The sequence below is a fragment of the Petromyzon marinus genome, chromosome 53, assembly GCF_048934315.1.
Source record: "Petromyzon marinus isolate PM22_M1 ecotype Great Lakes invasive population chromosome 53, UKy_Petmar_22M1.pri1.0, whole genome shotgun sequence".
Taxonomy (NCBI): domain Eukaryota; kingdom Metazoa; phylum Chordata; class Hyperoartia; order Petromyzontiformes; family Petromyzontidae; genus Petromyzon; species Petromyzon marinus.
Genome location: NC_133719.1, coordinates 2357431 through 2429519, shown reverse-complemented (window position 1 = coordinate 2429519; position 72089 = coordinate 2357431). Strand labels below are relative to the sequence as shown.

At 53.4% G+C, this 72089-nt stretch overlaps 1 protein-coding gene across 1 annotated transcript; it reads right to left on the bottom strand.

Annotated features, from left to right (window-relative positions):
- Positions 1-14341: 14341 nt before the first annotated feature.
- LOC116937786 (leucine-rich repeat transmembrane protein FLRT1-like) lies at positions 14342-38013 on the bottom strand. The gene is made up of 3 exons (XM_076051895.1): positions 37378-38013; positions 33286-33537; positions 14342-19942 (listed from the first exon to the last, which is right to left on the bottom strand). The coding sequence occupies exons 1-3, from the start codon at positions 38011-38013 to the stop codon at positions 17786-17788; spliced, it is 3045 nt and encodes a 1014-aa protein (XP_075908010.1). The 3' UTR covers positions 14342-17785.
- Between the last annotated feature and the right edge of the window lie 34076 nt (positions 38014-72089).

The window sequence follows — 72089 nt, the reverse complement described above, 5'->3', positions numbered from 1 at the left end:
CCCACCCACCCATTCACCCACCCACCCACCCATTCACCCACCCACCCATTCACCCACCCACCCACCCATTCACCCACCCATTCACCCACCCACCCACCCATTCACCCACCCATTCACCCACCCACCCACCCATTCCCCCACCCATTCACCCACCCACCCACCCATTCACCCACCCATTCACCCACCCACCCACCCATTCACCCACCCATTCACCCACCCACCCACCCATTCACCCACCCACCCATTCACCCACCCATTCACCCACCCATTCACCCACCCACTCACACACCCACTCACACACCCACCCACTCACACACCCACTCACACACCCACTCATTCACCCACCCACTCACTCATTCATCCACCCACTCATTTATTACATTGATTACCTACCCATGCATTCATTAAATTACCGATCACTCCCTCGTTTATTAATTCGCCAGTTCAGTCACTCACTCATTCATTCATTGAATCACGGATTCACTAATTCATTCAAACACTCACCCACTTATAAACCAATTTAATAATTCACTCAAACAATCGCTCACCCACTGATTAATTAAATCGCTGATTCGCTCACTCATTCAACAACTCACTAATTCATTCAAAAATATCACGCAATCGGTTCACTCATTCCCTGTCTTCACAATGCATCAATTAAATTACAAACTCACCCCCACTCGCACGAACACACACGCCCACTTATTCACGTTGTCACCAACGCAACCACTCTTCATTCATCCACACACTCAGCTACACAGTCAGTTAATAACACACTCGTTCACTCAGCTACTCCGTCAGTTACTCACACGCTCACCGACCCACTCAGTGACTCAGTCACGTTTTCGACAATTCAATTAGGACTTTTGCCAAAAGCGCACTCACTCATACATTCTATCACAAACACATCCATGCACGCAAGCGATCGCTAGCTCACCAATTTGCTTACTCACTCACCTACCCACTCATTCATCTAGCTGCTCACCCAGCCACTCACTCATTCGGCCACTCACTCACCCACTCACTCTGCCAATTCACTCGGCCACTCACCCATTCACTCAACTACTCACTCGGCCACTCCCTCACTCATTCACCCATTCACTCAACTACTCACTCGACCATCCACTCACTCAACTACTCACTTGGCTACTCACTTACCCACTCACTCAGCTACTCATTCGGCCACTTACTCACTTACCCATTCACTCAACTACTCACTCGACCATCCACACAACTACTCACTTGGCCACTCACTCACTCATCCACTCACTCACTCACTCTGCCACTTACTCGACCACTCAATTACCCACCCACTAACTCAGCTACTCACTCAGCCACTCACGCACTCACTCATCCACTAACTCTGCCACTCACTCTGCCACTCACACACCCACTCATCCACTCACTCTGCCACTCACTCTATCACTCACTCGGCCACTCATCCACTCACTCAACTACTCACTCGCACACTCACTCATCCACTCACTCAACTACTCACTCGCACACTCACTCACCCACTCACTCGGCCACTATGATGAACGTGCTATGAAGACACAGCACCTGGTTTGTGTGTGCTATGAACAAGGCACATCGTAGCCTTGTGTATATTTCGTCTTTAAATACCACACAGTGACGTTGATGTTGTTGTTTGTGTTTGTGCATCACTGCCAACGCAAGCAGCAACAGCAGCAGAGACATCACCACCACCATCTTAACTTTAGCGATGCAGTTGCCACGTTAAAATATGGCTTTGTGTTACATTTACCGATAACCGCCTGGCAACAAAAACCGGCTAAACCGGTTTACCGATGAGCCAACTCTCTAAACTAAACTAAAACTCTACTTTTTATATTACCAGGTAAGCCCCAATGAGCTGTGTAGCTATTTTATCAGAAGCGCAAGGAAGTGGTTATCACGTGGTGATAAATATCAGCCGAATACTCTAAACGCGCGGTGATGTTGTTACTAAATGTGGAGGGGAAACCCGAAGGACCTGGAGCAAAATCCACGCGGCCACAGGGAGAGACACGCAAACTGCAAATATACAGCAGCAGCAGCAGGCGTCAGGGTCGGGATCGAACCCACGACCTCCTGCGTACCAGGCGAGGTAGTTAACATCTCATAGCCACCGTGATGATGATTACAGAGAGAGACACAGACCTCCTGCGTACCAGGCGAGGTAGTTAACATCTTATAGCCACCGTGATGATGATTACAGAGTGAGACACATACCTCCTGTGTACCAGGCGAGGTAGTTATCATCTCATAGCCACCGTGATGATGATTACAGAGTGAGACACAGACCTCCTGCATACCAGGTGAGGTAGTTAACATCTCATAGCTACCGTGAGGATGATTACAGAGAGAGACACAGACCTCCTGTGTACCAGGCGAGGTAGTTAACATCTCATAGCCACCGTGATGATGATTACAGAGTGAGACACAGACCTCCTGTATACCAGGCGAGGTAGTTAACATCTCCTAGCCACCGTGATGATGATTACAGAGAGAGACGCAGACCTCCTGTATACCAGGCGAGGTAGTTAACATCTCATAGCCACTGTGATGATGATTACAGAGTGAGACACAGACCTCCTGTGCACCAGGCGAGGTAGTTATCATCTCATAGCCACTGTGATGATGATTACAGAGTGAGACACATACCTCCTGTATACCAGGCGAGGTAGTTAACATCTCATAGCCACCGTGATGATGATTACAGAGAGAGACAGAGACCTCCTGTATACCAGGCGAGGTAGTTAACATCTCATAGCCACCGTGATGATGATTACAGAGTGAGACACAGACCTCCTGTGTACCAGGCGAGGTAGTTATCATCTCATAGCCACTGTGATGATTACAGTGGGAGACACAGACCTCCTGTATACCAGGCGAGGTAGTTAACATCTCATAGCCACCGATTACAATGCAGCCAGAGAGCGCCCGGCTCGCCAGAGACAGCCCGCGTGGTGGAACTCTGCGACGCTGCTCCTGTTGCTATCTTCCTGGTGTCGTGTTCCCATTGTTGTGTTCCCATTGTTGTGTTCCCATTGTTGTGTTCCCATTGTTGTGTTCCCATTGTTGTGTTCCCATTGTTGTGTTCCCATTGTCATGTTCCCACTGTTGTGTTCCCAATGTTGTGTTCCCATTGTTGTGTTCCCATTGTTGTGTTCCCATTGTTGTGTTCCCACTGTTGTGTTCCCATTGCTGTGTTCCCATTGTTGTGTTCCCATTGTTGTGTTCCCACTGTTGTGTTCCAATTGTCATGTTCCCATTGTTGTGTTCCCATTGCTGTGTTCCCATTGTTGTGTTCCCATTGTTGTGTTCCCATTGTTGTGTTCCCATTGTCATGTTCCCATTGTTGTGTTCCCATTGTTGTGTTCCCATTGTTGTGTTCCCATTGTTGTGTTCGCATTGTTGTGTTTCCATTGTCGTGTTCCCAATGTCATATTCCCATTGTTGTGTTCCCATTGTCGTGTTCCCATTGTCGTGTTCCCATTGTTGTGTTCCCATTGTTGTGTTCCCATTGTCATGTTCCCATTGTTGTGTTCCCATTGTCGTGTTCCCATTGTCATATTCCCTTTGTTGTGTTTCCATTGTCGTGTTCCCATTATCATATTCCCATTGTTGTGTTCCCATTGTCGTGTTCCCATTGTCGTGTTCCCATTGTTGTGTTCCCATTGTTGTGTTCCCATTGTCATATTCCCATTGTTGTGTTTCCATTGTCGTGTTCCCATTGTCATATTCCCATTGTTGTGTTCCCATTGTCGTGTTCCCATTGTTGTGTTCCCATTGTTGTGTTCCCATTGTTGTGTTCCCATTGTCATATTCCCATTGTTGTGTTTCCATTGTCGTGTTCCCATTGTCATATTCCCATTGTCGTGTTCCCATTGTTGTGTTCCCATTGTCGTGTTGCCATTGTTGTGTTGCCATTGTTGCGTTCCCAATTGCTGTGCTGCTATTGTTTTAGTAATCACGCGGCTCGCTCGCGCCGAGTTAAGCGCGCGATGAAGACATCTGGACAAGCGGAGTCCGCCCCCCCCCCCCCCCCCCCTAGGCCCACCACCCTCCCTTGGGTGGTGGGCGGTAGCGTGAGGCTGGACGCAGTGGCGAGAGTTCACGGGGCCTCACAGCCACACGGCGCACCTGGGTTCGACTCCCCACTCGGGGGGCCGAGTCTCTGTACGTGGGGTGTGCGCGTCCTGCCCCCCATTCGGCAGGACGCGAATGGGGAAGCACCGTGGTGGTCAGGTCGCATTCTAAAAAAAAAAATAGCCACGTAGCTCAGTGGGCCTTGCCTGGAAACATAACAAACAAAAAAAACAGTTTATACTCTTTGGTTCTATTGGGTAAAGTCACGTAGGTAAAAATAAAATAACAAAAATCACGACGTTTCGGCCACAACACAAGCGGCCTTCATCAGGTGAAGGGACGAGACTGTCTGGAGGACAGCGCTGGAGTGAAGAAAGTTTAGTTTGTTTTACGATTAGCAAGCTTGGCTACGTACGGTGCGAATGAAGTTCAACATACACCACATGAATACACACTTCGATCTCCAGGCGCGGCAGCTGAGAATGTTCGAGTGCCATGAATACAACACCCTACTTCGGCCAAACCAATCTACCCAGCAGTACGGCGCCCCAGTAGATGTTGACTACCTCGCCTGGTATACAGGAGGTCTGTGTCTCACTCTGGAAGCATCATCACGGTGGCTATGAGATGTTAAATAACTCGCCTGGTACACAGGGGGTCTGTGTCTCTCTCTGTAAGCATCATCACGGTGGCTATGAGATGTTAACTACCTCGGCTGGTACACAGGAGGTCTGTGTCTCTCTCTGTAATCATCATCACGGTGGCTATAAGATGTTAACTACCTCGCCTGGTATGCAGGAGGTCGTGGGTTCGAACCCGACCCTGGCAACGTCTGCTGCTGCTGCATATTTAGAGTTGGTGTCTCTTTCTCATCATCACGTCTGCTGCTGCTGTATATTTGGAGTTGGTGTGTCTCTCTCAGCATCATCATCACATCTGCTGCTGCTGTATATTTGGAGTTGGTGTCTCTCTCTCTCATCATCATCACGTCTGTTGCTGCTGCTGTATATTTGGAGTTGGTGTCTCTCTCTCTCATCATCATCAGGTCTGTTGCTGCTGCTGTATATTTGGAGTTGGTGTCTCTCTCTCTCATCATCATCACGTCTGCTGCTGCTGTGTATTTGGAGTTGGTGTCTCTCTCTCATCATCATCATCACGTCTGCTGCTGCTGTGTATTTGGAGTTGGTGTCTCTCTCTCTCTCATCATCATCACGTCTGCTGCTGCTGTGTATTTGGAGTTGGTGTCTCTCTCTCATCATCATCACGTCTGCTGCTGCTGTATATTTGGAGTTGGTGTCTCTCTCATCATCATCACGTCTGCTGCTGCTGTATATTTGGAGTTGGTGTCTCTCTCTCTCTCTCTCCCCGTGGTCGCGTGGATTTTTCTCCGGGTCCTACGGTTTTTTGTTTTGCCTCCACGTTTAGAATGAACGTCGCCACGCGTTCAGAGTATTCGGCTGCTGATATAAATGTCCACACGATGACGATGATGATGAGCCCACTTCGTTGAGCCATCATTTGTGATCGTCAGAGTGGCCTCCGAGAAAAGAGCCACTTAGCTCAGTGGGCCTTAGCTGGTAAATATTAACAAAAATAGAGTAAATAGTTTAGTTTGCATTATGAGACCTCCTTTGCCAGAAACAAGATATAGGAATAGGTTTTACCCTTTTAACTGGCACAAAAACTGACACCTTTATTCAAGGCATCATGTTTGTCCCAAGGACAGTGCATATTATTATCAGAGTTGTCTTTTTTGTTTGCATTTTGACTGCTTGTGTTGTGGTTATTGCAAACATGATGCCTTGAATAAAGGTGTCAGTTTTTGTGCCAGTTAAAAGGGTAAAACCTATTCCTATAGTTTAGTTTGGTTTAAAATAGAGTGAGTGAGCGTGTGAGTGTGCGTGGTGCATCTGAAGGCTAAACGGGTGCGGCACGAGATGGGGAAGAGATGGAGCTGATGTGGTACAGGAGGACGTGGAGCTGAGTGATACGAGCGGTGTCAAGATCGGCCTCTGTGGAGGAGGAGGCTCGTGAAGGACGCTGCTACTGGGCAGTTGGAGGCAGTCGCCCTCCAACAACAACGGATGGCAAAGGAGCGACGCTCACAACAACGAGCGGAGCACCGGGAGGGTAAAGCGCAGCAAGTTGGCACAGTAGGGGGCACAGGTGGTGCATCAGCCACTCATCTCAGTCATCTCAGTCGACCCGTGGCACCTGCTGGGTCTGTCCCGTGACCTCCTGTCAGCGAGCCTTCGATGCTTCACGTGACCGTGAAGTGCACTTAGCCTGGCACAGGAGCCGTGATGATTATCACTGTCACTCAGTGGCGAATGGTGGTGGTGGTGGTTGTTGTTGTTGTTGTATTGGGGAGCGGTAGTGTAGCGGTTAGCGCGCCGCGCAACGAACTTGGCCACCCGAGTTCGATTCCTGTACACGGCCAACACGAGTGACGATTATCTGAACCGGTCCTGGGCCTCCCCTAGGTCGACTCAACCTCAAATGAGTAGCTGGTGTAGCGGTGTGTAGTAAACATCGCCACTGGGGAGACAAAGGCGGTCGGGCGTGGTGCTGGCCACCCACTCCCTAATGTACCGTTCCGGCCTTCATAGGTGCTCGCTAACAGCACTTGCCCCTACAGTCTGTTAAGGCTATACGGGGGATCTTTATCTTTGTCTGTCTGTGTCTGTGTGTGTCTGTCTGTGTGTGTGTCTGTGTGTTTGTCTGTGTGTGTGTCTGTGTGTCTGTGTGTTTGTCTGTGTGTGTGTGAGAGAGAGACTCGCGACACGCAGGCGATTTTTCTCGTCATAACTCATTTTATGCCACCTCGGCTGATATCCAGGAACAGCTAAGACAGCAGAGAAAAGATAATTTCGCCCGTGGCGGGATGCGAACCCGAGTCCGGGGTAGTGGGGGGGGGGGCACAGTGGAGCGACGCGCAGGGAAGCTCAGAATGAACGAATTCGCGACGGAGACGCAGCCGATGCGGCGATCTGCGTGACATCTCTCGAGGTGGACTAACGGGCAACAGCGAGTGACGATTGCCGAGACCGAGTTCGTGGTCTGAGACCACCACCAGCACCAGCGGCCAGCATTGCCCCGGACAATCGGTCTGAAAACACAAACGCACGTGCGTGTACAACCACTTCTGTTGCCAAGTTGGTAAGAGGGAGTCGGGGGGGGGGAGGGTCTGAAACCGGACTGGTTCCTCCCCCTAGGTCGGCTCAGCCTTAAATGTGTACCTGCCGCGAAGTGTAAAGATCTTGGGGGAAACAAAGGCGGCCGGGCGTGGTTTGCTGCTCTTCATAGCTGCTGCTGCTGCTGCTCGCTGACAGCACTTTGCCCCGGCATTGTGCTGAGGCTACACGGAGGGTAGGTGGGGTCTTTGTCATTGTCTCTATCACCGTTATAACGCGAGACATTCACCACCGTTATAACGCGAGACATTCACCACCGTTATAACGCGAGACACTCACCACCGTTATAACGCGCGACATTCACCACCGTTATAACGTGGGACATTCACCACCGTTATAACGCGGAACATTCAGCACCGTTATAACGCGAGACACTCACCACCGTTATAACGCGGGACATTCAGCACCGTTATAACGCGGAACATTCACCACCGTTATAACGCGAGACACTCACCACCGTTATAACGCGAGACACTCACCACCGTTATAACGCGAGACATTCACCACCGTTATAACGCGCGACATTCAGCACCGTTATAACGCGGGACATTCACCACCGTTATAACGCGAGACACTCACCACCGTTATAACGCGAGACATTCACCACCGTTATAACGCGAGACATTCACCACCGTTATAACGCGCGACATTCAGCACCGTTATAACGCGGGACATTCACCACCGTTATAACGCGCGACATTCAGCACCGTTATAACGCGCGACATTCACCACCGTTATAACGCGAGACGTTCACTACCGTTATAACGCGCGACATTCAGCACCGTTATAACGCGAGACATTCACCACCGTTGTAGAAATTAGTCAGTAGAACTGAGGAAGCGCATTCGCAGCGAGCAGCAGTTGTAGTTGTAATTGTTGCTGTAGTTGTTGTAGTTATTGCTGTAGTTGTTGTAGTTGTTGCTGTAGTTGTTGATGTAGTTGTTGTAGTTGTTGATGTAGTTGTTGTTTTAGTTGTTGATGTAGATGTAGTTGTTTTATTGTTGCTGTAGTTGTTGTAGTTGTTGCTGTAGTTGTTGTTGTTTTAGTTGTTGCTGTAGTTGTAGTTGTTGATGTAGTTGTTGTAGTTGTTTTAGTTGTTGCTGTAGTTGTTGTAGTTGTTGATGTGGTTGTAGTTGTTGTTTTAGTTGTTACTGTAGTTGTTGTTGATGGAGTTGTTGTAGTTGTTTTAGTTGTTGCTGTAGTTGTTGTAGTTGTTGTAGTTGTTGATGTAGTTGTTGCTGGAGTTGTTGTAGTTGTTGCTGTAGTTGTTGTTTAAGTTGTTGATGTAGTTGTTGTAGTTGTTTTAGTTGTTGATGTAGTTGTTGTTTTAGTTGTTGCTGTAGTTGTTGTAGTTGTTGTAGTTGTTGATGTAGTTGTTGCTGTAGTTGTTGTAGTTGTTGTTTTAGTTGTTGATGTAGTTGTTGTAGTTGTTGCTGTAGATGTTGTAGGTGTTGTAGTTGTTGCTGTAGTTGTTGTAGTTGTTGATATAGTTGTTGTAGTTGTTGTTTAAGTTGTTGATGTAGTTGTTGTAGTTGTTGCTGTAGTTGTGGTAGTTGTTGCTCTAGTTGTTGTAGTTGTTGATGTAGTTGTTGTAGTTGTTGCTGTAGTTGTTGTAGTTGTTGTAGTTGTGGTAGTTGTTGCTGTAGTTGTTGTAGTTGTTGTTGTAGTTGTTTTAGTTGTTGCTGTAGTTGTTGTAGTTGTGGTAGTTGTTGCTGTAGTTGTTTTAGTTGTTGCTGTAGTTGTTGTAGTTGTTGTTTAGTTCTTGTGGTAGTTGTTGTAGTTGTTGTTTTAGTTGTTGTAGTTGTTGCTGTAGTTGTTGTAGTTGTTGTTTAGTTCTTCCTGTAGTTGTTGTAGTTGTTGATGTAGTTGTTGTTGTTGTAGTAGTTGTTGTAGTTGTTGATGTAGTTGTTGATGTAGTTGTTGCTGTAGTTGTTGTAGTTGTTGTTTTAGTTGTTGATGTAGTTTTTGCTGTAGTTGTTGTTTTAGTTGTTGCTGTAGTTGTAGTTGTTGTTTTAGTTGTTTATGTAGTTGTTGTAGTTGCAGTTGTTGATGTAGTTGTAGTTGTTGTTTTAGTTGTTGCTGTAGTTGTTGTTGTAGTTGTTGTAGTTGTTGATGTAGTTGTTTTAGTTGTTGCTGTAGTTGTAATTGTTGATGTAGTTGTAGTTGTTGTTTTAGTTGTTACTGTAGTTGTTGTTGATGTAGTTGTTGTAGTTGTTTTAGTTGTTGCTGTAGTTGTTGTAGTTGTTGATGTAGTTGTTGCTGTAGTTGTTGTAGTTGTTGATGTAGTTGTTGTTGTGGTTGTTGTAGTTGTTGCTGTAGTTCTTGTAGTTTTTGCTGTAGTTGTTGTAATTGTTGTTTTAGTTGTTGCTGTAGTTGTTGTAGTTGTTGATGTAGTTGTTGTAGTTGTTGATGTAGTTGTTGTAGTTGTTGTTTTAGTTGTTGCTGTAGTTGTTGCTGTAGTTGTTGTAGTTGTTGCTGTAGTTGTTGTTTTAGTTGTTGATGTAGTTGTTGCTGTGGTTGTTGTAGTTGTTGCTGTAGTTCTTGTAGTTTTTGCTGTAGTTGTTGTAATTGTTGTTTTAGTTGTTGCTGTAGTTGTTGTAGTTGTTGATGTAGTTGTTGTAGTTGTTGATGTAGTTGTTGTAGTTGTTGTTTTAGTTGTTGCTGTAGTTGTTGCTGTAGTTGTTGTAGTTGTTGCTGTAGTTGTTGTTTCAGTTGTTGATGTAGTTGTTGTTTTAGTTGTTGCTGTAATTGTTGTAGTTGATGTATTTGTTGTAGTTGTTGATGTAGTTGTTGTAGTTGTTGTTTTAGTTGTTGCTGTAGTTGTTGTTTTTTTGTTGTAGTAGTTGTTGCGATTTCGGTACAAAAACACAACTTGACATTCCGAGAGCCGCTATTGAACGGAACCGTGAAATGTTTCTCGATCACCGAGCAGCAGACAGAAACCGTGAGACAAAGACAAAGGTCCCCCGTGTAGCCTGTCACAGACTGTAGGGGCAAGTGCTGCTGTTAGCGAGCGGCACCTATGAAGACCAGGGTGGGTGGCCAGCACCACGCCCGGCCGCCTTTGTCTCCCCAGTAGCGATGTTTACGCACCGCAGCAGTTGTTGTTGTTGGTGTTGAGGATGCTGTTGGTGTTGTTGGGATTGGTGTTGTTGTTGTTCGTGGTGTTGTTGGTATTGGTGTTGTTGGGATTGGTGTTGTTGTTGTTCGTGGTGTTGAGGATGCTGTTGGTGTTGAGGATGCTGTTGGTGTTGTTGGGATTGGTGTTGTTGTTGTTGTTCGTGGTGTTGTTGGTATTGGTGTTGTTGGGATTGGTGTTGTTGTTCGTGGTGTTGTTGGTGTTGAGGATGCTGTTGGTGTTGAGGATGCTGTTGGTGTTGTTGGAATTGGTGTTGTTGGTGTTGTTGTTCGTGGTGTTGTTGGTATTGGTGTTGTTGGGATTGGTGTTGTTGTTAATGATGCTGTTGGTGTTGAGGATGCTGTTGGTGTTGTTGTTCCTAGTGTTGTTGGTGGTGAGGATGCTGTTGGTGTTGTTGGTATTGGTGTTGTTGGGATTGGTGTTGTTGGGATTGGCGTTATTGTTGTTGAGGATGCTGTTGGTGTTGTTGGTATTGGTGTTGTTGGTGTTGTTGGTATTGATGTTGTTGGGATTGGTGTTGTTGATTATGCTGTTGGTGTTGAGGATGCTCTTGGTGTTGTTAGGATTGGTGTTGTTGTTCGTGGTGTTGTTGGTGTTGAGGATGCTGTTGGTGTTATTGGGATTGGTGTTGTTGGTATTGGTGTTGTTGGGATTGGTGTTGTTGGGATTGGCGTTGTTGTTGTTGAGGATGCTGTTGGTGTTGTTGGTATTGGTGTTGTTGGTGTTGTTGGTATTGATGTTGTTGGGATTGGTGTTGTTGATTATGCTGTTGGTGTTGAGGATGCTCTTGGTGTTGTTGGTGTTGTTAGGATTGGTGTTGTTGTTCGTGGTGTTGTTGGTGTTGAGGATGCTGTTGGTGTTATTGGTGTTGTTGGGATTGGTGTTGTTGGTATTGGTGTTGAGGATGCTGTTGAGGATGCTGTTGGTGTTGAGGATGCTGTTGGTGTTGTTGGTACTGGTGTTGTTGGGATTGGTGTTGTTGGGATTAGTCTTGTTGTTCGTGGTGTTGTTGGTGATACTGTTGGTGTTGTTTTTGGTGTTGTTGGTATTGGTGTTGTTGTTGGTGTTGTTGTTGGTATTGGTGTTGGTGTTGTTTTTGTTCGTGGTGTTAGTGTTGTTGTTGTTCGTGGTGTTGTTTGTGTTGAGGATGCTGTTGGTGTTGTTTTTGGTGTTGTTGGTATTGGTGTTGGTGTTGTTGGTGTTGTGTTGTTGGTGTTGTTGACTGTTGTGGGTGTTGTTGTTGTAAGCCGGCGTTTGAGACAACGCGGAGGTGATTATTGTCACGGGTGTCGTTGTGCTGACGCCGACATCCACGAGGCCGGGCTGGTCCACATCGTACCTGTTCGCAATGCTGATGATGATCCTGCTGATGATCCTGCTGCTGATGCTGATGATGCTGATGATCCTGCTGCTGATGCTGATGATGCTGATGATCCTGCTGCTGATATTGATGATGCTGATTATCCTGCTGCTGATGATGATGCTGATGATCCTACTGATGATTCTGCTGCTGATTATCCTGGTGCTGCTGATGAGCCTGCTGCTGCTGATGATGGTGTTACACCGATGACGATTATAATAATTATAATTAAGGACCTCGCGATGCCCCTCACGAAACTCGTGACGGACGGACCGGTTGGGTGGACGGCGAGAAGTAAAATGTAAAAACGTGAATATTCCCGCACGACTCCTAATGGCGAGAAGCGACTGACTCGGAGAGAAAGCAAAGGAGGGAGAGAAGTAAGTAAGGAGGTAAGTAAGGAATTAAGTCAGGGAGGAAGTGAGGGAGGAAGTGAGAGAGGAAGGGAGGAAGTGAGGGAGGAAGTGAGGGAGAAAGTGAGGAAGTAAGTGAGGAAGTAAGTGAGGCAGTGAGGAAGTGAGTGAGGAAGTAAGTGAGGAAGTAAGTGAGGAAGTAAGGGAGGAAGTAAGGAAGTAAGGGAGGAAGTAAGTGAGGAAGTAAGGGAGGAAGTAAGTGAGGAAGTGAGTGAGGAAGTGAGTGAGGAAGTGAGTGAGGAAGTGAGTGAGGAAGTGAGTGAGGATGTAAGTGAGGAAGTAAGTGAGGGAGGCAGTGAGTGAGGAAGTGAGTGAGGAAGTGAGTGAGGGAGGCAGTGAGGTAACTTCAACTGGGGACGTGACACGAGATAAGTGATTAACGCTGGAGGGAGAGGGTGGGCGCGAGTCCCGACCGGGTCGTGATGGTGCCTCGCTCGGCTCCCATGACGGAGGAGGATCTGAGACATCGGGGGGGGAGGGGGGGTGGTGGGGAGGGGGAGGTGGGAGGGGTGGTGGGGAGGGAGGGGGTGCAAAGTGCTGGGGGGATTGTGGGGGTATCAGAGTCGTGGTAGGTTTTGGTTAGCAGAGGAAGACTGATTTTGAGATGGAAGCTTTAACATGGATAGGGGTGAGGGGGGGGGGGGTATGACAGTGGTAGGGGGCTGTGGGAGGGAGGGGGGGGGGTCTGGGGGGACAGGAAGGGAGGGGGGGCCCCGTCCACAGACAGAAGTGGCGGAAAAGGACTGACCCCGCCCCCCACCCCGTACCCCAAAAGCCACGTGGGAATCACTGCGACCACGTGATGCCTATGGGGAGGTCGGGACACGACTAGGAAGATTACGGGGGGAGGGGGGTAGATTTTGGGGGTGCCGGGGAAGGTCGCACAGCTGGAAGAGTGACGTCACCACACGCCCCTGTTATCAATATGATAACACCCCCAACACACACACACACAGCGAGAGCAGGCCCACCCACCCACCCCCCCATCAATGATCATCACCGCCACCACCACCACCACCACAGCAGTTGACACTTCTGAGACCACCCCTCACCGCGCTGGTCAACACGGGCGTCTGGGTGAAGGCGGGCGGCGCCGGTGACATAGGAGCGCAGCGGTGCAGTACAACGGCGACGAGCGTGGCTCGTCTGCACGTGGGGGGGGCGCCCATCCCTGCCGCACATTGACCAGGCTGTCAGCGCGCTGAGCCGAGCCACCAAGGTCTGGCGAGATCGGGGCGCGTCGCGGCTTGGCGAGGGATTGGTGGATCGCACACGGATGGCGTTGGTGAATCTCCCTTCTTGACCCGTGGGTGGGGATCGAGGAGGAGCCGTCCCCCCCCCCCCCCCCGGCTCTGCCAGGAGAAGGCTAATCTCCGCCTGTTCAATCCGTCTGTACGCGGGGGAGGGATAGAGCGTTGCCCCCTCGCACGTGGCGTGCGGTTTCCCTCCCCCACCGCGCGTGAACAACAAACGCGACCTCGTCATTCGTTGAGGTGCGAACGCATCTTTGCAACAAATAAAATAATTTTTTTTAAAAACCCCAATGTAGTGGCGGCAGGACCCTCTTGAATGAGAGTCTGTACGGCTCGCCATTGCCTCTACCTGGATACGTAACTAAGTAAGTATATAATATTGTTATTATAATCTAACCCTTCTCCCTCCCCGCCGCCCAGCACGCCTCCATCACCACCGGCCTCGCAATCGATTCGGCGAGCCGCGCTCCGATTCGCCGCCCCGTTCGGCGTCGCCAGACCCGCCGTGCCCAATCCCGTGTCGCCTCTCGTTTGCATTACGGATCGATTCACTCGGAAAGGTTTTGCAGGGGAATCGAACCGTGACCACCACCACCACCACCACCCTCACCACCACCACCACCACCAACCCCGCGGATCGCAAGAAGAGGAAGAGCCGTTGTGGGTGGGGGAGGGGGGGGAGGGAACGGGGGGGGGGGGAACGGAGGGAGGGGGGGTAGGGAGAGGATTGGGGATTGGTCAGGAGGGAACGAGGAGGCAACAATGGACGAATTCCAGAAATCCACTGCCCCCAGCGGAAGTGACGTCAATTGCAGGTGACGTCACGGCTCCAGCAATGTGGTCTAGGGGAGCGGGGGGCGTGGCGTGGGTCTGCGTTAACCACGTGTGTGTGTGCGTGCGTGCACGCGCGCGTGCTCGCCCGTGTTTATTTACAAGGACACCCGTCTGCAGGACAGGACAAAGCAACCACGGCGTGCTCCCCTCTCCCAGAGAGGACTTCCCGAATTGGCCGACCTGCAATGGCGGAGCCAGGATTTTCTGTTCGGTGGGGGGGGGGGGGGGGGATGGGCAACCCCTCCAGCAATGACAAATGATAGAGGAGTTGTCAGTAAGTAAGGAGTTGTTAGTAAGGAGTTGTCAGTGAGTGAGGACTTGGCCCTTGCTCTCTATTCGACGCGTGTGCGGCGATGATGCAGCCATCGATCGAGGGGTCGAATTGCGAACCGCGTTGTTAGTGATCGGCATCGCGCTCGCTGAAGGTGTCGATGCCTTCAGGGAAGTCGTGGACTCTGTAGACACAACTGCGCACAATTCTGTGAGTCGCTTATAACAACCGCTTTGCCTTTACTTATTGCCGGTTATGGACTCGGACTATTGTCCTATCATCTCATAGAGTCCCTGGCGCGTAATAATCTGCTACACAGTGGCAGTGGGGGTCGCAAAATGCCGATATGTTACTAATAAAAACCCAATGATCCGATCGAAATGAGGGATTTCGATCGGATCATTGGGGGGGGGGGGGGGCACGTCCCACCCCCCCTCCCCCCCTCAATGGCTCCGCCAGTGCCGACCTGGCCCATCGGGCACTCGTTCCTTTGTTTTAAACCTGCACGTGGCGTTGGCGGTGGCCATGTTGGTGATCCGATAGGTCACGTGGTGAGCCCTCGCCCCCCCCCCCCTCCCACCACCTCCTCTTACCCCCCCCCCACCCCTCATTTGTCCCAGGGAGGAAGTGAACGAGCGACTCCAGGAAGCCCCTCCTCACGGAAGCCTCTCCCCGACTACCAGAGTCACGTGGTGTACAGCGTCACACGCTCTGTCGTCACGATCCGCCAGGTGTGCTGTGTCCGTTACCCCCCGCCGCTCCCCTTCCCACCCCCCTCCAGGTGACCTGCCCGAGCCAATGTCCCAGTGGCCCAGCGAATCGCGTTTGTGCATCGTTTTTGTTGTTGCTCACTTCGTGATTCCGTGCGTTCGGTGCGGTGGTCGTCATCGCAGCAATCTCTGTATCTCTGTGTTTGTTGTTTTCGTTCTCTCCCGTCGTTTCGGTGGGCTGGGTCACTCGCCCGGCTCTTGCTTGATGATGGACGAGGCTCGCCCCGGCCCCCTTAAGAGTCCTCACTTTGTGTGTGGGTGCCTGTGGCTGCCTGTGGGTTTGTGTGGGGGTTGCCTGTGTGTGGATGACTGTGGGTGCTTGTGGGTTTGTGTGTGGGTTGCCTGTGTGTGGATGACTGTGGGTGCTTGTGGGTTTGTGTGTGGGTGCCTGTGTATGGGTGCCTGTTTGTAGGCGCCTATGGATTTGAATGTGGGTGCCTGTACGTTTGTGTGTGGGTGCCTGTGAGTTTGTGAAAGGCATCCGGTCACCCGGGTGAAGCCCACACACAACACAAAGTGTAATCAATAGTCAACACAAATATGCTGCAATAACCTATTTGTTGCACTGTCTTCTACAGGCATCATCTCGTAACCCTGCAGAGTAATTCAAGTTATACATTATTATTGTAAAGGTTGTATTCTTGTAAAGATGATCATCCACTCCTCTCTAATACCATGAGACCGAGAATGGATCTGTCCGGTGACCTCCTGCCAGCAGAGAGCCTTCGGGCACTTCACGTGGCCTCAAGGTGCACCCAGACTGGCACACGCGCTGTGGTCACGTCACCACCACTTAGTGGCAAACGGCGGTGGAGTTACACGCGTGTGTGTGTGTGTGGGATGATGCGTCCGTGGGGAGCGGTAGTGTAGCGGTTAGCGCGCTGTGCTACGAACCTGGCGGCCGGGTTCGATTCCCGCTCATGGCCAACACCAGTGACGATTATCTTAACCGGTCCTGGGCCTCCCCTAGATTGACTCACCCTCAAATGAGCACCTGGTGCGGTGTGTAAACATCGCCACTAGGGAGACAAAGGCGGCCAGGGGTGGTGTTGACCACCCACCCCCTCGTGGTCCGTGTCAGCCTTCATAGGTGCTCGCGAACAGCACTTGCCCCAACAGTCTGTTCAGGGTATACGGAGGATCTTTGTCTTTGATGACGCGTAACTCCGTTTACGAGAAGGGGGACCGCACCTACCGGGGCATCTCCCTCCTCAGTGTGAGGCCGGGAAATGTTCTGGCAAGGATTATTCAACATCGCCGCCCTTGCCAGGCAGTGCGCTGAGGAGAGGCTTGCGGAGCCCCACTGCGGTTTCAAGACGATGATGCCGCATTCTCTGTTCCGCTGCTACAACAGAGTTGTCAACAAGACCGACGTCTGTTCTGTATTGATCCGATCAAGGCCTTATGATACCATCATTGGGCCAGGGCTCTGGGTTATTCTTTGTGCTTTCGGCATCCCTCACTTTCACAGTCATTAAGGACCTTCATGATGGTGGTGGGCAGGCCCAGGTGAAGCTGCGTGGCCGGGAGTCAGAGCCATTTCCTGTTCACCTTGGGGTTGCGACTAGGGATGTCCTCTGGCCCCCACATTATTGAACGTCTTCTTTGACCACGTAGTGGGAGAAGCTTTCCATGGCTGTAGCAGAGAAATTTCTATCTGGAGCAGCAGATACAAGGGGAGGCTGATCGATGCCCGGGTGCGGTGAAGGAATATGACTGCCCTGCTGGTCACTCATTATGTATGCTGATGACTTGACAAATGCTGCTCATTCTGAGGATTTAGAGCATCTTCTGAACCTGGAGCGTGTTACTCAGAGATTGTGCGCGTGTGCATGTTTGCGTGAGATCATTTGTATGGGCATCGGAGAACGTGTGAACATCTATTTGCGTGTGTGTGTATACATGTGTAAGTCTGTACGTGCACATATGCCAGTGTGTGAACGTATCCTATGGACTTCGTGTGTATGCACGCCTGTATGTCCATAGGTTTAACACGTGTATTTCTCCAGCCTCTGTGCACACCATGTGTATGTATGCATGCATACACTGTGTGTGTGTGTGATTGCATGTCTGTACACTGTGCCTTGCCGACACAGTGGGGAGCACAGCTGATTGCATCTGTTAGTCATCCCAGTCAGTCAAGCCATATCACCTGGGTCTGTCCCGTGACCTCATCCCACCAGCATCAGCGACAACCTTCCACACTTCTCGTGACGGCCTCTGGGACGCACCTAGCCTGGCACAAGCGCCGTGGCGACGTCACCGCCACTTAGTGGCGAACGGCGGTTGTTGCGAGTGATAAAGATGCACTTGTGCATGACGAGCGCGTGAGTGCGCACTGCCTCTAACTATTCCAGAGCTGCCCAGGCACGAATTTAAATCCACCAGAGATTCAGCCTCAACAACCTCCTCCACCTCCCCAACCTCGGCCCCACCAACCAATCCCCGTCCGCCTCTCGTCACGTCAACCTCGCCATACCCATGTCGCCCACCGCCCCTTCGTCCATGAACATCGCTCTGCTGACCGCGCCGCCGACCCCTCCGCCTCCTCCGCTGCCACCTCCTCCTCCGTTGCGCCCGTCATTCTTATACAGGATGGTCCCGTTGGTGGGGAAGATCGTCCGAATGGCCACTGCCTCCTTGTGCAGGCCGCACCGCTCTCCGTGCCGGCAGCAGCAGACGCCGACCCCGGACACAATGTGGGGCCTCCCGCCACCGATGACGCCGGCGGCGCCGGTCGCTGCCGATGTGAGCGGGACGATTTGGAAGTTGGCGCGAGGGCCGATCTCCAGGATGGAGTTGTCCTTCTTGGTGCCGCTCTCGACGTAGTCGTCGGCTTGCTTGCGCGGGCGCCCATAGCCTCGCGCGGAGCCAATGCCACCGCTGCCGCCGCTACCGACACCACTGCAGCCACCAGCGAATGAACCGGCTCCAAGCCCGAGTCCGTCCTCGCCTCCCATCCTACCGACCGCCGTTCCCCCGACCGTTGCCCCAATTCTGCTCCCTTCTCCTCCTCCGGCACCGCCTCCTCCTCCCTTCCTCCGCTTCCCGTGCGGCCTCCCGGTCCGGTGCACGAAGCAGCAGGCGCTGGCGAGCAGCGCCACGAGGAGCACGGAGGCGGCTGCGCCACCGACGATGGCGGCGAGGGGCAGCGTCAAGCCCTGCGAAGGCTCACCGCCACCTTCCAGGCCCGGCCGCGGGCCTGCGGGCCCTTCCCCCTTCTTCTTCTCCTCCTCCTCCTCCTCCTCCTCCCCCTCCGCCTCCTCCCCCTTGCCTTCTCCTCCTCCTCCCCCGCCACCATCACCACCATTGGGGAACTCGGAGATCCTGGCGGTGACGGGAGCCATGCCCGCCGTGGCATTCACATCCGCGCACGTCCTGCGGGACGGCGGGGGCGGCGGCGCCCGCGCCCGGTGGGGCCGCCGCAGCGGCGCTAGGCACAGCGTGTAGAGGGCAGCCCTCTCCAGGCCCGTGACCACGTAGCGCGAGCGGTCGGCCGCCACCAGGGCCTCGCGCACCGGCGCCACCGCCGGCCTCCCGGGGCTGCCGACGCCCTCCCGGTGGCCGCGCGGCGATGATGGCGGCGGCGGCGGCGGCGGCGGCCGGCGCTGCGGCGGCGATTTGGACCACGTGAGCTGGTAGGCCGTCACGTCTGGAGGGCCGTGCCAGCCCACCACCACGCTGCCCTCACCCGCCGGGTGGACGGTCATGGTGAAGTTCCCGCCGCCGACACCGCCACCGTCGTCGTTGTTGTTGAACGCGGCGCCTCTTCTCCCGCCGCTTCCGCCGACTTTACCGCTCGCTCCACCTTTCCCGCCACCGGCACCGGCACCGGGACCACCAGCGCCACCGGTACCGGTGGCGGACTCGGTGAGGGACTGTGACGGAGGCGGTTTGTCGGTGGCCAGGGCCGACTCGCCGCCGTCGGACGGCGAGGGGCGAGATGCCTCCCCGGGCAGCCGTGGCCCTGACTGCTGCTGCTGCTGCTGCTGCTTCGTGAGCCGCGACTGATGCCTCCCGGCTCCCCCTCTGGCGCCGTCGCCGCCCCCCGACCTCGCGGAGCACGAAAGCGACTCGGGCGCCAGGTCCTTGATGGACATCCCGCGCACCTCGTCGGGCCCCTGGCACATGAGGCCGCGGGCGTTGACGGGCCGCGAGTTGAGCCAGCGGCGGACCCACTCGATGGCGCAGTCGCAGCGCCATGGGTTGTTGCGGGCCAGCAGCTGCGCCAGCGAGTCGAGGCCCTCGAAGGCGCCGGGCTGCAGGCGGCTCAGGTTGTTGCTGGAGAGGTCGAGTCGCCGCAGCTGCCCGAGGCCCGCGAAAGCGCCCGCGGGGATGCGGCTCAGCTGGTTCTCCTGCAGGTGGAGGCGCTGGAGGCTGGCGCCGGGCAGGCCGGAGGGCGGCGCCGCCAGGGAGTTGCGCGTGAGCGACAGCTCGGCCAGCGAGCCCAGGCGGCGGAAGGTGTCCGCCGACAAGGCGCCGTCGCTCAGAAGGTTGCCATCGAGGACGAGGCGGCGGAGGCTCGCCAGGCCCGCGAACGCCTCGCCATCGATGTGGCCGATCCGGTTGTCGTCCAGGCGGAGCTCCTCCAGGCCGGTGGGGAGGCGCTCCGGCACCTGGAGGGGGGAGGGGGAAGGGGCGGGGTAGAAGTGTGGTTGGCTCCGTTAGCGGCGGTGGTGGTGGGGGAGGTGTTGTTTGTAGTTGTATAGTCTGTCACGTGCTAGACTCACATAGCGAGTAGTCTGTCACGTGCTAGACTCACGTTGTAGTTAGTAGTCTGTCACATGCTAGACTCACGTTGTAGTTAGTAGTCTGTCACGTGCTAGACTCACGTTGTAACGAGTAGTCTGTCACGTGCTAGACTCACGTTAGAGTGAGTAGTCTGTCACGTGCTAGACTCACGTTGTAGTGAGTAGTCTGTCACATGCTAGACTCACGTTGTAGTTAGTAGTCTGTCACGTGCTAGACTCACGTTGTAACGAGTAGTCTGTCACGTGCTAGACTCACGTTAGAGTGAGTAGTCTGTCACATGCTAGACTCACATAGCGAGTAGTCTGTCACGTGCTAGACTCACATAGCGAGTAGTCTGTCACGTGCTAGACTCACGTTGTAGTGAGTAGTCTGTCACGTGCTAGACTCACGTTGTAGTTAGTAGTCCATCACGTGCTAGACTCACGTTGTAACAAGTAGTCTGTCACGTGCTAGACTCACGTTATAGTGAGTAGTCTGTCACGTGCTAGACTCACGTTGTAGTTAGTAGTCTGTCACGTGCTAGACTCACGTTGTAGTTAGTAGTCTGTCACGTGCTAGACTCACGTTGTAGTGAGTAGTCGGTCAAGCACTAGACTCACGTTGTAACGAGTAGTCTGTCACGTGCTAGACTCACGTTGTAGTGAGTAGTCTGTCACGTGCTAGACTCACGTAGTTAGTAGTCCATCACGTGCTAGACTCACGTTGTAACAAGTAGTCTGTCACGTGCTAGACTCATATAGCGAGTAGTCTGTCACGTGCTAGACTCACGTGTAGTGAGTAGTCTGTCACGTGCTAGACTCACGTTGTAGTTAGTAGTCTGTCACGTGCTAGACTCACGTTGTAGTTAGTAGTCTGTCACGTGCTAGACTCACGTTGTAGTGAGTAGTCGGTCAAGCACTAGACTCACGTTGTAACGAGTAGTCTGTCACGTGCTAGACTCACGTTGTAGCGAGTAGTCCATCACGTGCTAGACTCACGTTATAGCGAGTAGTCCGTCACGCGCTAGACTCACGTTGTAGTTAGTAGTCTGTCACGTGCTAGACTCACGTTGTAGCGAGTAGTCCGTCACACGCTAGACTCACGTTGTAGTTAGTAGTCCGTCACACGCTAGACTCACGTTATAGTGAGTAGTCCATCACGTGCTAGACTCACGTTATAGTGAGTAGTCTGTCACGTGCTAGACTCACGTTGTAGTGAGTAGTCTGTCACGTGTTAGACTCACGTTGTAGCGAGTAGTCCATCATGTGCTAGATTCACGTTGTATCAAGTAGTCCATCACGTGCTAGACTCACGTTGTAGTGAGTAGTCTGTCACGTGTTAGACTCACGTTGTATCAAGTAGTCCATCATGTGCTAGACTCACGTTGTATCAAGAAGTCCATCACGTGCTAGACTCACGTTGTAATGAGTAGTCTGTCACGTGTTAGACTCACGTTGTAGTGAGTAGTCCATCACGTGCTAGAATCACGTTGTAGTGAGTAGTCTGTCACGCGCTAGACTCGCATTGTCACGAGCAGTCCATCACGCGTTAGACTCACTGCGTTACAGCGGGCATGGTGTGCGTTAAGCAGAAACTGTCCATGAAAGAAAAACCACGTTAAAGCGAAAACAGGGAGTTACTGCACGTGATAGACTACTCGCTACAACGTGAGTCTAGCACGTGATGGACTACTCGCTATAATGTGAGTCTAGCACGTGACAGACTACTAACTATAACGTGAGTCTAACACGTGATGGACTACCCGCTACAACGTGAGTCCAGCACGTGATGGACTACTCACTATAACGTGAGAGGGATAAACGGAGGTGAGCATGTATGTCTGTACAGACAATTCACATACACAATACACACATCAATGCACACAATACACGTTAATACACGCACACATACGATGCACACAATACACAAGACACACACAACACACACACGATGCACATCATACACAAAATACACACACAATGCACACACAATAGAGACTATACACACCTCCGATTAGCACGGTTGGCTACGTATGGTGCAAAAGAAGATAAACATACATACAGAATACACAGTACACACACACACGCGATGCACACAATGCACATACAATACACAAAATATTTACATATAATTTACACAATACACAATATACACACACTACACATAATACACACGTAAATACACACACAATAACCCCGCACCTCCGATTGGCTCGGTTGGCTTGAGCGGTGCGAAATAAGTTCGACATACAGTACATGCACAATACACACCACATGCAAAACACACACAATACACACATATACCGAACACAATACACACGGTGTACAAACACAATACACACACCACACAAAATACAAACACTCAACACACGGAGAGCGACTCATCACCCTTCATCACGTTAACAGGGCGGTCATTTGTAACTGAGACGGGGTTATCTCACTCGCGTGCTCTGTGGGCCCGACGAACTCGATCAACATCGTCAGAGATCGTGGCCTCGTCCGTGATGTTTACTCACGGAACTTTGCATCAAACGCTCCCGAAATCACGCAGTGGCGCCTCTTGGCTGGCCATCGTACAAAGACGGTGATCACCGCATCGAAAACACTTTTAGAGGCGCTTATGCGGCCGACTGGAAGCCACTGAAGCTACGCACTTTAAAATTATTATCTCGATTGACAAACTCGTTCCTTTAGAACTTTTGCATTTACTTTGGTGTGCTTGCCCTCCGCACCTCCGATTAGCACGGTTGGCTAAGTATGGTACGAAAGAAGTTCAACATCCATGCATACAAATGAGACAGATCGCTTCTCGTGAGAATTCATTCCCTCTCTTCCCTCAGACAGCTGGATTCGAGAGCCTTGACCCTAAACACGGCCCTTGACCCTGAACACGGCCCTTGAACCTCAACACGGCCCTTGACCCTACACACGGCCCTTGACCCTAAACACGGCCATCGACTCTACATACCCTCGAGACTGAACACAACCCTCGATCCTACACATGGCACCTGACCCTAAACATACCCTCGACCCTGAACATGACTCTCGCCCCTACACACGGCCCTCGAGTCTACACATGGCCCTCAACCCTACACACGGCCCTCAACCCTACACACGGCCCTCAACCCTACACACAGCCCTCGAGTCTACACATGGCCTTCAACCCTAAACATGGACCTCGACCCTAAACATGACCCTCGTCCATGCACATGTTCCTCAACCCTACGCACGGCCCTCTACCCTGAACATGTCCCTCAACCCGAAGCACGGCCTTTGACCCTAAACATGACCCTCGACCCTAAACATGGCCTTCGACCCTGAACATGGCCCTCAACAATGAACACAACCCTCGACCCTAAATAGGGCTCTCGACCCTAAATAGGGCACTCGACCCTACACACGGCCATCAAAGCAAAACATGGCCCTTAACCCTACCTACGGCCCTCGAGCCTGAACACAACCCTCAATTTTACACACGGCCTTCGACCCTGAAGACAATCCTTTATTCTAAACACGGCTCTCGACCGTAAACACTGGCCTTGACACTAAACACGGCCCTCAACTCTGACCACTGCCCTCGACCATAAGCATGGCCCTCAACCCTGAACACAATCCTTGACCGGAAACACAACCATTGACCATGAAAACAGCCATAGACCCTCAACACAGCCCTCGAACATAGACAAGGCTCTTGGCCTAAAAAATTGCCCTCGACCCTGAACATGGCCCTCGATCCTAAACACAACCCGTGACCCTAAACACAACCAGTGACCCTAAACACAATCCTTGACTCTAAACACAAACCTCGACCCTAAACACGACCCATGACCATAAACATGACCCATGACCCTAAACACGACACTCGAGCCTCCACGTGACCCTCGAACGTAAAAGCAACCCTCATCCCTAGACACGGCCCTTAACCCTATACACAACCGTTGACCCTCAACATGGCCCTCGACCCTGAACATGGCCCTCAACAATGAACCCAACCCTCGACCCTAAATAGGGCTTTAGACCCTAAATAGGGCACTCGACCCTACACACGGCCATCAAAGCAAAACATGGCCCTTGACCCTACCCACGGCCCTCGAGCCTGAACACAACCCTCAATTTTACACACGGCCTTCGACCCTGAAGACAATCCTTTATTCTAAACACGGCTCTCGACCGTAAACACTGGCCTTGACACTAAACACGGCCCTCAACTCTGACCACTGCCCTCGACCATAAGCATGGCCCTCAACCCTGAACACAATCCTTGACCGGAAACACAACCATTGACCATGAAAACAGCCATAGACCCTCAACACAGCCCTCGAACATAGACAAGGCTCTTGGCCTAAAAAATTGCCCTCGACCCTGAACATGGCCCTCGATCCTAAACACAACCCGTGACCCTAAACACAACCAGTGACCCTAAACACAATCCTTGACTCTAAACACAAACCTCGACCCTAAACACGACCCATGACCATAAACATGACCCATGACCCTAAACACGACACTCGAGCCTCCACGTGACCCTCGAACGTAAAAACAACCCTCATCCCTAGACACGGCCCTTAACCCTATACACAACCGTTGACCCTCAACATGGCCCTCGACCCTGAACATGGCCCTCGACCGTAATCATGGCCCTCGACCGTAATCATGGCCCTCGACCCTGAAAATGACCCTGAAAATGACCCTGAACACGGCCCTCGACCGTAAACATTGCTCTCGACCCTAAACACGCCCCTCGACGCTGAACACGGCCCTAGATCCTAAACACAACGCTTGACCATAAACCCAACCCTTGACCCTAAACACATCCCTCGACCTTGAACATGCCCCTCGACCATGAACATGGCCCACAACTCTAAAAACGGCCCTTGACCCTACACAAGGGCTTTGAACCTAAACACGGCCATAGTGACTAAAAACGTCCCTCGACCCTATACTCCACCCTCGACCCTACACCCGGCCCACAAGCCTGAACATGACCCACAGTCATATATACGGCCATCGACGCAAAACATGGCCCTCGTCCCTGAACACAACCCTCGACCCTAAATGCAACCCTTGACTCTAAACACAACCCTTGATTCTGAACACAACCCTTGACTCTAAACACAACCCCTGACTCTAAACACAACCCTTGACTCTGAACACAACCCTTGACTCTAAACACAACCCCTGACTCTAAACACAACCCTTGACTCTAAACACAACCCTTGACTCTAAACACAACCCTTGACTCTAAACAGAACCCTTGACTCTAAACACAACCCTCAACCCTAAACACAACCATCGACCCTTAAAACAACCATCGCCCCTAAACATGGCCCTGGACCCTACACACGGCCCTCAAGCCTGAACACGACCTTCGATCCTACACATGGACATCGACCTAAATCATGGCCCTGGACCCTACCCACGGCCCTCAAGCCTGAACACAACCCTCGATCCTACACATGGACATCGACCCAAATCATGGCCCTGGACCCTACCCACGGCCCTCAAGCCTGAACACGACCCTCGATCATACACATGGACATCGACCCAAATCATGGCCCTGGACCCTACCCACGGCCCTCAAGCCTGAACACAACCCTCGATCCTACACATGGACATCGACCCAAATCATGGCCCTGGACCCTACCCACGGCCCTCAAGCCTGAACACGACCCTCGATACTACACATGGACATAGACCCAAATCATAGCCCTGGACCCTATCCACGGCCCTCAAGCCTGAACACGACCCTCGATCCTACACATGGACATCGACCCAAATCATGGCCCTGGAACCTACCCACGGTCCTCAAGCCTGAACACGATCCTCGATCCTACACATGGACATAGACCCAAATCATGGCCCTGGACCCTATCCACAGCCCTCAAGCCTGAACACGACCCTCGATCCTACACATGGACATAGACCCAAAACATGGCCCTGGACCCTATCCACGGCCATCAAGCCTGAACGCGACCCTCGATCCTACACATGGACATAGACCCAAATCATGGCCCTGGACCCTATCCACAGCCCTCAGGCCTGAACACGACCCTCGATCCTACACATGGACATAGACCCAAAACATGGCCCTGGACCCTACCCACGGCCCTCAAGCCTGAACACAACCCTCGATCCTACACATGGACAAAGACCCAAATCATGGCCCCTGGACCTTACACTCAACCCTGGACTCTAACCACAACAATCGACCCTAAACACTGCCCTCGACCCTGATCACAACCCTTGATGCTAAACATGGCACTTGACCCTAAACACTGCCCTCGACCCTATTCACAAACCTTGACCCTCAACACAACACTTGAACCTGAACATGGCCCTTGACTTTACACATGGCCTCGACCATGAATATGGACCTCGATCCTAAACATGGACCTCGAACCTGAACATGGCCTTCGACCCTAAACACAACTCTTTACCCTAAACACATCCCTCGATCCTACACATGACCCACAACCCTAAACACGGCCCTCGACCCTAAACACAACCCTCAACACAACAATCGGCCCTGAATATGGCCCTTGACCTTACACAAGCTCCTCGATCCTAAACACAGCCCTCGACCATGAATATGGCCCTCGACCAAAAAACAGCCTTGGACCCTAAAAACGACTCTCAACCCTAAACACAACTCTTGACCCTGAAGACAGCCCTCAACCCCAAACATGGCCATCGATCCTAAACATGGACCTCGACCCTGAACATGACCCTAGACCCTGAATATGGCCCTTGACACAAAACAAGGCCCTTAACCCTAAATACTGCCCTAGACCCTAAACATGCCCCTCGACACTGAACAGCACCCTTGAACCTAAACACAACCCTTGACCCCAAACACAACCATTTACTCTAAACACAACCCTTGACCCTAAACACAACCATTGACTCTAAACACAGCCCTCGACCCTGAACACGGCACACGACCCTACGCAAGGCCCTTGGCCCTAAACACAGTCATCAACACTGAACACGAACCTTAACTCTGAACACAGCCCTTGACCCTTAACACAGCCATAGACCCTGAACACAGCACTCGACCCTAGACATGACGCTTGGCCCTAAACACGGCCCTCGACCCTGAACATGGGACTCGATCTAAACTCAACCCTTGACTCTAAACGCAACCCTCGACTCTATACACAACTGTCGACCCTCAACACAACAGTCGACCCTAAACATGGCCCTTGACCTTACACACGGCCCTTGGCCTATGGCCCTCAATCCGAATCATTGACCTCGACTCTGAACATGGCCCTCGACCAAGAACATGGCCCTTGACACTAAACAATGCCCTTGACCCTAAACACGGTCATCGACACTGAATACACCCCTCGACCCTGAACACGGCCCTTGACCTTGAACATGGACCTCGATTCTAAACAAAACCCTTGACCCTAAACACAACCATTGCCCCTATACACCGCCCTCGACCCTACACAAGGCCCTTGGTCATAAACATGGCCATCCACACTGAATACTGACCTCGACCCAGAACAAAACCCTTGACCCTAAACACAGCCATAGACCCTGAACACAGCCATAGAACCTAGACACTGCGCCTGGCCCTAAACACGGCCCTCGACCCTAAACATGGCTCTAGACCCTGAACACAAATTTCGACCCTAAACATGGCCCTGGACCTTGAACATGGACCTCGATTCTAACCACAATCCCTTGACCCTAAACACAACCCATGCCCCAAATACACAACCCTCGACGCATTACACAGCTCTCAATCCTAAACACAACCCTCGACCCTAAACACAATCCTCAACCCTAAACACAACCCTAGACCCTAAACACAACCCTCGAACCTACACAGGGCCATCAACCCTGAACACGACCCTTGACAGTAAACACGGCTCTCGAACCTACACAAGGCCCTCCAACCTACACACGGCCCCCGACTCTAAACACGGGGCTCAACCCTGAACACAACCCTTGATCCTAAACACGGCCCTCAACCCTAAACACTGGCCTCGACCCTACACACAACACTCGAGCCTGAACATGTCCCTTGACCATACACATGGCCCTTGGCCATAAATATGGACCTCGATCCTAAACATGCACCTCGTCCCTGAACATAGCCCTTGACACTAAACACGGACCTCAATCCTAAACACAGCTCTCGACCCTAAACACACCCCTCGACCTTATACACAACTCTTGACCCTGAACATGGCCCTTGACCTTACACACGCCCCTCATTGCTGAACACGGCCATCGATTCTAAACACAACCCATGACCCTAAACACGACACTCGACGCTAAACACAACCTTCAACCCTAAACACAATCTTCGACCCTAGAAACGGCCCTCAACCCTCAACACAACCCTTAACTTTAAATACGGCCCTCGACCATACACATGACCTTAGACCCAAACACGACCCTCGACCCTAAATACGGCCCTCGACCCTAAACACAACCCGGGACCCTAAATACGGCCCTCGACCATAAACACAGCCCTCAGCCCTAAACACAACCCTCGACCGTTAACACGACCCTCAAGTCTAAGACAACCCTCGACCCTAAACACGACCCTCCACCCTACACATGGCCATCAACCCTAAACACGGCCCTCAACTCTGAACACAACCCTTGACCCTAAACACAACCCTTGACCCTTAACACAACCCTTGACCCTAAACACAACCCTTGACCCTAAACACAACCCTTGACCCTAAACACAACCCTTGGCCCTAAACAAAACCCTTTTGACCCTCGACTCTGAACATGGCCCTCGAGCTTACCCACATCCCTTGGCCCTAAACACGGCTCAAGACCTTAAACATGGAACTCGACACTGAACACAACCCTTTACACTGAACATGGCCCTTCATTCTAAACACAACCCTTGACGCTAAACACAATCCTTGGCCCTACACAGGGCCCTTCACCCTACACACGGACATTGACCATGAACGCAGCACTCGAACCTGAACATTACCACGACCCTATACAATGCGTTGGACACTAAAGAATGCCCTCGACCATAAACAAAGTCCTCGAACCTCAACACAAGCCTTGACCCTGAACACAGCCCTCGATGCTGAATATGGGCCTCGAACCTACACACAACCCTCAACTCTAAACACGACCCGAGACCCTAAAAACAACCCTTGAACACGAACACAATTTTATACCCTAAACACGACCCACTATCCTAAACACACCAACTCGACCCTAAACATGAAGCTGGAACATAAACACGACCTGAGAACCTAAATATGGCCCTGGACCCTAAACAGGGCCATCAGCCCGAAACACGACCCTCGACCATAAAAACGTCTTGCGACCCTAAACACATCCCCCGACCCTAAACATACCCCTCGACCCTGAATACAACCCTTGGCAGTGAACATGGCACTCGATCCTAAAAATAAGCCTTGACCCAAAACACAACCCTTCACCTTAGACACAGCCCTCAACCTTAAACACTCGAGCTACCCTAAACATGGCCCTCAACCCTGAACACATCCCTTGACCCTGAAAACAACCCTTGACCCTGAACATGGCCCTCGATCCGAAACACAATCATTGATCCTGAACACAACCCTCAACCCTAAACACGGCCTTCTACCCTAAACACGGCACTCGACCCTGAACACGGCAATCAACCATGAACGTGGCCCTCACCCCTGAACACAACCCTCAACCCTACATGCGGCCCTCCACCCTAAACATGGCCCTCGACCCAATACACAGCCTTCGAACCTGAACATGACCTCGATCCTACACATGGCCCTCCAACCTAAACACGGCCATCAACCCTAAACACAACCCTCGACCCTAAACACCACCCTTGATCCTAAACACGACACACGACCCTAAACATGACACTCGAAGCTAAACACGACCCTCGACACTAAACACAACACTGAACTCTAAGCAGAATCAATGACGCTAAACACAACCCTCGACCCTAAACACAACCCTCAACACAACCCTTAACTTTAAACACGGCCCTCGACCCTAAACACAGCCTTTGGCCCTAAACACAACCCTCAAACCTAAACACAGCCCTTGGACTTAAATACAAACCTCGAACCTAAACACAGCCCTTGGACTTAAACACAAACCTCAAACCTAAACACAGCCCTTGGACTTAAACACAAACCTCGAACCTAAACACAGCCCTTGGACTTAAACACAAACCTAGACCCTCGAACATGAAAACAGCCCGCTACCCTCCACAAGGACTTGGACACTAAAGACTTCCCTCGAACACAAACACAGTCCTCGACCATCAACACAAGCATTGACCATGAACACAGCCTCGACCCTACACACAAACCTAGACTCTAAACACGTTCCTTGACCCTCCAAACGACCCTCCACCCTAAACACGGCTCTCGACCTGAAATACAACTCTCGATCCTAAACACGACCCTCAATACTAAACACGGCCATCGACCCTAAACACACACCTCGATGATAAACACTTGAAACAAAACAGGAACCTCGACGCTAAACACAGCCCTCAACCCTAATCACGACCTTCTACCTTAAACACAGCCCTAGGCCCTAAACACAACCATCGATCGTACACATGGCTCTCGACCCTGAATACAAGCATTGACCATGAACACAGCCCTCGACACTGAATATTGCACTCTACCCTAAACAGAATCCTCGACCCTTCACACTGCCCTCGACCCTGAACACGACGCTTGAACGTAAACACGGCCCTCGATCCTGAACACTGCCCTCGACAATGAACTCGGCCCACGACAATGAAACAGCCCTGGGCCCAAAACATGACTCACGACCCTAAACACAGCTCTTGACCTGAAACACGGCCCTCGACCCTCCACACGGCCCTTCACCATAAACACGACCCTCAACCATAAACTCAGCCTCGACCCTCAACACAATCCTCGACATTAAACGCGGCATCATCTTCTTGGTTCTTTCGGTAAAGTCACGTAGAAGGGAAATAATAAAATAATAAAAATAAAACATGATAAAATGCAATTATCACGACGTTTCGGCCACAAAAAAAGTAGCCTTCCTCAGGTGAAGAAACAGAACTGTTGGGAAGACAGCGCTCCAATGAACACTGCTAAGCTTGGCAGCGTCTTTTAAGCTGGGTGGGAGGAGCAGAGCGCCTTGACAAAGGAGTTTACATATCAACAGAAGAATGTAGCCTTGAAGTAGCTGTGTAAATGTGAGAGATTAGCAGGATGTTAAAGTCAGAAATTAGCATGTAACCGGGAGATTAGCATGATGTTAATGTGAGGAATTAGCATGTAACTGGTCACGGAAGTGGCTATGTTAAAGTCAGAGTTTACATATCAACAGAGACATTTAGTATATTGACGCTAAAGAAATGCAACTACCCAACTATCATACAATATACCGATGTGAAATAACTAAATATAAACTACATCAATATAATCAATGTACTCAATGTATTCTCCACTAAGCTGAGCTACTAACAATAAGTCATTATACATTACACGTCTATGTCGTGTTGTGGCCGAAACGTCGTGAGAATTTTATTTTATTATGTTTTATTTGTATTATTTTATTATTTTCCTTCTACGTGACTTTACCGAAAAAAACAAGAATATATTTCCACTATTTTATTTTAGTATTTTACCAGGCAAGGCCCCACTGAGCTGTGTGGCTATTTTTTCAGAAGTGACCTGGTCATCACAAATGACAGCTCAACGAAGTGGGCTCATCACCATCATCACCATCATCACCATCATCACTATCATCATCACCATCATCACCATCATCACCATCATCATCACCATCATCACCATCATCATCGTCTGGACATTTATAGCAGCAGACGAGTACTCTGAACGCGTGGCGATGTTGATTCTAAATGTGGAGGGAACAACCTGAGGACCCGAAGAAAAATCCACGCCACCACTATGAGAGAGACACGCAAACTCCAAATACACAGCAGCAGGCGTCAGGGTCGGGATCGACCCACGACCTCCTGTGTACCAGGCGTGGTAGTTAACATCTCATAGCCACCGTGATGATGAGAGAGAGAGATGCAAACTACAAATATACAGCAGCAGCAGGCGTCAGGGTCGGGATAGAACCCACGACCTCCTGCACACCAGGCGAGGTAGTTAACATCTCATAGCCACCGTGATGATGATTACAGAGTGAGACACAGACCTCCTGTATACCTGGCGAGGTAGTCAACATCTCCTAGCCACCGTGGCATCTCAAAAGTCGCTTGAGTCTTGAGACTTTCCTTGCCGAAATAAACACGGCGTGTGTGTGTGTGTGTGCGTGTGTGTGTGTGTGCTTGTGTGTGTGTGTGCGTGTGTGTGTGTGCGTGTGTGTGTGTGTGCGTGTGTGCTTGTGTGCGTGTGTGCGTGTGTAGCAGGGAGTAGGGAGCGGTGGAGGAGGAGCAGTTAGCGCGCTGCGCTAGGAAATCCGGCGACCCGGTCACGATAATTATCTGAACCGGTCCCGGACCTCCCCTAGGTCAACTCAGCCTCAAATGAGTTCCTGGTGCAGCCTGTCAGAACATCGCCACCGGGGAGACGTGTTGCCCATTGCCGGCCTTCAGAGGTGTCACTCGCTCACAGCACTTGCCCCGGCAGTCTATTGAGGCTACACGGGTGGAGGAGGGGGAGGGGTCTTTGTCTTTGCCTGTAACGCACCGGGATGACGTCACTCGAGAGATTGGATGACTGAGTGGGTGGTTGAGTGGTTGGCTGAGTGGGTGGTTGAATGGGTGCTTGAATAGGTGGTTGAGTGAGTGGGTGGCTGGGTGGGTGGCTGAGTGGGTGAACAATTGGGTGGCTGTTTGGATGACTGAGTGGGTGGCTGCTTGGATGACTGAGTGGGTGGTTGAGTGGTTGGCTGAGTGGGTGGTTGAATGGGTGCTTGAATAGGTGGTTGAGTGAGTGGGTGGCTGGGTGGGTGGATGGCTGAGTGGGTGAACAATTGGGTGGCTGTTTGGATGACTGAGTGGGTGGCTGCTTGGATGACTGAGTGTGTGGTTGAGTGGTTGGCTGAGTGGGTGGTTGAATGGGTGCTTGAATAGGTGGTTGAGTGAGTGGGTGGCTGGGTGGGTGGCTGAGTGGGTGAACAATTGGGTGGCTGTTTGGATGACTGAGTGGGTGGCTGCTTGGATGACTGAGTGGGTGAACGATTGGGTGGCTGAGTGGATGGCAGAGCGGGTGGCCGAGTGGGCGTGGCTGGGGGGAAGGGTGCGGAGTTTCGGCTACCTGACTCAGGTGGTTGCGGGAGAGGAAGAGGAGGCGGAGGGAGCGGCACTCGAGGAAGGCGCCGCGCTCCACGCCCACGCTCGAGATGGAGTTGTCGTCCAGGTGGAGGCGCTCCACCCTGTGGAGGCGGGCGAGGGCCTCGCGCGACACCGTCTGGATGTTGTTCTCCTGCAGGTGGAGCTCGCGCACGTTCCGCGGCAGGTTCGAGGGGAAAACCTCCAGCTCGTTGCCGTACAGGTAGACCATGTCCACCTGCAGGGGCAGGGGGGGGGGGGGTGAACGGGCTCACACAAGCACCCACTCATTCACTCACACAAGCACCCACTCATTCACTCACACAACTACCCACTCATTCACTCACACATCCACCCACTCATTCACTCACACGACCACCCACTCATTCACTCACACAACCACCCACTCACACAACCACCCACTCATTCACTCACACAAGCACCCACTCATTCACTCACACGACCACCCACTCATTCACTCACACAACCACCCACTCACACAACCACCCACTCATTCACTCACACAACCACCCACTCATTCACTCACACAACCACCCACTCATTCACTCACTCGACCACCCACTCATACAAGCACCCACTCATTCACTCACACAACCACTCATTCACTCACACGACCACCCACTCATACAACCACCCACTCATTCACTCACACAAGAACCCACACATTCACTCACACAACCACCCACTCATTCACTCACACAAGCACCCACTCATTCACTCACACAAGCACCCACTCATTCACTCCCACGACCACCCACTCATTCACTCACTCGACCACCCACTCATACAAGCACCCACTCATCCACTCACACAACCACCCACTCATTCACTCACACAAGCACCCACTCATTCACTCACACAACCACCCACTCATTCACTCACTCGACCACCCACTCATACAAGCAACAACAACAACAACCGCCATTCGCCACTAAGTGGCGGTGACGTCACCACGACGCTTGTGCCAGGCTATGTGCACCCTGAGGCCACGTGAAGTGTCGAACGCCCGCTGGCAGGAGGTCACGGGGCAGACCCAGGTGCCACGGGTCGACTGACTGAGATGACTGGCTGATGCACCACCTGTGCCCCCTACTGTGCCAACCTGCTGTGCTTTAGCCACCCGGCGCTCCGCTCGTTGTTCTGAGCGTCGCTCCTCCGCCCTCCGTTGTTGTTGGAGGGCGGCTGCCTCCAACTGCCCAGTAGCATCCTTCACGAGCCTCCTCCACAGAGGCCGATCTTGACACCGCTGGTACCAGTCATCGGCAAGTCCACTCAGCTCCACGTCCTCCTGTACCACATCACTCCATCTCTTCTCTAGCCCGTGCCGCGCCCGCTTAGCCCCCTCAATCCGGCCAAACAAAAGCTGTTTCGGCATGCGGTGGCTGGGCATGCGGGCTACATGACCCAGCCATCGCAGCCTTGCCTGCCGGAGGAGCTCACCGATGGGACCCTGCCCAGATCTTTCAAGGATTTGTGAGCTCCTCACACAATCCAGTCTGGTTAAACCCAGGATGGATCGTAGGCAGGCCAGCCTAAATGTTTCTAACCGGCGAAGATGTTCCATTAGGGGGGTCCACGTTTCGCAAGCGTAGAGAAGGGAGGGAATGACCGTGGCCGAGAAGACCTGAAGCTTAGTGCGGAGCGACAGACCAGGTAGCTTCCACACAGCGTTACGCAACCGATGAAAAGATATTGCCGCTCGACTGATTCGGAGTGAGACCTCTGCTGTTAAACTGGAGCCAGTCATAAGCACACTGCCCAGGTATGGGAAACTCTCCACTCTCTCCACAACTGCCCCATCACCGATTGGGAGTTGTGGGGGTGGAGTGTCCGATGGTACAAAATACCCAGGCAGGTGCTTAGTTTTGGTGGGGCTGATGGTAAGGCCCCACCTCTTAGTGGCACGCTCCAGTCTCAGCAGCAGCGTCTCCAACTCCTCCTCTGACTGAGCAGCTATTACCAAGTCATCAGCATACATAACATGGTTGAGCAATAGGGAGCCATCCCTTGACCGCACCCGGGCATCGATTAGCCTCCCATTATATCTGTACCATATGGAGATTCCCCCGGTACAGCTATTGAAGGCTTCACGAACTACGTGGTCAAAATAGATGTTAAATAATGTGGGAGCCAGAGGACATCCCTGTCGCACCCCAAGGTGTACAGGGAATGGCTCTGACTCCCGGCCACGTAGTTTTACCCGGGCCCGCTCACCATCATGAAGGTCCTTAATGATCGTGAGCAGACGGTCAGGTACTCCAAAAGCACGAAGAAAGACCCAGAGCCCAGGCCTACTGATGGTATCATAGGCCTTGACCAGGTCAATAAAGCAGAGATGTAGGTCTTGTTGGAATTCCCTACACCTCTGCTGTAGCAGACGGACAGAAAAATATGGCATCTGTGCAGGACCGCCCTTTCTTGAAACCGCATTGGGGCTCCGCAAGCCTCTCCTCAGCGTGCCTGGCAAGGCGATGCTGAATAATCCTTGCCAGGACCTTTCCCGGCACACTGAGGAGTGAGATGCCCCTGTAGTTGTTACAGTCTGTGCGGTCCCCCTTCTTAAAAAGGGGGACCACCAGGGCATCCTTCCAATCCTGCGGAACCCGTCCAGTGGTCCAGACTGTTGTTATGATGTCATATAGGGCAGTCTGTGCACAAACGCCACCCTCCCTCAGCATTTCGCTTGGGAGATCATCTCTGCCCGCTGCCTTTCCTGGTCTCAGACTCCGGATCGCCTTCAATACTTCCTCAGCAGATGGCACCTCAGCCAGCCACTCACAGGGGGTGACTTCATCCAATATTTGAGGCACCGCAGCCTCAGCAGGGTCATCCTCACTTTGTGCCACGATGTTTTCCTGGCTGAGGGATTTTCCCTCCCCCAGGACCTCACAGAAATGCTCAGCAAATCTGCGAACCTGTTCCTGGGGGTCGGAAATTGGATCACCGTTTTTTCCCCTAATGATGGTAATAGGTGTGGCGCTGCAGGTTACTTTTTTGATGGAGTTAAATAGAGATTTGTGATCACGGGCCACTGAGGCAGACTCCATCTCCTCAGCAACCCGCGACCACCACCCATCCTTGCAGCGCCTCACGGCTCTCCGAACCTCCGAGCGAAGGCTGCGGTAAGCCTCCTCATTCTCTGCACTGGGATTCTGTAGCCGATGACAGTGGGCCTGTCGCTTTTTCTCAACCATCCTGAACAACTCCTCTGTCATCCAGGGTGTCTGGGGAGGTCTGGACCGCGTACCCAAAGCAGCCATTGCAGCTGCATGAGTCACAGTCCTAAACCTCGCCCATTTACCCTCGACTTCAGGAGGAGTCGGGGACGATGCCAATCCCAGCCGCAAGCGATGATGAAATTCTCGCTTGCAACTTTCATCAGATAACTGAAACCAGGCCACTTTAGGTTGGAATGGGGTCCTGGGTGTACACCCACCACCGGAGTGGAAGAATGGCAGGCGCATCTTACAGATGACTAGTCGATGGTCAGAGGGCAGATCAGCTCCACGGTAGGTCCTGGTGTCAAGGACATGGGCTCGCATTCGCTGGTCCGTCACTATGTAGTCCAGCAGATGTTCTTGCTTGGACCCGGCATGCATCCATGATGTTGTATGGATGCGCCGATGCCGGAACAGCGTGTTGGTAATTACAAGCCCATGGGCTGCACAAAAATTTATCACACAAGCACCCACTCATTCACTCACACAAGCACCCACTCACACAACCACCCACTCATTCACTCACACAAGCACCCACTCATTCACTCACACAACCACCCACTCATTCATCCACTCGACCACCCACTCATTCACTCACTTGACCACCCACTCATTCATCCACTCGCTCATTCTCCCCCTCATTCACTCACTCGACCACCCACTCGTTCACCCATTCAACAACTCAGTCGTTCACCCACTCGTTCACGCCGCAGTCAACCACCAACTCAGCCACTTTATCAACTCAGCCATTCACTTCGCCCCTCCTCCACCCAGTCTCCCTCTCACCACCTCCTCACCCCACGACCCCCTCCCCCACCTCCTCACCCCCACGTCCGCACCTGCAGCAGGCTGCTGAGATCAGCGGGCAGGCCGCTGCTGTTCACGAGGTTGTTCTGCAGGTACAGGGTGGTGGCGCCTCGCGGCAGACCCGCGGGGATGGAGGCGAGACCGCGGTCGTTGCAGTAGACGAAGCTGCGGTCACAGCGGCACGGCGCCGGGCACGACGCGAACGAGGAGGAGGAGGAGGAGGCTGCTGCCGCTGCCGACATCGCCACGCAGGGCGTCGGCGGTACGCAGAGAAGCAGCAGCGGCAGCAGGAGCAGCAGCAGCTGCGGCAATGGGAAGTGGAGAATGTGGGGCCGATGCTGATGCAGCTGGTGGCTGTGGAGTTGGTGGTGGTTGTGCTGCGGCTGCTGGTGGTTGTGCTGCTGGTGGTGATGTTGGCTGTGGTGGTGGTTGTGCTGTAGGTGGTGGTTGTGCTGCTGGTGGTGGTTGTGCTGCTGGTGGTGGTTGTGTTGGTGGTGGCTGTGCTGCAGGTGGTGATGTTGGTTGTGGTGGTGGTGGTTGTGTTGGTGGTGGTGGTGGTTGTGTTGGCGGTGTTCGTGGTGGTTGTGTCGGCGGTGTGGATGGTGTTGGCTGGACTGTTGTGGCTTGGAAGCTGCGTTGGGTGTTGTGGCTTCGACTGGAGATGTCATTTTTGTTGTTGGTGTTGTCGTTGATGTTGTTGTTGGTGGTGGTGTCGTTGTTGTTGTTGCTGAGACTGATCGCTATCCGGCTGTGGCCGTTTCTCGCTGACAGAGCGGCGCACAGAGCAAGGACACCGCTGTTGTTGTTGCTGCTGCTGCCTGACGATGACGATGTTGATGACGTTGATGATGTTGACGATTAATATTGGCACTTAAGACGGCTGTAACAGCAACAACAGTGACGCTACTGCTGAAACTCATCATCGCCGCAGCTTGCATGAATGATCTCTCCGCAGTGCATCGTCTTGCCGAGCAGCCTTCTCTCGAGCGAGGAAGACAAAGTTCATCAGAGGGTGCTGGGACAATGGGCCACGTGGGTGGCAGCCTCCTCCTCCTCCTCCTAGTCGACGGGGTGATCTTGATGTGATCGATGACCTTGAAGTGACTGATGACATTGAGCTGATGGCCTCGACGCGACTGATGACCTTGAAGCGATGACCTCGACGCGACTGATGACCTCTGTGCGTCTGGGGTCAAAGTGAAAGTGGTTCCACAGCTTCAAGCCCGCCCAGCCACCACGCCGCCTTCACCGCCACAAAGCTTGAGGCGCAGCCCCTGCAATAGCTCCCGCTCATCCGCCTGCTGGCGGAAGCGGGGGGAACTCCATCCACTCTCTACCAAACAGTGGGGGGCTCAGAGCCCCCCTTCTCCCCACTCCTCTCGCCTCGACCAGAGTGGCGTTTTTCTCGCTTACGACTCCCCCCCGCCCTGCCTGTCTCTGTCTGTCGCTCGCTCGCGACCAAGCTGACGTCCAGTGAACGTCTGATGTCCAGTGAACGTCTGACGTCCAGTGAACGTCTGGATGACTGCGGTCGGGCAGTAGCCCCCTCCCCCCACACTTTACACCGACTGTCTCTCCCGCTGTGTCTCTCTCTCTCTTTGCTTTCTATATCTCTCTCTGTCTGTGTGTCTCTCTCTGTCTGTATCTGTTTGTCTCTCTCTGTATCTGTCTCTCTCTCTCTCTCTCTATCTGTGTGTGTCTCTCTCTCTCTGTATCTGTGTCTGTATCTGTCTCTCTCTCTCTCTGTATCTGTGTGTGTCTCTCTCTCTCTGTATCTGTGTCTGTATCTGTCTCTCTCTCTCTGTATCTGTGTGTCTCTCTCTGTATCTGTGTCTGTATCTGTGTCTCTCTCTGCGTCTCTCTCTGTCTGTGTCTCTCTCTCTGTATCTGTGTCTCTCTCTCTGTCTGTATCTGTGTCTCTCTGTCTGTATCTGTCTCTCTCTGTCTGTATCTGTGTCTCTCTTGCTCTCTCTGTCTGTATCTGTGTGTCTCTCTCTCTCTGTCTGTATCTGTGTGACTCTCTCTCTGTCTGTATCTGTGTGTCTCTCTCTCTGTCTGTGTCTGTGTGTCTCTCTCTCTCTGCGTCTCTCTCTCTGTCTGTATCTGTGTCTCTCTCTGTATCTGTCTCTCTCTCTGTCTGTCTGTATCTGCGTCTCTCTCGCTGTGTTTCTCTGACGTCTCTCTCTCTTTGTCTATCTCTCTGTCTCTCTCTCTCTCTCTGCGTCTCTCTCTCTCTGTCTCTGTCTCTCTCCGTCTCTGCAGGGACGAGCTGTCTGCCGTTTCCTCCTTGTCCCGACCAAGGAGAGATCTTCCTCGAGACGTTCCACGTCGCCCTGACGTCTCCCCGTGCTGGAGGTGGGCTGTAGGTGGGCTGTAGATGGGCTGGAGGCGGGCTGGAGGCGGGCTGGAGGTGGGCTGGAGGTGGGCTGGAGGCGGGCTGGAGGCGGGCTGGAGGTGGGCTGGAGGTGGGCTGGAGGCGGGCTGGAGCTGGGCTGGAGGCGGGCTGGAGGCGGGCTGGAGGCGGGCTGGAGGCGGGCTGGAGGCGGGCTGGAGGCGGGCTGGAGGCGGGCTGGAGGCGGGCTGGAGGTGGGCTGGCTTCTCACCGCGGTCACACGCAAGGGTCTGGCGACACGAGTCGAATTGTTTCACGATGACAATAAACGGATGATAACAAGGTTGCTATTCTTGTTATCTTCGTGCGCCGTGTGTACATTCGAGTTGGCCGAGTTCAAACTCCCACCACCCCCACCACCTCCACCACCCCCATCACCCCCATCACCCCCATCATCACCATCGTCACCATCATCTTCCCCCCGCCGCCACTCCTCAGTGTCAACAACACCTGAGGACAAGGGGGGCAATGGCTGAGTGTTAATATTGTTATTTTTTTTATTAGTCGCAGCGATATGCAGAGAGGCTGGTTAGGTCATCAATTGAAGTTTTCACACGGAAATGGAGACAATTTTTTTTTGTTCACATATAGAGAAAAACACAGCGCGAATAAATTAAATGGCAATGGCTCCCAGCTCAACGAAGTGGGTTCATTGTCATCATCGTCGTCATCGTCGTAATCATCGTCATCATCATCGTCGTCGTCGTCATCGTCGTCGTCATCATCGTCGTCGTCATCATCGTCATCATCATCGTCGTCATTATCATCATCGTCGTCGTCATCATCATCGTCGTCATCATCATCGTCGTCATCATCATCATCGTCGTCGTCGTCATCATCGTCATCATCGTCGCCATCATCATAATCGTCGTCATCGTAGCGTGGAAGTTAAAGCAGCAGTCAAAGACTCTAAACGCGTGGCGGCGTTGATTATGAACGTGGAGGGGAAAATCGGAGGACCCGGAGAAAAATCCACGCGACCACATCAAGAGAGAGAGACAGAGACACCGCAAACTCAAAATAGACATCAGGAGCAGCAGCAGGAGCAGCAGCAACAGGAGCAGGAGCAGCAGCAGGAGCAGCAGCAGCAGGGTCGGGATCGAGCCCACGGCCTCCTCCTGACGTGCCACGCGATCGAGATGACCATCACCTCGCCATCACCTCGCCATCACCACGGACTCGTGACGTCATCGCCCCCTCCCCCCACCAACCTCACCACGAACCTTGACTCGAAGCTTTCGCGGCTGCAGGAATTCACAATATTCTTGGGGTCTTTCGGCAAAGTCACCAAGATAGGTTCGAAGAAAAAAATAACAAAAAGCAACAACAACAACAACAACAAAAACGCCGACGTTTCAATGGCAACGCAAGCGATCGTCGTCCTCCTCCTGATGACGATCGCTTGTGCTGTGATCGAAACGTCGTTTTTTTAAACATATATGTTTTGTTATTTTCTTTGAACCTATCCACGTGACTTTACCGAAAGACCCAAAGATCGTGAACCTCACCCCAATCTCGCGTGGCGTCCATACCGCTCTCCCCTACGCGACTTTGACGTCAACAACCCCTCCCCCCTCCCCTCCACCTGGCCAGAATCTCTCGAGTGACGTCATCCCGGTGCGTTACAGACAAAGACAAAGATCCCCCTTCTCCTCCTCCACCCGTGTAGCCTCAATAGACTGCCGGGGCAAGTGCTGTGAGCGAGTGGCACCTCTGAAGGCCGGCAATGGGCAACACGTCTCCCCGGTGGCGATGTTCTGACACCAGGAACTCATTTGAGGCTGAGTTGACCTAGGGGAGGTCCGGGACCGGTTCAGATAATTATCGTGACCGGGTCGCCGGGTTTCCTAGCGCAGCGCGCTAACCGCTCCTCCTCCACCGCTCCCTACTCCCTGATACAAAGGCAAAGACAAAGATCCCCCGTATAGCCTTAACAGACTGTAGGGGCAAGTGCTGTTAGCGAGCACCTATGAAGGCGGGAACGGTACACGAGGGGGTGGGTGGCCAGCACCACGCCCGACCGCCTTTGTCTCCCTAGTGACGATGTTTACACACCGCACCAGGTACTCATTTGAGGCTGAGTCGACCTAGGGGAGGCCCGGACCGGTTCAGATAATCGTCACTGGTGTTGGCCGTGAGCGGGAATCGATCCCGGGTCGCCAGGTTCATAGCGCAGCGCGCTAATCGCTACACTATCGCTCCCCACACTCCCTGCTACACACACGCACACACACACACGCACACACACGCACACACACACACGCACACACGCACACACACGCACACACGCACACACGCACACACGCACACACACACACGCCGTGTTTATTTCGGCAAGGAAAGTCTCAAGACTCAGGCGACTTTTGAGATGCCACGGTGGCTTTGAGATGTTAACTACCTCGCCTGGTGTGCAGGAGGTCTGTGTCTCTCTCTGTAATCATCATCACGGTGGCTATGAGATGTTAACTACCTCGCCTGGTGTGCAGGAGGTCGTGGGTTCGATCCCGACCCTGACGTCTGCTGCTGTAGATTTGGAGTTTGCGTCTCTCTCTCTCTCATCATCATCACGGTGGCTAGGAGATGTTAACTACCTCGCCAGGTACACAGGAGGTCTGTGTCTCACTCTGTAATCATCATCACGGTGGCTATGAGATGTTGACTACCTCGCCTGGTATACAGGAGGTTGTGGGTTCGATCCCGACCCTGACGCCTGCTGCTGTGTATTTGGAGTTTGCGTCTCTCTCTCTCATAGTGGTGGCGTGGATTTTTCTCCGGGTCCTCAGGTTGTTCCCTCCACATTTAGAATCAACATCGCCACGCGTTCAGAGTACTCGGCTGCTGCTATAAATGTCCACACGATGATGATGATGGTGATGATGGTGATGATGATGGTGATGATGGTGATGATGATGATGGTGATGATGGTGATGATGATGGTGATGATGATGGTGATGATGGTGATGCTGGTGATGCTGGTGATGATGATGATGGTGATGATGATGGTGATGATGATGATGGTGATGATGGTGATGATGATGGTGATGAGCCCACTTCGTTGAGCTGTCATTTGTGGTGTTCACGTCGCTTCTGAAAAAATGAGCCACACAGCTCAGTGGGGCCTTGCCTGGTAAAATACTAAAATAAAATAGTGGAAATATATTCTTGTTTGGTTCTATTCGGTAAAGTCACGTAGGTAAAAAAATATAAAGCAACAAAATTCACGACGTTTCGGCCACAACACAAGTGGCCTTGATGATTTTTGTTGTTTTATTATTTTACCTACGTGACTTTACCGAATATAACCAAAGAGTATGGATCCTTGCAGTCACGAAAGCTTCAAATCTAGAAATATATTGTTGGTTCTTTCGGTAAAGTCACGTAGAATGGAAATAATAAAATAATAAAAATAAAACAATACAATTCCCACGACGTTTCGATTGCAACACAAGCAATCATGAGCAATCAGGATGATGATTGCTCGTGTTGCAATCAAAACGTCGTGAGAATTTTATTGTTTAATTTTTATTATTTTATTATTTCCCTTCTACGTGGTGACTTTACCGAAGGAACCAAGAATATGAATCCCTGCAGTCACGAAAGTTTTAAATCGAAAAACAGTTTAAATCGTTCAGTTTAGTATGTGCATGTATATCCTGTATGTTGAACTTCTTTCGCACCGTACGTAGGAAACCCCTCTAATCGAAGGTGCCGGTGGAATGGCGACAAACTAATCTCAACATCGATCAGTTCTAAAGAAATGACTCGTCATCATGATGATGATGACGATGATCAATTCAATGTGCATAGCTCCACAGTGGTTTCCTAATATTGTGTTGCTTTGTTGCGATAGTTCGATCGTTGAGCCCAAAGCCGCCGCCGCTACTGCTACTGCTGCTACTACTGTTGCTACTGCTGCTGCTACTGCTGCTACTGCTGCTACTGCTGCTGCCGCTACTGCCGCTACTACTGCTGCTACTGCTACTACTGCAGCTGCTGCTGCTACTGCTGCTGCTGTTACTGCTGCTGCTACTGCTGCTGCTACTGCTGCCACTACTGCTACTGCTGCTACTGCTGCTGCTACTACTGCTGCTACTACTGCTGCTGCTACTGCTGCTACTGCTGCTGCTACTGCTGCTGCTGTTACTGCTACTGCTGCCACTACTGCTACTGCTGCTACTGCTGCTGCTACTGCTACTACTGCTGCTGCTACTACTGCTGCTGCTACTGCTGCTGCTACTGCTGCTACTGCTGCTGCCGCTACTGCTGCTACTGCTGCTGCTACTGCTGCTGCTACTGCTACTACTGCTGCTGCTACTGCTGCTGCTACTGCTGCTGCCGCTACTGCTGCTACTGCTGCTGCCGCTACTGCGAGGTTGACAGGGATAGTGCTGAACCTCCACATGTGCACGGGTCGGCTACTACGTGCGGTGCTGAAGAAGTTGCAGCTGACGTGCGTCAGCGGCGTCTTAAGGGCATCGTGGGCTGGCGGGGTGGCCACTCGATCAGCTCCGGGGGTGGTGTAGCCATCGTGTCAGGTGAGGCCCCGCCCAGGATGTGATTTGTCTCCGGCGCGGTCGCACCTGGCTGGCTTTGCCTTCATCGCGATGGCTCCCTCCGCTTTGCCACATTCGCGACGTCCTTGACGCGGCAGGTGGCGAGCCGACGTCTCCCACAAACCAAAATGCATCCATTCTAGATCTGAAGCTTTCGTCACTGCAAGGATCCCCACATACTCTTTGGTTCTATTCGGTAAAGTCACGTGGGTAAAAAAAATAAAGTGACAAAAAAGCACGACGTTTCGGCCACAACGCAAAGTGGCCTTCATCAGGTGAAGGGACCGGACTGTCCAGAGGACAGCGTTTGAGTGCACGGGTGATTTTTTGTTATTTTTTTACCTACGTGACTTTACCGAATAGAACCAAAGAACATGCATCCACGAAGAGCTCGTGTGGAGGTAGTTGGTCGCAAGTGCCCCTTTAAATGTTTACGTTCACCTCTGGAATTCAATTGAAATAACGCGTGCATCTTAAATTTCGATTCAAAGCGTTCGTGACTGCAGGGATTCATATTCTTGGTTCTTTCGGTAAAGTCACCACGTAGAAGGGAAATAATACAGTAAAACGAATTAAACGTAATGGAATTAAATTCTCACGGTGAGAATTTACCGAAAGAACCAATATTGCGTGCATCTTGCATGAAAGCGTTTTAATATTTAAAAGAAAAGCACTCGAAAACGCGTTTTTAAATAAAGTTGTTTGTGTTCTTGTTTTACTGCGTTGTGTGCAAACATACAAGGCGCCACGGTGGCTATGAGATGTTGACTACCTCGCCTGGTGTACACGTGTCTCTCTGTCTATCTCTGTCTCTCTCTGTCTATCTGTCTATCTGTCTATCTCTGTCTATCTCTGTCTATCTCTGTCTCTCTATCTATCTCTGTCTATCTCTGTCTATCTCTGTCTATCTGTCTCTCTGTCTCTCTCCGTCTATCTGTCTATCTCTGTCTCTCTGTCTATCTCTGTCTCTCTCCGTCTCTCTCCGTCTATCTCTGTCTCTCTGTCTATCTCTGTCTCTCTCTGTCTCTCTGTCTATCTCCGTCTCTCTCCGTCTCTCTCTGTCTCTCTCCTGCGGTGCCAGGGAGGATCTGCCCCACCGGTACTTACACTGCCAGCGCCTCAAACCAATGTCCCGCCATTTGGGGGACATCTTCAGGAAACTGGGGGTACCCTTCTACTACAGCAGCTTCGTATATGGGGTGGTGCCTTACCTGGCTAACAAGCGCCATGGCCTCGCCAACTTCGCCTGTGCTCAGGCGAAGTTGGCGGTGTACAGAACGAGGAACAAGACGCTGCAAGGTGACACTGACGGCTGCTCTGAGCTGCTTCCAGTGTTCAGGGGCCTGCTCAAGGCGCGGCTCCGGCTGGAGCACGCCACGTGACACACACACGTGTCGGTGACGTGCAGCGCGTCTTCTTCTAACGCTGGGGAGCCGGGCAAGCCCCTCTCTGTACCAGCGTGGACGGCACCACCCCACGTGTTCACCTTCTGAAGCGCTCGCTCGTCACCGTGACGTGCGCGATGACCACCACCACCACCACGTGACTTTTATTTCGTGTTGTGCGTGGTGCATTTAGCGCCACAGCACGTGGATGTAGAGTGCTTGTTATTTGTGTTGCTGGTGACTTTGTGTATTTGTGTTGCTGGTGACTTTGTGTATTTGTGTTGCTGGTGACTTTGTGTATTTGTGTTTGCTGGTGACTTTGTGTATTTGTGTTGCTGGTGACTTTGTGTATTTGTGTTGCTGGTGACTTTGTGTATTTGTGTTGCTGGTGACTTTGTGTGTTTGTGTTGCTGGTGACTTTGTGTATTTGTGTTGCTGGTGACTTTGTGTATTTGTGTTGCTGGTGACTTTGTGTATTTGTGTTGCTGGTGACTTTGTGTATTTGTGTTGCTGGTGACTTTGTGTATTTGTGTTGCTGGTGACTTTGTGTATTTGTGTTTGCTGGTGACTTTGTGTATTTCATATCGAAATCGCCTCCAGTGCTGTTGCTGCTGGCGGCAATAAAAGTTGTTTAAAAAGTCAAACGTCTCTCACACACTCTCTCTCTCTCTGTCTCTCTCTCTCTCTCCACGTTGTCGAGTGGATTTTTCTCCGGGTTCTCCCAAAGTGTTTTTCTCCCCCCATAGCCCGAACCGACGACATCATCATCATCACCACCACCACGACGCGTTCAGAGTGTTTGGCTGCTGCTCGACATTTCCACACGACGACGACGACGCTACACGGCTCAGTGGATCCTTACACCCGCTAGAATGAAAAAAAACAACATAGATTTTAGTTTGTATTTATCTCGTGGTGATTGTCGGTGGAATGGGGGGGGGGCAAGGCACCACCCCTCCCCCTGGTGCCCCCCCCCACAACTTTTGCTAGGCCACTGAATTTGCGGTGCACGCACAGATGGGGGGGGGGGGACGATAGGGCAGTGAGGAAGTCCACGTGTGACCCTGGGACACTGGCATGGGACAGAGAGGAAGACTCCCCCCCCCTTCCATGGTCCAGCAGAGGGCGCGAGACTCCCACGGCGACAGTGGAAAGCGGGCGAGGGGAAAGAGAGAGTGGAGAGATCGAGTGGAGAGAGAGGAGAGAGAGAGGGAAAGAGAGGAGAGAGATGGGAGAGAGAGGGAAAGAGAGAGAGAGAGGAGAGAGAGAGGAGAGAGAGGGAAAGAGAGAGTGGAGAGAGAGATGGTGTGGGAGGGCGTGGAGAGAGAGAGAGAGAGGGGAGAGAGAGTGGAGAGAGAAGAGTTATGGGGAGACCGAGCGAGAGGGAAACGCGATAGAGGAGAGGGTGGCGGTGGTGGTGGTGGGGGATTTATGAAAGGGGGGAGAGAGATTTTTAGGGGAGAGTTAAGGGGGAGGAGAGAGAGAGAGAGCGGTGAGTGATGGGGAGAGATGAGAGCAGGAGTGACAGAGCGGGGAGGAGAGAGCGGGGAGAGTTAGTGAAGAGATAAGAGAATTAAATAGTGGAGTGATGGAGAGAGCGGGGAGAGAGCGGGGAGAGAGATCGAGGGGAGAGGGAGAGATGGATGGGAAAGTGCAGGGAACTCGCATTCATCACGTCTTTAATCGATAATCGAATTGCGATGTAAATTTTAGATAATTTATCGAATCGGGGGCGGGGGGGAGGGAGGGTGGAGGAGGCGGAAGGGAAAGTCACACATTCAACCCGCCCGCCTTTGTCCCCCCACTACCCACAGACAAAGAAAGTCCGACGCTCTAAAAGCCATTCGCAGCAGGTTCCCGCTACTAGAACATTGGAATGCGTTGGCCATGACAATGCATAACTATCATTTCGTTATAATGTATTACTATTTAATTTTATTTGACCAGTTAATGCCCAGTGAGCGCTGTAGCTCTTCGGAAGCGACCTGGCAGTCATAAATGATAGCTCAACGGAGTGGATTAAGATAACCATCGCGTGGACATTTATAGCAGCCAAAATACTCTAAACGAGTGTAGTTAATTATGAATGTGGAGGGGGAAAAACGCAGAGGGTCCGGAGAAAAATCCACGCGATCACGGGGAGAGAGAGAGAGAGACGCAGACTCCAAATATACAGCAGCAGCAGGCGTCGTCAGGATCGAGATCGAACCCACGACCTCCTGTATACCAGGCGAGGTAGTTAACATCTCACCACGGGGAGAGAGAGAGACACGCAGACTCCAAATATACAGCAGGCGTCGTCAGGATCGAGATCGAACCCACGACCTCCTGTATACCAGGCGAGGTAGTTAACATCTCACCACGGGGAGAGAGAGAGAGAGACACGCAGACTCCAAATCTACAGCAGCAGGCGTCGTCAGGATCGAGATCGAACCCACGACCTCCTGTATACCAAGCGAAGTAGTTAACATCTCACCACGGGGAGAGAGAGACACGCAGACTCCAAATCTACAGCAGGCGTCAGGGTCGGGATCGAACGCACGACCTCATGTAATGATAATTAATAATAATAATAATTATAATCATTTATTATTTATGCAGGAGAGTCGGGAGGGTACCGCTGCTGCCGCTACGTTGGGTGTTTATTTGATATATTTTTTATATTTTATATTAATATTTTAAAGACGCGTTCAGCCCGAATCACTGACGACGACGCGTTTATAATAAATTTGAAATACCGGAGAAAACCTCACGCCTCGCGCGAGGGAGCAACACTCAACAGTGTGGAGAGAGAGTGGAGAGAGAGTGGAGAGAGTGTGGAGAGAGTGTGGAGAGAGAGAGTGGAGAGAGAGTGGAGAGAGAGAGTGGACAGAGAGTGGAGAGAGTGTGGAGAGAGAGTGGAGAGAGAGTGGAGAGAGAGTAGAGAGAGTGGAGAGAGAGTGGAGAGAGTGTGGAGAGACAGAGTGTAGAGGAGAGCGTGGAGAGAGAGTAGAGAGCGTGGAGAGAGAGAGTGGAGAGAGAGAGTGGAGAGGAGAGAGTGGAGAGGAGAGAGTGGAGAGAGAGATTGGAGAGAGAGAGTGGAGAGACAGAGTGGAGAGACAGAGTGGAGAGGAGAGCGTGGAGAGAGAGAGTAGAGAGCGTGGAGAGAGCGTGGAGAGAGTGGAGAGAGAGTGGAGAGGAGAGAGAGGAGAGAGAGATTGGAGAGAGAGAGTGTAGTGGAGAGGGAGTGGAGAGAGATAGAGAGAGAGAGTGGAGAGGAGAGCGTGGAGAGAGCGTGGAGAGAGAGTGGAGTGGAGAGAGAGTGGAGAGGAGATAGTGGAGAGAGAGAGTGGAGAGAGAGAGGAGAGCGTGGAGAGAGCGAGTGGAGAGAGAGAGAGAAAGTGGAGAGAGTGGAGAGAGAAAGAGAGAGTGGAGTGGAGAGCGTGGAGAGAGCGTGGAGAGAGAGTGGAGTGGAGAGGAGAGAGTGGAGAGAGAGAGTGGAGAGAGAGAGAGTGAAGAGAGCGTGGAGAGAGAGAGAGTGGAGCGCCTAGTACAATGGGAGATGGGCTTCAGAAGGAGGGCTCAGAGCGAGGGGAGCGTTTCAAGACGTTATCACACACACGCCATGCCCATCACCCTGGCTTAATGTGGGACATTAGAAGGGCGGGGGAAGGGGGGGGGGGACCGTCTGATGTGGACGCATGAGAACGTGGTGGAGGGTGCAGGAGGAGGATTGGTGGCGTGGGGGTTGTGGGCAGGGAGGCAGGGAGGGAGCTGTGAGTGAGTGATGACCTGCGTGGGTGAGTGGATTTGCGGGTGAATGTGTGGGTGGGTGTGTTGGCGTGTGAGTGGAATGATATGCCGGTGTTGTGTGTGTGAGTGGGGGGGGGGGTGTAGGTGAGGAGCGGTAGTGTAGTCGCCATTAGCGCTACGCTGCGCTGCGAACGCGGCGATCCCAGTTCGTTCCCTCTCACGGCCAACACCAGTGACAGTCCTGGGCCTCCCCTAGGTCGACTCAGCCTCAAACGAGTACCCGGGGTGCGGTGTGTAGTAAACATCGCCACTGGGGAGACAAAGGCGGCCGGGCGTGGTGCTGGCCACCCACTCCCTAGTGTGCCGTGCCGGTCTTCATAGGTGCTCGCTAACAGCACTTGCCCCGACAGTCTGTTAAGGCTACACGGGGGTTCTTTGTTCTTCTGTTCACGTGTGAGTGGAATTATGTGTTGGTGGATGGGTTGTGTTGTTGGGTTGATAGGTGGGTTGTTGATGGGGAGGTGGATGTGTTAGTGGGTAGATGGATAGGTGGGTGAGTGCGTGGGTGGGTCTATAGGTGGTTGGGTGGATGGATCGATGGGTGGGTGTGGAGTTGGTTAGATTGGTGGATGTGTGTATGGATGGATCGGTGGGTGGGTGGATGTATTGGTGAGTTGGTGGGTCGGTAAATGCGTTGGTGATGGGTGGATAGGTGTGTGTGTGTGTGTGGATGGGTGTGATAGGGCAGTTGTGGAGAGAGTGGAGAGTTTCCCATACCTGGGCAGTGTGCTCATGACCGGCTCCAGTTTAACAGCAAAGGTCTCACTCTGAATCAGTCGAGCGGCATTCTTTTCATCCGTTGCGTAACGCTGTGTGGAAGCTACCTGGTCTGTCGCTCCGCACTAAGCTTCAGGTCTTCTCGGCCACGGTTATTCCCTCCCTTCTCTACGCTTGCGAAACGTGGACCCCCCTAATGGAACATCTTTGCCGGTTAGAAACATTTAGGCTGGCCTGCCTACGATCCATCCTGGGTTTAACCAGGCAGGATTGTGTGAGGAGCTCACAAATCCTTGAAACATATGGACAAAGTCCCATCGGTGTGCTCCTCCGGCAGGCAAGGCTGCGTTGGCTGGGTCATGTAGCCCGCATGCCCAATCACCGCATGCCTAAACAGCTTTTGTTCGGTCTGATCGAGGGGGTAAAACGGGCGCGGCACGGGCTAGAGAAGAGATGGAGTGATGTGGTACAGGATGATGTGGAGCTGAGTGGACTTGCCGATGACTGGTACCAGCGGTGTCAAGATCGGCCTCTGTGGAGGAGGCTCGTGAAGGATGCTACTGGGCAGTTGGAGGCAGTCGCCCTCCAACAACAACGGAGGGCAGAGGAACGACGCTCACAACAACGGGTGGCTAAAGCAAAGCAAGTTGGCACAGTAGGGGCACAGGTGGTGCATCAGCCAATCGTCTCAGTCAGTCGACCTGTGGCATCTGGGTCTGCCCCGTGACCTCCTGCCAGCGGGCGTTCGACACTTCACGTGGCCTCAAGGTGAACATAGCCTGGCACAAGCGTCGTGGTGACGTCACTGCCACTTAGTGGCGAATGGTGGTTGTTGTTGGATAGATGGGTGGGTGCGTGGGTGGATGTGTGGGTGGGTCGTGGATGTGTGTAGATGGATAGGTGGGTGGGTGGATGTATTGGTGAGTTGGTGGGTGGGTGGATGTGTGGGTGGGTGGATGGTGGATGTGTGTAGATGGATAGGTCGGTGGGTGGATGTATTGGTGAGTTGGTGGGTGGGTGGATGTGTGGGTGGGCGGGCGGCTCGAGTATTGTGACCAACAGAAGCGAGGTGGGGAGGGAGTAATCCAATTTTTGGTGGTGGGAGTGGTGGTGGTGGGAGTGGTGGTGGGAGTGGTGGTGATGGGAGTGGTGGTGGGAGTGGTGGTGGTGGTGGTGGGAGTGGTGGTGGGAGTGATGGTGGTGGTGGGAGTGGTGGTGGTGGGAGTGGTGGTGGGAGTGGTGGTGGTGGTGGGAGTGGTGGTGGTGGGAGTAGTGGTGGTGGGAGTGGTGGTGGTGGGAGTGGTGGTGGTGTTGGGAGTGGTGGTGATGGGAGTGGTGGTGGTGGTGGTGGGAGTGGTGGTGATGGGAGTGGTGGTGGTGGTGGGAGTGGTGGTGGTGGGAGTGGTGGTGGTGGTGGGAGTGGTGGTAGGAGTGGTGGTGATGGGAGTGGTGGTGGGAGTGGTGGTGGTGGTGGTGGTGGGAGTGGTGGTGGTGAGAGTGGTGGTGGGAGTGGTGGTGGGAGTGGTGGTGGTGGGAGTGGTGGTGATGGGAGTGGTGGTGGTGGGAGTGGTGGTGGTGGGAGTGGTGGTGGTGGTGGTGGGAGTGGTGGTGGTGGGAGTGGTGGTGGGAGTGGTGGTGGAAGTGGTGGTGGTGGGAGTGGTGGTGGGAGTGGTGGTGGGAGTGGTGGTGGTGCGAGTGGTGGTGGGAGTGGTGGTGGTGGGAGTGGTGGTAGGAGTGGTGGTGGGAGTGGTGGGAGTGGTGGTGGTGCGAGTGGTGGTGGGAATGGTGGTGGTGGGAGTGGTGGTGGGAGTGGTGGTGGTGGGAGTGGTGATGGTGGGAGTGGTGGGAGTGGTGGTGGGAGTGGTGGTGGTGGGAGTGGTGGTGGTGGGAGTGGTGGTGGGAGTGGTGGTGGGAGTGGTGGGAGTGGTGGTGGTGGGAGTGGTGGGAGTGGTGGTGGTGGGAGTGGTGGTGGTGGGAGTGGTGGTGGTGGTGGTGGTGGGAGTGGTGGTGGGAGTGGTGGTGGTGCAAGTGGTGGTGGGAGTGATGGTGGTGGGAGTGGTGGTGGGAGTGGTGGTGGTGGTGGGAGTGGTGGTGGTGGTGGGAGTGGTGGTGGGAGTTGTGGGAGTGGTGGTGGTGGGAGTGGTGGTGGTGGTGGGAGTGGTGGTGGTGGGAATAGAGACACAATGCTGACGACCTTCATAGCTGCTGCTGCTGCTCGCTCACGGCGCTTACCCCATCAGTCTGTGCAGGCTACACGCGGGCTCGCGGTGTGGTCTAGGACTGTCGGTGGGGAGCGGTCACGTAGTGGTTAGTGCCGTGCGCTACGAACCCATCACCACTATCATCATCATCATCCATATACGACCATCATCATCATCATCATATCTCGGACCACCAAAGACAAATATCCGCCGTATAGCCTTTAGTCTGTGTGAGTAAAGTCACAGGCGAGCTCTGTCCGGCCAAACACAAGCTGCTTGGGCACGCGGTGGCTCAGCATGCGGGCCGCTTGACACAGCCAACGTGCCCCTGTTGATGGGGACTGTGTCCAGACCTTCTCAAGATCCGTGAGCTTCTCACACGGCAATCCAGTCTGGTTAAACACGTGGCGAACGTTTCAAAGTGGGGGTGGGGGGGGGGGTACGGGATTCTCCTTGAGAGGGGGGCCCACTTTTCGCAAACGCTAGTAGAAGGGAGGGCCGTGACCGTGGCCGAGAAGATCCGAAACGTCGTGCGGAGCGATCCTCACCAGGAGGTGGCACCAAAGAGTAGCAGCGCCGCGCAGTCGATGAAAAGATAATTTACCGCCGCACCGATTCGGAGCGAGACCCCGTGCTGGCGATGAGCACACGAGCCACGGCGACGTAATTCCCGCTGCCTCCAAACGATTTCCCCGTCACTCATGGGGGACGGGAGCGGGCGCAGTGTTTGACGACACCAAACACCCAGGCTAGTTGCGTCGCCGCGGTGGGGCTGGTGGCGAGGCTTCGACGTCTTAGCGATAGGTTCGGCAGCGGAGCCTCCGACTCCAGCTCATCGGCGTACGAAATTACGATTGACCAATAAGGCGTCATCCCTTGACGGCACGTAGGCATCGATCAGCCTCCGACGATTGTCAGAATCCGAACGTTCATTTGTACGGCACAAATCCGATGGACCATGAAGCTCTCTCATTCCCAGATGTCCAGCAGATTGCATCTCTACTCTGCGGTTCTTTCGGTAATGTCACGTAGTTATTTTTGTTTTTTTAAATTTTACTTTCTACCCACGTGACTTTACCGAAAGAACCAAAGAGCATGGATTCCTGCAGCGACGAAAGCTTCAAATCAAGATCGACTCTCCGCAAACGGATCGAAATTCCTCCGGTACATCCGTGGAGAAGCATCTCGAACTCGGCGGTCAAAGTGTCGGGGCCGGAGGACATCCCTGCGGCACCCCGAGGTGGACAGGGAGTGACCTCCTACCGGCCACGCAGCTCTACCCGGGCCTGGCCACCGCCACGAAGGCCCTCAATGATTGTGAGCAAGAGAGTACCGGGACCGCCTCAGGAAGCACGACCAGCAGCCAAGCGGCCTGGCCTCCTGATGGCATCAGAGAGGCCTTTGGACAGGCTCAAAGACTCCCCCGTACAGCCCCTAACAGAAAGTTCGCAAAAGTGCCGTTCGCGAGCGCCTTATTAAGACCGACACGGCACAAAAAGGATGGAGGGAGTGGCCCACACCACCCCCGCCCGCCTTTGTCTCCCTCGTAGCGATGTTTACACGCCGAAACAGCTCCTAATTGTGAGGTTGAGCTGACCTAGGGGAAGACCAGGGACCGGTTCAGATAATCGTCATCACCGGTGGTGGCGGTGTCCGTGAGTGGGAATCGAGTCGCCCGGTTCGTAGTGCAGCGCGCTGACCGCTCCACTGCCATCCGAGAGTCAACAATAACAACAACAACAACGGGCCCTGTGCCAGGCTAGGTGCACTCTGAGGCCACGTGAAGTGTCGAAGGCTCGCTGCTGGCAGGAGGTCACGGGACAGAACCCAGGTGCCCTGGGTTGGCTGGCTCCGATGACCGGCGGACACAAACACTGACGCACAAACAAAAAGACAAAGATCCCCAATATAGCCTGAGCACCTATGAAGGCCGGCACGGCACACACCGCAACAGGTACTCATTTAAGGCTGAGTCGACCTTGGGGAGGCCCGGACCAGGTTCAGATAATCGTCACTGGGTGTTGGCCGTGAGCGGGAATCGAACTCGGGTCGCCAGGTTCATAGCGCAGCCCGTTAACCACTACACTATCACTCTATCACACACACACACTCTCACACGAAACAAAGATCCCCCATATAGCCTTAACAGACTGTAGGGGCAAGTGCTGTTAGCGAGCACTCTCTCATACACACACACTCTCTCACACACTCACACACGCTCTCACACACTCACACACACTCTCTCATACACACACTCTCTCACACACACTCACACACACTCTCTCACACACACACACTCTCTCACACACACTCACACACACTCACACATACACACACACTCTCCTTCTCACACACACTCACACACACACACTCTCACACACTCACACACTCAAACACACTCTCTCACTCACACACACACACACGCTCTCACACACACACACACACACTCTCTCACACACACACACGCTCTCACACACACACACTCTCACACACTCACACACACTCACATACACACACACACGCTCTCCTTCTCACACACACACAAGATCACACACACGCTCTTACACACACACACACACGCTCTCACACACACAAACACGCACACACGCACACCCACGCACACACACACTCTTACACACACACACACACACAAGGTCTCACACACACACACACTCTTACACACACACACTCTTACATACACACACGCTCTTACACACGCGATCACGCACACGCACACACACACGCACACACACGCCCTCACACACACACACGCTCTCACACACACAAACACGCACACACGCACACCCACGCACACACACACTCTTACACACACACAAGGTCTCACACACACACACGCTCTTACACACACACACACACACTCTTACACACACACACACGCCCTCACACACGCACACACACACGCTCTCACACGCACAAACACACACACACGCCCTCACACACACACACACACACGCTCTCACACGCACACACATGCACACACGCCCTCACACACACACACACGCTCTCACACGCACACACATGCACACACGCACACACACGCACACACACGCCCTCACACACACCCACGCACGTGCACACACGCACACACACGCACACACACGCCCTCACACACACCCACGCACGTGCACACACGCAAGAGCTCTCCCTGTGTGCTGACCACGACCCTCTCCCTGCCCAGTCACCCCGAGACATTCACGCGAAGGGGTTTCAATTCGCTCCGCCAGTCGCAGGTGAATTCGCTTGAGAAATTAATCGCAGAAGGAACGCAAAATCAGAGCCCACGTTCTCTCCCCTCCAGCCATTCCCATTACCTATTGTTTTTGTACGCTGATTAATTAATCATCATCATGATGATGATTATTGTTGTTGTTGCTGTTGTTGTGTATATGAAGGCAAACAGACGGATGGATGTTCCTGGTGAAGTCCACACTGGCTTTAAGGGCAAGTGCTTCGTAGCGAGCACGTGTGAAGAAGGCCGAGGTCGTGGGTGGGTGCGGGGATAACACCCGCGCCAGGCCGCCTTTGTCTCCCCAGTGCTGATGTTTACACTCGCTCAAGGCTGAGTCGACCTAGGGGGAGCCCAGCACCGGTTAGGATGCCACACTCCACATGGCGGTGGTCGTGGTGGTGTTAATACCGGTGGTAGGTGGTGGTGATGGTGCAGGTGGTGGTGATGGTGTAGGTGGTGGTGATGGTGTAGGTGGTGGTGATGGTGCAGGTGGTGGTGATGGTGTAGGTGGTGGTGATGGTGTAGGTGGTGGTGATGGTGATGGTGTAGGTGGTGGTGATGGTGCAGGTGGTGGTGGTGGTGATGGTGTAGGTGGTGGTGATGGTATAGGTGGTGGTGATGGTGTAGGTGGTGGTGACGGTGTAGGTGGTGGTGGTATAGGTGGTGGTGATGGTGTAGGTGGTGGTGATGGTGTAGGTGGTGGTGATGGTGCAGGTGGTGGCGATGGTGCAGGTGGTGGTGATGGTGTAGGTGGTGGTGATGGTGTAGGTGGTGGTGACGGTGTAGGTGGTGGTGGTATAGGTGGTGGTGATGGTGTAGGTGGTGGTGATGGTGTAGGTGGTGGTGATGGTGCAGGTGGTGGTGATGGTGCAGGTGGTGGTGATGGTGTAGGTGGTGGTGATGGTGTAGGTGGTGGTGATGGTGTAGGTGGTGGTGATGGTGTAGGTGGTGGTGATGGTGCAGGTGGTGGTGATGGTGTAGGTGGTGGTGATGGTGTAGGTGGTGGTGGTATAGGTGGTGGTGATGGTGTAGGTGGTGGTGACGGTGTAAGTGGTGGTGATGGTGTAGGTGGTGGTGCAGGTGGTGGTGATGGTGTAGGTGGTGGTGACGGTGTAAGTGGTGGTGGTATAGGTGGTGGTGATGGTGTAGGTGGTGGTGATGGTGTAGGTGGTGGTGGTATAGGTGGTGGTGATGGTGTAGGTGGTGGTGTTGGTGCAGGTGGTGGTGATGGTGTAGGTGGTGGTGATGGTGTAGGTGGTGGTGATGGTGTAGGTGGTGGTGATGGTGCAGGTGGTGGTGATGGTGTAGGTGGTGATGGTGTAGGTGGTGGTGGTATAGGTGGTGGTGATGGTGTAGGTGGTGGTGATGGTGTAGGTGGTGGTGACGGTGTAGGTGGTGGTGGTATAGGTGGTGGTGATGGTGTAGGTGGTGGTGATGGTGTAGGTGGTGGTGATGGTGCAGGTGGTGGTGATGGTGCAGGTGGTGGTGATGGTGTAGGTGGTGGTGATGGTGTAGGTGGTGGTGATGGTGTAGGTGGTGGAGATGGTGTAGGTGGTGGTGATGGTGCAGGTGGTGGTGATGGTGTAGGTGGTGGTGATGGTGTAGGTGGTGGTGATGGTGTAGGTGGTGGTGATGGTGTAGGTAGTGGTGATGGTGTAGGTGGTGGTGATGGTGTAGGTGGTGGTGATGGTGCAGGTGGTGGTGATGGTGTAGGTGGTGGTGATGGTGTAGGTGGTGGTGGTATAGGTGGTGGTGATGGTGTAGGTGGTGGTGACGGTGTAAGTGGTGGTGATGGTGTAGGTGGTGGTGCAGGTGGTGGTGATGGTGCAGGTGGTGGTGGTGGTGATGGTGTAGGTGGTGGTGATGGTAAAGGTGGTGGTGATGGTGTAGGTGGTGGTGACGGTGTAGGTGGTGGTGGTATAGGTGGTGGTGATGGTGTAGGTGGTGGTGATGGTGTAGGTGGTGGTGATGGTGCAGGTGGTGGTGATGGTGCAGGTGGTGGTGATGGTGTAGGTGGTGGTGATGGTGTAGGTGGTGGTGATGGTGATGGTGTAGGTGGTGGTGATGGTGCAGGTGGTGGTGGTGGTGATGGTGTAGGTGGTGGTGATGGTATAGGTGGTGGTGATGGTGTAGGTGGTGGTGACGGTGTAGGTGGTGGTGGTATAGGTGGTGGTGATGGTGTAGGTGGTGGTGATGGTGTAGGTGGTGGTGATGGTGCAGGTGGTGGTGATGGTGCAGGTGGTGGTGATGGTGTAGGTGGTGGTGATGGTGTAGGTGGTGGTGACGGTGTAGGTGGTGGTGGTATAGGTGGTGGTGATGGTGTAGGTGGTGGTGATGGTGTAGGTGGTGGTGATGGTGCAGGTGGTGGTGATGGTGCAGGTGGTGGTGATGGTGTAGGTGGTGGTGATGGTGTAGGTGGTGGTGATGGTGTAGGTGGTGGTGATGGTGTAGGTGGTGGTGATGGTGCAGGTGGTGGTGATGGTGTAGGTGGTGGTGATGGTGTAGGTGGTGGTGGTATAGGTGGTGGTGATGGTGTAGGTGGTGGTGACGGTGTAAGTGGTGGTGATGGTGTAGGTGGTGGTGCAGGTGGTGGTGATGGTGTAGGTGGTGGTGACGGTGTAAGTGGTGGTGGTATAGGTGGTGGTGATGGTGTAGGTGGTGGTGATGGTGTAGGTGGTGGTGGTATAGGTGGTGGTGATGGTGTAGGTGGTGGTGTTGGTGCAGGTGGTGGTGATGGTGTAGGTGGTGGTGATGGTGTAGGTGGTGGTGATGGTGCAGGTGGTGGTGATGGTGTAGGTGGTGATGGTGTAGGTGGTGGTGGTATAGGTGGTGGTGACGGTGTAGGTGGTGGTGGTATAGGTGGTGGTGATGGTGTAGGTGGTGGTGATGGTGTAGGTGGTGGTGATGGTGCAGGTGGTGGTGATGGTGCAGGTGGTGGTGATGGTGTAGGTGGTGGTGATGGTGTAGGTGGTGGTGATGGTGTAGGTGGTGGAGATGGTGTAGGTGGTGGTGATGGTGCAGGTGGTGGTGATGGTGTAGGTGGTGGTGATGGTGTAGGTGGTGGTGATGGTGTAGGTGGTGGTGATGGTGTAGGTAGTGGTGATGGTGTAGGTGGTGGTGATGGTGTAGGTGGTGGTGATGGTGCAGGTGGTGGTGATGGTGTAGGTGGTGGTGATGGTGTAGGTGGTGGTGGTATAGGTGGTGGTGATGGTGTAGGTGGTGGTGACGGTGTAAGTGGTGGTGATGGTGTAGGTGGTGGTGCAGGTGGTGGTGATGGTGTAGGTGGTGGTGACGGTGTAAGTGGTGGTGGTATAGGTGGTGGTGATGGTGTAGGTGGTGGTGATGGTGTAGGTGGTGGTGGTATAGGTGGTGGTGATGGTGTAGGTGGTGGTGATGGTGTAGGTGGTGGTGATGGTGTAGGTGGTGGTGATGGTGTAGGTGGTGGTGATGGTGCAGGTGGTGGTGATGGTGTAGGTGGTGATGGTGTAGGTGGTGGTGGTATAGGTGGTGGTGATGGTGTAGGTGGTGGTGATGGTGTAGGTGGTGGTGATGGTGTAGGTGGTGGTGATACCGATGGTAGGTGGCGTTGATGGTGTAAGTGGTGGTGATGGTGTAGGTGGTGGTGATGGTGTAGGTGGTGGTGATGGTGTAGGTGGTGGTGGTATAGGTGGTGGTGATGGTGTAGGTGGTGGTGATGGTGTAGGTGGTGGTGATGGTGTAGGTGGTGGTGATGGTGTAGGTGGTGGTGATGGTGTAGGTGGAGGTGATGGTGCCGGTGGTGGTGATGGTGTAGGTGGTGGTGATGGTGTAGGTGGTGGTGATGGTGTAGGTGGTGGTGATGGTGCAGGTGGTGGTATGGTGTAGGTGGTGGTGATGGTGTAGGTGGTAGTGATGGTGTAGGTGGTGGTGATGGTGTAGGTGGTGGTGGTATAGGTGGTGGTGATGGTGTAGGTGGTGGTGACGGTGTAAGTGGTGGTGATGGTGTAGGTGGTGGTGCAGGTGGTGGTGATGGTGTAGGTGGTGGTGACGGTGTAAGTGGTGGTGGTATAGGTGGTGGTGATGGTGTAGGTGGTGGTGATGGTGTAGGTGGTGGTGGTATAGGTGGTGGTGATGGTGTAGGTGGTGGTGATGGTGTAGGTGGTGGTGATGGTGTAGGTGGTGGTGATGGTGTAGGTGGTGGTGATGGTGCAGGTGGTGGTGATGGTGTAGGTGGTGATGGTGTAGGTGGTGGTGGTATAGGTGGTGGTGATGGTGTAGGTGGTGGTGATGGTGTAGGTGGTGGTGATGGTGTAGGTGGTGGTGATACCGATGGTAGGTGGCGTTGATGGTGTAAGTGGTGGTGATGGTGTAGGTGGTGGTGATGGTGTAGGTGGTGGTGATGGTGTAGGTGGTGGTGGTATAGGTGGTGGTGATGGTGTAGGTGGTGGTGATGGTGTAGGTGGTGGTGATGGTGTAGGTGGTGGTGATGGTGTAGGTGGTGGTGATGGTGTAGGTGGAGGTGATGGTGCCGGTGGTGGTGATGGTGTAGGTGGTGGTGATGGTGTAGGTGGTGGTGATGGTGTAGGTGGTGGTGATGGTGCAGGTGGTGGTATGGTGTAGGTGGTGGTGATGGTGTAGGTGGTAGTGATGGTGTAGGTGGTGGTGATGGTGCAGGTGGTGGTGATGGTGTAGGTGGTGGTGATGGTGCCGGTGGTGGTGATGGTGCCGGTGGTGGTGATGGTGTAGGTGGTGGTGATGGTGTAGGTGGTGGTGATGGTGCAGGTGGTGGTGATGGTGTAGGTGGTGGTGATGGTGCCGGTGGTGGTGATGGTGCCGGTGGTGGTGATGGTGTAGGTGGTGGTGATGGTGTAGGTGGTGGTGATGGTGTAGGTGGTGGTGATGGTGCCGGTGGTGGTGATGGTGCCGGTGGTGGTGATGGTGTAGGTGGTGATGGTGTAGGTGGTGGTGATGGTGCAGGTGGTGGTATGGTGTAGGTGGTGATGGTGTAGGTGGTAGTGATGGTGTAGGTGGTGGTGAGGGGGGCTGGAGAGGGGGGCGGAGAAGGGGGGGGTGGAGAGGGGGGGTGGAGAGGGGGGGTGGAGAGGGGGGGTGGAGAGGGGGTGGTGGAGCGGGGGGGGGTGGTGAGGGGGGTGGAGAGGGGGGGGTGGAGAGGGGGGGGGGGGTGGAGAGGGGGGGGTGGAGTGGGGCGGGTGGAGAGGGGGGGTTGGAGTGGGGGGGTGGAGAGGGGGTGGTGGAGAGGGGGGGGGTGGAGAGGGGGGGCAAAGAAGGGGGGGGTGGAGAGGGGGGGGTGGAGAGGGGGGGGGTGGTGAGTGGGGTGGAGAGGGGGGGTGGAGAGGGGGGGGTGGAGAGGGGGGGTTGGAGTGGGGGGTGGAGAGGGGGGGTTGGAGTGGGGGGGGTGGGGAGGGGGGGTGGAGAGGGGGGGTGGAGAGGGGGGGCGGAGAGGGGGGGGTGGAGAGGGGGGGTGGAGAGGGGGGGTGGAGAGGAGGGTGGAGAGGGGGGGTGGAGAGGGGGGGTGGAGAGGGGGGGTGGAGAGGGGGGGTGGAGAGGGGGGGTGGAGAGGGGGGGGTGGTGAGGGGGGGTTGGTGAGCGGGGTGGAGAGGGGGGGTGGAGAGGGGGGGTGGAGAGGGGGGGTGGAGATGGGGGGTGGAGAGGGGGGGGTGGTGAGGGGGGTGGAGAGGGGGGGGTGGAGAGGGGGGTGGAGAAGGGGGTGGGAGAGGGGGGGCTAGAGAGGGGGGGGGTGGAGAGGAGGAGGAGTATTTGTTGACGAGGCAGTTTCTCAGTTGAACTCTCACAATGCGGAATCTATTCCAACTGCCTCGTCAACAAATACTCTCCCTCCTCTCCCCCCCCCCTATCTAGCCCCCACCTCTCCACCCCCTCCTCCTCCCCCCCCAACTCCATCGCCACAACGCTGCCATCATCGCCGCCAGGTCGATAAAATTGCTACCACGTTGTTAAACGCGTGGCGTTCCGAGTGAGCGAACCTCGGAGGAGCGTTCGGATGCCATGTGCGTCACAGTGTGTGTGTCAGTGTGTGTGTGTCAGTGTGTGTATCAGTGTGTGTCTCAGTGTGTGTCAGTGTGTGTGTCAGTGTGTGTGTGTGTCATTGTGTGTGTCACAGTGTGTGTCAGAGTGTGTGTGTCACAGTGTGTGTCACAGTGTGTGTGTCAGTGTGTGTGTGTCAGTGTGTGTGTGTCACAGTGTGTGTGTGTCAGTGTGTGTGTGTCACAGTGTGTGTGTCAGTGTGTGTGTGTCACAGTGTCCGGCAAAACATCCCCCTACCTCCTCGCGGTGCCGGACGGGCAACTTTGCCGTAGACAGTGCTGTGGGGGGAGGTCGAATTTCGATTGGCTCCTCCCCTCATGGCATCTGTGTCCACCACAGGGGCTAAACGGGGGCTCTGGACGGGTGCGAGGGGCTGGTAACCCCTCCACCTTCAGGGCATGGGCCAGATCAGTTCAACAACGGTAGGAGGCTGCTAGATTTTTGTGCAGCCCATGGGCTTGTAATTACCAACACGCTGTTCCGGCATCGGCGCATCCAAGCAAGAACATTTGCTGGACTACATAGTGACGGATCAGCGGATGCGAGCCCATGTCCTTGACACCAGGACCTACCGTGGAGCTGATCTGCCCTCTGACCATCGACTAGTCATCTGTAAGATGTGCCTGTCGAGGGTAAATGGGCGAGGTTTAGGACTGTGTTTCATGCAGCTGCAATGGCTGCTTTGGGTACGTGGTCCAGACCTCCCCAGAGACCCTGGCTGACAGAAGAGGTGTTCAGGATGGTTGAGAAAAAGCGACAGGCCCACTGTCATCGGCTACACAATCCTACGTCAGAGAATGAGGAGGCTTACCGCAGCCTTCGCTCGGAGGTTCGGAGAGCCGTGAGGCGCTGCAAGGATGGGTGGTGGTCGCGGGTTGCTGAGGAGATGGAGTCTGCCTCAGTGGCCCGTGATCATAAATCTCTATTTAACTCCATCAAAAAGTAACCTGCAGGACCACACCTATTACCATCATTAGGGGAAAAAACGCTGATACAATCTCCCACCCCCAGGAAGAGGTTTGCAGATTTGTTGAGCATTTCTGTGAGGTCCTGGGGGAGGGAAAATCCCTCAGCCAGGAAAACATCGTGGCACAAAGTGAGGATGACCCTGCTGAGGCTGCGGTGCCTCAAATATTTGAAGAAGTCACCCCCTGTGAGTGGTTTGCTGAGGTGCCATCTGTTGAGGAAGTATTGAAGGCGATCCGGAGTCTAAGACCAGGAAAGGCAGTGGGCATAGTTGATCTCCCAAGCAAAATGCTGAGGGAGGGTGGCTTTTGTGCACAGACTGACCTATATGACATCATAACAACAGTCTGGACCACTGGACGGGTTCCGCAGGATTGGAAGGATGCCCTGGTGGTCCCCTTTTTTAAGAAGGGGGACCACACAGACTGTAACAACTACAGGGGCATCTCACTCCTCAGTGTGCCGGGAAAGGTCCTGGCAAGGATTATTCAACATCGCCTTGCCAGGCACGCTGAGGAGAGGCTTGCAGAGCCCCAATGCGGTTTCAGGAAAGGGCGGTCCTGCACAGATGCCATATTTTCTGTCGGTCTGCTACAGCAGAGGTGTAGGTAAGTCTAACAAGACCTACATCTTTCCTTTATTGACCTGGTCAAGGCCTATGATACCATCAGTAGGCCTGGGCTCCGGTTGTTCTTCGTGCTTTTGGAGTACGTGACCCTCTGCTCATGATCATTAAGGACCTTCATGATGGTGAGCGGGCCCGGGTAAAACTACGTGGCCAGGAGTCAGAGCCATTCCCTGTACACCTTGGGGTGCGACAGGGATGTCCTCTGGCTCCCACATTATTTAACATCTATTTTGACCACGTAGTTCGTGAAGCCTTCAATAGATGTACCGGGGGAATCTGCATATGGTACAGATATAATGGGAAGCTGATCGATGCCCGGGTGCGGTCAAGGGATGGCTCCCTATTGCTCAACCACGTTATGTATGCTTATGATTTGGTAATAGCTGCTCATTCAGAGGAGGAGTTGGAGACGCTGCTGCTGAGACTGGAGCATGCCACTAAAACTAAGCAACTGCCTAGGTATTTTGTACCATCGGACACTCCACACCCACAACTCCCAATCGGTGATGGGGCAGTTGTGGAAAGAGTGGAGAGTTTCCCATACCTGGACAGTGTGCTTATGACTGGCTCCAGTTTAACAGCAGAGGTCTCACTCCGAATCAGTCGAGCGGCAAAATCTTTTCATCGGTTGCGTAACGCTGTGTGGAAGCTACCTGGTCTGTCGCTCCGCACTAAGCTTCAGGTCTTCTCGGCCACGGTCATTCCCTCCCTTCTCTACGCTTGCGAAACGTGGACCGCCCTAATGGAGCATCTTCGCCGGTTAGAAACATTTAGGCTGGCCTGCCTACGATCCATCCTGGGTTTAACCAGACTGGATTGTGTGAGGAGCTCACAAATCCTTGAAAGATCTGGGCAAGGTCCCATCGGTGAGCTCCTCCGGCGTGCAAGGTTGCGATGGCTGGGTCATGTAGCCCGCGTGCCCAGCCATCGCATGCCGAAACAGCTTTTGTTCGGCCGGATCGAGGGGGCTAAGCGGGCGCGGCACGGGCTAGAGAAGAGATGGAGTGATGTGTTTCAGGAGGACGTGGAGCTGAGTGGACTTGCCGATGACTGGTACCAGCGGTGTCAAGATCGGCCTCTGTGGAGGAGGCTCGTGAAGGACGCTACTGGGCAGTTGGAGGCAGTCGCCCTCCAACAACAACGGAGGGCGGAGGAGCGACGCTCACAAGAACGAGCGAAGCGCCGGGTGGCTAAAGCACAGCAGGTTGGCACAGTAGGGGGCACAGGTGGTGCATCAGCCAGTCATCTCAGTCAGTCGACCCGTGGCACCTGGGTCTGCCCCGTGACCTCCTGCCAGCGGGCGTTCGACACTTCACGTTGCCTCAGGGTGCACATAGCCTGGCACAAGCGTCGTGGTGACGTCACCGCCACTTAGTGGCGAATGGCGGTTGTTGTTGTTGCTACAGTGTGTGTCAGTGTGTGTGTGTCAGTGTGTGTGTGTCAGTGTGTGTGTCAGTGTTTGTGTCACAGTGTGTGTGTCAGTGTGTGTGTCAGTGTGTGTCACAGTGTGTGTGTGTCACAGTGTGTGTGTGTCAGTGTGTGTGTCACAGTGTGTGTGTCAGTGTGTGTGTCAGTGTGTGTGTGTGTCACAGTGTGTGTGGGGAGCGATAGTGCAGCGGTTAGAGCGCTGCGCTATGAACCTGGCGACCCGGGTTCGATTCCCGCTCACGGCCAATACCAGTGACGATTATCTGAACTGGTCCCGGGCCTCCCCTAGGTCGACTCAGCCTCAAATGAGTACCTGGTGCGGTGTGTAAATAATTGCCACTAGGGAGACAAAGGCGGTCGGGCGTGGTGCTGGCCACCCACCCCTCGTGTACCGGTCCGGCCTTCATAGGTGCTCGCTAACAGCACTTGCACCAACAGTCTGTTCAGGCTATACGTGGGATCTTTATCTTTGTTTTGTGTGTCACAGTGTTGTCAGTGTGTGTGTGTCAGTGTGTGTATGTGTCAGTGTGTGTGCGATAGTGTAGCGGTTAGTGCGCTCCGCTATGAACCCGGCGATTCGGGTTCGAATCCCGCTCACGGCCAACACCAGTGACGATTATCTGAACTGGTCCCGGGCCTCCCCTAGGTCGACTCAGCCTCAAATGAATACCTGGTGCTGTGTGTAAACATCGCCACTAGGCGGTCGGGCGTGTAGCTGGCCAAACACCCGCCAGTGTGCCGTGCCGGCCTTCATAGGTGCTCGCTAACAGCACTTGCCCCTACAGTCTGTTAAGGCTATAGGGGGATCTTTGTCTTTGTCGGTGTGTGTGTGTGTCAGAGTGTGTGTGTCAGAGTGTGTGTGTCAGTGTGTGCGTGTCACTGTGTGCGTGTCACTGTGTGCGTGTCACTGTGTGCGTGTCACTGTGTGCTCATAACCGGCTCCGCTTTGACAGCAGAGGTCTGAGTTGAGCGGCAATATCTTTTCATCGGTTGCGTAACGGTGTGTGGAAGCTGCCTGGTCTGTCGTTCCGCACTAAGCGTCAAGTCTTCTCGGCCACGGTCATTCCCTCCCTTCTCAACGCTTGCCAAAAGTGGACCCCCCTAATGGAACATCGTCGCCGGTTAGAAACATTTAGGCTGGCCTGCCTACTATCTATCCTGGGGTTAACCAGCCTGGATTGTGTGAGGAGCTCACAAATCCTTGAAAGATCTGGGCAAGGTCCCATCGGTGAGCTCTTCCGGCAGGCAAGGCTGCGTTGGCTGGGTCATGTAGCCCGCATGCCCAGCCACCGCATGCCGATACAGCTTTTGTTCGGCCGGATTGAGGGGGCTAAACGGGCGTGGCACGGGCTAGAGAAGAGATGGAGTGATGTGGTACAGGAGGACGTGGAGCTGAGTGGACTTGCCGATGACCGGTACCAGCGGTGTCAAGATCGGCCTCTGTGGAGGAGGCTCGTGAAGGACGCTACTGGGCAGTTGGAGGTAGTCGCCCTCCAACAACAACGGAGGGCGGAGGAGCGACGCTCACAACAACGTGCGGAGCGCCGGGTGGCTAAAGCACAGCAGATTGGCACAGTAGGGGGCACAGGTGGTGCACCAGCCAGTTCTCTCAGTCATCTCAGTCAGTCGACCCGTGGCACCTGGGTCTGCCCCGTGACCTCCTGCCAGCGGGCGTTCGACGCTTCACATGGCCTTAACGTGCACCTAGCCTGGCACGAGCGCCGTGGTGACGTCACCGCCACTTCGTGGCGAATCGCGGCTGTTGTTGTTGTGTAGCGGTTAGCGCGCTGCGCTATGAAGCCGGCGACCCGGGTTCGATTCCCGCTCACGGCCAACACCAGTGACGATTATCTGAACTCGTCCTGGGTCTCCCCTAGGTCGACTCAGCCTCAAATGATTACCTGGTGCGGTGTGTAAACATCGCCACTGGAGAGACAAAGGCGGTCGGGCGTGGTGCTGGCCACCCACCCCCTCGTGTGCCGTGTCGGCCTTCATAGGTCCAACCTGCTTTACAGCACTTGCCCTTACAGTCTGCTACAGGCTATACGGGGGACCTCCGTCTTTGGTTTGTAACGTCAATGCGCATTTTATTACGATGTGTGTATGCATGCGAGCTGTGTGAGTGTGTCACTGTGTGAGAGTGTCCCTGTGTGTGTGTCTCTGTGAGTGTCCCTGTGTGTGTGTCCCTGTGCGTGTGTGTGTCTCTGTGAGTGTGTCTCTGTGAGTGTCACTGTGTGTGTGTGAGTGTCCCTGTGTGAGTGTCAGTGTGTGAGTGTCTCTGTGAGTGTCCCTGTGTGTGTGTCACTGTGAGTGTCTCTGTGTGTGTGTGAGTGTCCCTGTGTGAGTGTCCTTGTGAGTGTGCCTGTGTGAGTGTGTCCCTGTGCGTGTGTGTGTCTCTGTGAGTGTCCCTGTGTGTGTGTCTCTGTGAGTGTCACTGTGTGTGTGTCACTGTGTGAGTGTCTCTGTGAGTGTCCCTGTGAGTGTCCCTGTGAGAGTGTCCCTGTGAGAGTGTCCTTGTGCGTGTCCCTGTGAGTGTCCCTGTGTGTGTCCCTCTGTGTGAGTGTCCCTGTGAGTGTCCCTGTGAGTGTCCCTGTGTGAGTGTCCCTGTGAGAGTGTCCCTGTGAGAGTGTCCTTGTGAGTGTCCCTGTGAGTGTCCCTGTGTGTGTCCCTCTGTGTGAGTGTCCCTGTGAGTGTCCCTGTGAGAGTGTCCCTGTGAGAGTGTCCTTGTGAGTGTCCCTGTGAGTGTCCCTGTGAGTGTCCCTGTGTGTGTCCCTCCATGTGAGTGTCCCTGTGAGTGTCTCTGTGTGTGTGAGTGTCCCTGTGTGAGTGTTCCTGTGTGTGTGTCCCTGTGTGTGTGTCTCTGTGAGTGTCCCTGTGTGTGTCACTGTCTGTGAGTGTCCCTGTGTGTGTCCCTGTGTGAGAGTGTCCCTGTATGTGTGTGAGTGTCCCTGTGTGTGTGTCACTGTGAGTGTCCCTGTGACTGTCCCTGTGTGTGTGTCACTGTGAGTGTCCCTGTGTGAGTGTCCCTGTGAGAGTGTCCCTGTGAGTGTCCCTGTGTGTGTCCCCCTGTGTGTGTGTGTCCCTGTGTGAGTGTCCCTGTGTGTGTGTCCCTGTGTGAGTGTCTGTGTGTTAGTGTCCCTGTGTGAGTGTCCCTGTGTGTGTGTCTGTGTGTGTGTCCCTGTGTGAGTGTCCCTGTGAGTGTCCCTGTGTGAGTGTCAGTGTGTGAGTGTCCCTCTGTGTGAGTGTCCCTGTGTGTGTCCCTGTGTGAGTGTCCCTGTGAGTGTCCCTGTGAATGTCTCTGTGTGAGTGTCCCTGTGTGTGTGAGCGTCCCTGTGAGTGTGTCAATGTGAGTGTGTCAATGTGAGTGTGTCAATGTGCGTGTCCCTGTGAGTGTCCCTGTGAGTGTCCCTGTGAGTGTGTGTGTGTACGTTAGTGTGTGTGTGTCCCTGTGAGTGTGTCAGTGTGTGTGTGTCCCTGTGTGTGTGTGTGTGTGTACGTTAGTGTGTCTGTCCCTGTGAGTGTGCTCGCTAGCAGCACTTGCCCCAACAGTCTGTTACAGGCTATACGGGGGATCTACGTCTTTGTTTTGTGTGTGTGCGTTAGTGTGCGTTAGTGTGTGTGCGTTAGTGTGTGTATCGATTTCCTGTACTATATATTTATAATGCGATGTAATGGGAATTACATCGGGAGCGACGGAGGAACACGCGGATTAGGGAGCGCCGATTCACGTCGGGGATCGAGAGAGCGCGGGCGATCATTTGGTACTGGCCTGGGGACTCTTTCCCATTGGCGCTGGAGCTGAACGCGACTGCGCATTCATTTCTTGAGGACTGCTTGTTCCTGTGTTTAGTGTGGTGTCCTTGCTCCGCACGCTCCGATTAGCACGGTTGGCTACGCACGGTGCAACAGAAGAACAACATTCATGCAATACATAGACTCACACAGAGACCCCATAGACTCGCACAGAGACCCCATAGACTCACACAGAGAGACGCATAGAGTCGCACAGAGACCCCATAGACTCGCACAGAGACCCCATAGACTCACACAGAGAGACGCATAGAGTCACACAGAGACCCCATAGACTCGCACAGAGACCCACTGACTCACACAGAGACCCACAGACTCACACAGAGACGCACAGACTCGCACAGAGACGCATACACTCACACAGAGACCCATAGACTCACACAGAGACCCCTAGACTCACACAGAGACCCATAGACTCGCACAGAGACGCATAGCCTCACACAGAGACCCATAGACTCACATAGAGACCCATAGACTCACACAGAGAGACGCATAGAGTCACACAGATACCCATAGACTCGCACAGAGACGCATAGACTCACACAGAGACCCATAGATTCACACAGAGACCCCCTAGACTCGTACAGAGACGCATAGACTCACACAGAAACCCATATACTCACACAGAGACCCATAGACTCGCACAGAGACGCATAGATTCACACAGAGACCTATAGACTCACACAGAGACCCATAGACTCGCACAGAGACGCATAGACTCACACAGAGACCCATAGACTCACATAGAGACCCATAGACTCACACAGAGAGACGCATAGAGTCACACAGATACCCATAGACTCGCACAGAGACGCAAAGACTCACACTGAGACCCATAGACTCACACAGAGGCCCCCAAGACTCGTACAGAGACGCATAGACTCACACAGGGACCCATAGACTCACACAGAGACACCATAGACTCACACAGAGACCCATAGACTCGCACAGAGACGCATAGACTCACACAGAGACCCATAGACTCGCACAGAGACGCATAGATTCACACAGAGACCCATAGACTCACACAGAGACCCCATAGACTCGCACAGAGACGCATAGACTCACACAGAGACCCATAGACTCACATAGAGACCCATAGACTCACACAGAGAGACGCATAGAGTCACACAGATACCCATAGACTCACACAGAGACGCATAGACTCACACAGAGACTATAAACTCACACAGAGACCCATAGACTCACACAGAGATCCCATATACTCACACAGAGACGCATAAACTCACACAGAGACCCATAGACTCTCACAGAGACTATAGACTCACACAGAGACCTATAGACTCACATAGAGACCCATAGACACACACAGAGACGCATAGACTCACACAGAGACGCATAGACTCACACAGAGACCAATAGACTCTCACAGAGACTATAGACTTACACAGAGACCCATAGACTCACACAGAGACGCATAGCCTCACACAGAGACACATAGACTCACACAGAGACCCATAGACTCACACAGAGACCCCATAGACTCACACAGAGACGCATAGACTCACACAGAGACGCATAGACTCACACAGAGACGCATAGACTCACACAGAGACGCATAGACTCACACAGGGACCCATGTGAGTCTATGGATCTCTGCGTGAGTCTACGTATTATGTTGAACGTTGCCAATCGCGCTAGTTTGAGGAAGTCGGTTTGGCATGAGGCACCCATTAATCGCTCCACTGCCGCACGCCCATATCAGACTCACAACAACAACAACAACAGCCGCCATTCGCCACTAATTGGCGGTGACGTCACCATGGCTCTTGTGCCAGGCTACGTGCAGTTCGAGACCACGTGAAGTGTGGTAGGGTCACCGCTGGCAAGAGGTCACGGCACGGGCCGGGTTCCGTGGGGTTACTGGCCGAGATGGCTGTTCGATGCACCACCTGTGTCCCCGACTGTGTCGACTTACTTAATTTATACGCCCGGCGCTCCGCTCGTTGTTGTGGGCGTCGCTCCTCTGCCCTCTGCTGTTGTTGAATGGCGACTGCCTCCAACTGCCCAGTAGCGTCCTTCACGAGCCTCCTCCACAGATGCCGATATTGACGCCGCTCGTACCGGGTCATCGGCAAGTCCACTCAGCTCCACGTCCTCCCATGCCGCATCAGCTCCGTCTCTTCTCCGTGCCGCGCCCGTTTAGCCCCCTCGATTCGGCCAAGCAGAAGCTGCTTGGCCATGCGATGGCTGGGCATGCGGGCTACATTACCCAGCCAACGCCAACTCGCCTGCCTGAGTAGGCTCGCTGATGGAAACGTGTCCAGATCCTTCAAGGACCAGTGCATTCTTCACACAATCCATCCTCGTTAAACCCAGGATGGATCGCAGGCAGGCCAGCTTAAATATTTGACACCGGCACAAGATATTCCTCGTTTCGCAAGCGCAGAGAAGCGAGGGCATGACCGTGGCCGATGAGACCCGGAGCTCCGCGTGGATCGACGGGTCAGGAAACTTCCACACAGCAGCGTTACCCAGCTCCATATGCTGGCTGGGCGTGCAGGCTACGTGACCCAGCCAACGCAGCCAGTTATTGGATATCCGCCACGCAGACACACAGATCCCCCGTACAGCCTGCTCAGACTGTTGGGGCAAGTGCTGTTAGCCAGCACCTATGAAGGCCGGCACGGCACACGAGGGGGTGGGTGGCCAGCACCACGCCCGAGCGCCTTTGTCTCCCCAGTGGCGATGTTTGCACACCACACCAGGTACTCATTTGAGGATGAGTCGAACTCGGAGAGGCCCATGGCCGGTTCAGAAAATCGTCGGCCGTGAACTCGGTTCGCCGGGTTCATAGCGAAGCGTGCTAACCACTCTACTACCACTCCCTACACACACATACAATAGCCTGCACGCACACACATACACCGACACACAATAGCCTACACACACACACACACACCGACACAATAGCCTACACACACACCGACACACAATAGCCTGCACTCACACACACCGACACACAATAGCCTACACACACACACCGATACACAATACCCTACACACACCGACTCACAATAGCCTACACACACGCCGACACACAATAGCCTACACACACACAAACACCGACTCACAATAGCCTACACACACACACCGACACATAATAGCCTACACACACACCGACTCACAATAGCCTACACACACACTCCGACACACAATAGCCTACACACACACACACACACCGATACACAATAGCCTACACACATACACCGACACACAATAGCCTACACACACACACACACCGACACCCAATAGCCTACACACACACACCGACACACAATAGCCTACACACACCTATCCACACCACAAACCTACCCACACCACACATATACCCACATCACACACATACATCACACATACCCTACCCACAACACACACACATACCCACATCACACACATACATCAGACACATACATCACGCACATACCCACATCACACACATGCATACACACAGCGCTTATATAAACTAACACACAAACGACAAACATACATGACACACACATGGCACATGAGCGCACACACGCACCTAATCATACGTGTCTATCATAACATCCAA

What these genes read in the sequence shown, in the direction of transcription:
- LOC116937786 (XM_076051895.1), bottom strand. Translation starts at nt 38,013, where the DNA reads ATGACATCTCCAGTCGAAGCCACAACACCCAACGCAGCTTCCAAGCCA. An exon ending in ATCTCAGCAGCCTGCTGCAG is followed by an intron (nt 33,538 to 37,377) that starts GTGCGGACGTGG and finishes CTGCCCCTGCAG; the next exon opens with GTGGACATGGTCTACCTGTA. An exon ending in CCCGCAACCACCTGAGTCAG is followed by an intron (nt 19,943 to 33,285) that starts GTAGCCGAAACT and finishes TCCCCCCTCCAG; the next exon opens with GTGCCGGAGCGCCTCCCCAC.